At 41.3% G+C, this 72,089-nt stretch overlaps 1 long non-coding RNA gene across 1 annotated transcript; it reads right to left on the bottom strand.

The window, feature by feature from the left end:
• Window positions 1–18,979: 18,979 nt before the first annotated feature.
• LOC117669884 (uncharacterized) lies at window positions 18,980–53,650 on the bottom strand. The gene is made up of 2 exons (XR_004592532.2): window positions 53,558–53,650; window positions 18,980–19,155 (listed from the first exon to the last, which is right to left on the bottom strand). It is a non-coding gene; the product is annotated as an uncharacterized LOC117669884 (long non-coding RNA).
• Window positions 53,651–72,089: the final 18,439 nt, after the last annotated feature.

Raw genomic sequence — 72,089 nt, forward strand, 5'->3', positions numbered from 1 at the left:
ATAGCAATAGCAATAGGATTTAGACTTAAATACCACTTCACTGTGCTTTACAGCCCTCTCTAAGCAATTTACAGAGTCAGCATATTGCCCCCAACAATCCGGGTCCTCATTTTATCAACCTCGGAAGGATGGAAGGCTGAGTCAACCTTGAGGCGGTCAGGATCGAACTCCAGGCTGTGGGCAGAGTTTGCCTGCAATACTGCATTTTAACCACTGCACCACTTTTCCCCAGAGCTAAAGTGTGGGAGAGTAAGGAGGCCGCAGACCACTGGAGAAATTACAGAACAATGAGCATGAGCACCATCAAAATAGGAGCCTCATATTTCACCCGTGAATATATCTCCAAAGATACTTTCTCTTTTAAAAGAGAAGTTGAGAGAGAAAATTCTCCATCAAAGTGCTTAAAGAAAATGCATCGCCCCCTTTATACTTTACTCCCGTTTCTACTCTCCTGTTGAGATGCCCTCTTTGGGCTGCTGCTTCTGCCTCCCGGTGCAGATCAATCTCCAGCCCTTGTGAGCCAATGCCACACAAAAAAAAGGGCAGCTTGTGCAACCATCTGCCACTTCAAGGCTAGAAAACGCAACCTTCTATCATTGCTTTAGAGGAGAAATCTAATAATTCTGCGGTATCATCATTATAAGGGTCTCAGGAAGCACTGTAATCAGATGGATGAACTTGCACAGTTGATAGCGGTCCCTGCAATTCTGTGCAGCTGCTGCATCCATTCCTTGATGATTGGATCTCATAAGAGAAAAGGCTACCTTTTTTGCAAGACTAAAAATGGGTTGGCTCCACAGAACACAAGGCGAAGCCCTTTTTGTTAAATGATAGTGTTGCCTGTCTTAAGACACCAGAATGTTGTTTATGGGAAAGAATAGAATAGAATAGAATAGAATAGAATAGAATAGAATAGAATAGAATAGAATAGAATAGAATAGAATATAGGATAGGATAGGATAGGATAGGATAGGATAGGATATAGAATAGAATAGAATATAGAATAGAATATAGAATAGAATAGAATAGAATAGAACAGAACAGAACAGAACAGCAATAGCAATAGCAATAGCAATAGCAATAACAATAGTAATATAGAGTAGGCTAGGGTAGGCTAGGGTAGGGTAGGCTAGGATAGGATAGGGTAGGCTAGGGTAGGCTAGGGTAGGCTAGGGTAGGGTAGGATAGGATAGGATAGAATAAAATAGAATAGAATAGAATAGAACAGAACAGAACAGAACAGCAATAGCAATATAGAGTAAAATAGAGTAGAGTAGAGTAGAGTAGAGTAGAGTAGAGTAGAGTAGAATAGAATAGAATAGAATAGAATAGAATAGAATAGAAAAGAACAGAACAGAACAGAACAAAATAGAACAGCAATAGCAATATAGAGTAGAGTAGAGTAGAGTAGAGTAGAGTAGAGTAGAGTAGAGTAGAGTAGAGTAGAGTAGAGTAGAGTAGAGTAGAATAGAATAGAATAGAATAGAATAGAATAGAATAGAATAGGGCTAGAAGGGATCTTGGAGGTCTTCTAGTCCAGCCCCCTGCTCAAGCAGGAGAACGTATACCAGTTCAGACAAGTAACTGTTAATCTCTTCTTAAAAATCTCCAGTGATGGAGCACCCATGATTTCTGAAGGCAAGTTGTTTTACTGGTTAATTGTCCTCATTGTTAGGATGTTTCTCCTTAATTCCAGATTGCTTTTCTCTTTGATTGGTTTCCAACCATTGTTTCTTGTCCTGCCTTCTGGAGCTTTGGAGAATAATTTGACCCCCTCTTCTTTGTGGCAGCCCCTCAAATATTGGAATCATGCGATCATGTCATTCCTAATTCTTCTTTTCTTTTCTTGGAATAGAATAGAATAGAATAGAATGGAATGGAATGGAATGGAATGGAATGGAATGGAATGGAATATGGAATATGGAATATGGAATATGGAATATGGAATATGGAATATGGAATATATAATATTCCATGTTTTTATTCAAGTTATGAAGTTTGAGGTCTACAAGATACACAAAAATTCCATGAACAAGAACAATCGGCAGGTAGCATCATTAATAATCTGATGGTTGTACGACATTATAAGAAAAATCAATAATTCTGCCAATACTGATAATGACCAATTATTAAATCATGTTAGGAGAAGGGAAGTTTCATTTCCTTTATACAATATTAATACAATCCACACCTCTCAATCTAATGGATAGACTGGAATTAAACTTTTATACTTTTCTGAATATTGCAGTAGAAAAGTCTGTTATTTCAACCCCCATGATGTCAGATCAACCTCGGTAGCTGAGATTTTGTTTTCTATAAATTTGATTCTACACATTTTTTAGAAACTTAAACTTTATGAGCAAAACTAAATTATATCTCTCCAAATATAACTTCTGCAGTGAAAAGAGTATCTGTATGAGATATTTATTCCTTCTAGTGTGGAGAAGTTGATAGCTATCTCCTAGGTTTGTACTGAAGGAATGGCCTTGCTTTTTGAATCCAAGTCACGGAAGTTTATTTTGTTTGTTTGTTTGGTCTATAGCTGCTTAGGTTGCCTCTTGACAATTTTAGTGGATTAAGAGGAATTTTCTGTAGTATTCAGAAAAATAAAAAAAAAGCTTAATTCCAGTTTGCGCATCCACCTTTTCAGGTCTATGACAATTCGCCATGTACAACTCGCCACAGCCAACTTCCCATGGTCAACTTCCGATGGCTAGCTTGCCATGGGGCATCTCACCACATCATATCCAAATAAAACTATTCTTTGAGGAATCCATCTGTCTTGGAGTTATGTTTGCTATGGGTGTATTACTTGGAACCCTGACATTCTGGCCATTTCAGGAAAATCTATGACTCCGAAACATTTCCATGTTCCTAACTGTTCGTCAGGAACCCAACTGTTCGTAGTTGAAAGGAGGACTATACCCAGGGGTGAAACGCCTGATCTGGTAGCGATGGAGGCGGGTGGTTCGGAGAACCGGTAGCAAAAATGCCTGCGGCCCCCTCCCCCCGTGCCCAGCTGAGCCGCATGATCATCAGAGGCTTTTTTTTTTTTTTTACTTTTAAAAGCATTTTTTCTACAACCTCTTCGGCCGAAAAAATGCTTTTAAAAGTAAAAAAAAAAAAATGCCTCTGATGATCGCGCGGGTCAGCTGGGATCCTCAGAGGCTTTTCAAAGCATTTTTTTCTGCAACCTCTTTCTGCAACCCCTCCCCTCACACATATGTGCTAGTCGTTCCCGACTCTAGGGGGCGGTGCTCATCTCCGTTTCAAAGCCAAAGAGCCAGCGAAGACGTCTCCGTGGTCATGTGGCCGGCATGACTCAACGCCAAAGGTGCACGGAGCGCTGTTCCCTTCCCACCAAAGGTGGTCCCTATTTTTCTACTTGCATTTTTTATGTGCTTTCGAACTGCTAGGTTGACAGAAGCTGGGACAAGTCACGGGAGCTCACCCCGTTACGCGGCACTAGGGATTCGAACCGCTGACCTGCCGACCTTTCTGATTGACAAGCTCAGCGTCTTAGCCACTGAGCCACCGCGTTCCACTACCGTTCAGCTTATTTTGATTAATTATTAAATTATTTATTATTAAATTCCCTTTTACATGTCATTGTGGCAGATCAAATGCTTTGAACGAACAAACATTCAACCCTATTTTTTTGTACACCTTTTAATAGAACAACCTAAAAAAGGAGCCGTTTCATCAGACTTCATTTTATCCAGTTTTTCACTGGTAACTTTCTGGCACTCTGGAAAAATTGATAATTAATGATTACTTACAGCAATATAGTTACCTGATTTCCCATGTTGACATAATTTCTTCTTTTTCCCCGAGTTCCTCCGTCCTAGCTATGGGTTTCCATGGCAATAGTTTATTAAAATTGTTAAGAATAGGCTGTCCAAAACCACACAGAGCTGTCATAGCTTTCTAAAATATACCTGAAAGTTTTCAACTTATTCCAGTTAATGATTTTCAATATATTTCAAACTAGACTCTCAAGACTGGGGCTAAAGCGGTAGAGCAGAAACTGTCTGGTGCCCTACAGAAGTATTTGGACGGTATTCCTAGAATCCCAGAGAGCATTGCAATCACAATCTGAGCAAACTTGAAAATACAGATAGTCCTCCACTTACGATAGTTCATTTAGTGACCATTCAAAGTTACAACAGCACTGAAAAAAGTGACTTATGACCTTTTTTAACGGTTACAACCTTCGTAGCATCCCTATGATCATTCAGTCCATATATATGTGTGTGTGTTTGTGTGTGTGTATATATCTATACACACACACATATATATACAAATATATATATAGTGCTCAAAAAAATAAAGGGAACACAAGCCGAAGACATCCGAGATCTGAATGAATGAAATAGCCTTATTAAATACTTTGTTCTTTACATACAGTAGTTTATACACTGCTCAAACAACTAAAGGGAACACAAAACTACTGTATGTAACGAACAAAGTATTTAATAAGGCTATTTCATTCATTCAGATCTCGGATGTCTTCTGCTTGTGTTCCCTTTATTTTTTTGAGCAGTGTATATCTAAATACCGTATTTTTCAGTCTATAAGGTGCACTTCTCCCCCTCCCCCAAAAGTGGGTGGAAATATCTGTGCGTCTTATACAGTGAATGTTGCTGAAGCCTCACTGCCCCCCACCCGCTGGCCCCCACCTGCCGGCCATTTTCAGCCTCTGTGCACTGTGTTTTCAGTGTCCACATGCCCCATTTTCAGCCTCCGTGCACCCGGTTTTCAGCCTCTGCACGTCCCAATTTTGGCCTATTCCAGGCAGTGGGGATTGCCGCTGATCGCCACCACCATTTGCCGCTGCCAGTTGGCGGCGATTGGTGGCAGCAGCAATTGGTGGTGGCGATTAGCCGCAATCGGCGGTGATAGTCAGTGACGGCAGTGATAGGTGGCAGTGGTGGGAATCCCCGCTGCCTTGAATGGGCTGAAAATGTCTCTTATCTGACCATTAGACTGAGTTCTAGCTTTTCTTTAGGTGTGAAACCCAGTTGGGTAGTTTGAGATTAGTTCCTCTCTCTTGGCCCAACCTACCTCAGAGGGCTGCTGTTGTGGGGACAAATAAGGAAATCTATGTATTCCACAAAAGGTGGGATAGAAATAAATACAATAACTTTTGATAGGCTGCCCTATCAAACCTGCTAAGGGCAAGTGCCTTCAGATTAAAAACTCTTCTTCTTCTTCTTCTTCTTCTTCTTCTTCTTCTTCTTCTTCTTCTTCTTCTTCTTCTTCTTCTTCTTCTTCTTCTTCTTCTTCTTCTTCTTCTTCTTCTTCTTCTTCTTCTTCTTCTTCTCTTCTTCTCTTCTCCTCCTCCTCCTCCTCCTCCTCCTCCTCCTCCTCCTCCTCCTCCTCCTCCTCCTCCTCCTCCTCCTCCTCCTTCTGCCTGGGCCTCATTTGCCTTCCATCTTTCTCTGGAGGATTAAGTGAAGGATGCTGTATTTTTCTGCGTGTCGCATCACATGTCCGAAATAATCTAACTTTCTCTTTTTAATGATTTTGATGATTTTCTTTGGCTTTCCCAGGTGGCTTATCACCTCCTCATTTCTGATTTTGTCAACCTAGTTGATACGTAACAGCTGTCTATAAATCCACATTTCAAATGCTTCTCGTCTCTTCAAGTGGCTTTCTGTCAAGAGACCAACTCTCCACTCCGTAGAGCAGGATAGAAAAGATGTAACGTAAAAACAATGGGAAAATATTTATGATTAAAGTTGTCATGCAATTCAGTTAGGAATGTCAGAGAATGCGGTTTGATCCATGATTTTAAAACTAAGCAGAACCAAAACTTCCTGAACAGATTAGAAGAATCTAAGTCTTTACAGATTCCTTATAGTTTAGAAGAAAACCGTTTTTCACATTTTTTCCGTTTTTCACATTGTCATGTGCTGCAGAAATTTGCATAAAAAGAACCCTTACATTAAAAGAAATGATATAGCAGGTAAGCTACGAACGCAAATGCAGGCATTAAGGGAAAGAGTCATTGACAGTTTGAGGTTAGGAAAAGCTGTGCCCAGAAATAAACTTGCAATTAAATAGAAATGAAGACTTAATTTTTGACTCTCTGTCTGAAATTTGACAGAAAGTTTCTGCCATTTGGTAATTGCAAAATTAAAACAGAGCAGCTTATATGGAATGATCCGTACCTCTATAATTTAAGAACATAAAACATTGTTTAAAATGTACTTCTGTTAATAACTAGTAATTATTTTAAGTTTTTTAAAAAATGGCTGTTATCCTGCAGTTTTACAGAATAAATGCACAAGGGTGAATACCCACTCAGGAATAGCATCGTAACAGGCCATTTTCTGCTTAGAAGCTCCCTAAACCTTAAGTATGAGGACAGAAAGCACGACTCCGGATTGTGAGAAAGAAGGTAATTGCATTATATGTGTGGTGGATTTGTTCCTAAAAACACATGCACAAGGATCAGATTGGGGCTCACTGTAGAGGTGATGATTTACTACCAATACGTCCTATTGTTTTCTTTGTATCTACTTGCACACAGTGAGAACAATTAACTAGTGGGATATAGTGGAAAGCCTTGCCTTCAGAAGCTGTGGGTGCTCCATCACTGGAGGCTTTTAAGAAGAGATTGGACAACTACTTGTCTGAAATGCTATAGAGTCTCCTGCTTGAGCAGGAGGTTGGACTAGAAGACCTCCAAGGTCCCTTCAACTATTCTGTTCTATTCTATTCTATTCTATTCTATTCTATTCTATTCTATTCTATTCTATTCTATTCTATTCTATTCTATTCTATTCTATTCTTCTACTCTACTCTACTCTACTCTACTCTACTCTACTCTACTCTACTCTACTCTACTCTACTCTACTCTACTCTACTCTATTCTATTCTATTCTATTCTATTCTATTCTATTCTATTCTTCTACTCTACTCTACTCTACTCTACTCTACTCTACTCTACTCTACTCTACTTCTATTCTATTCTACTTTACTTTACTCTACTCTATTCATTTTGTTATTCTCTTCTCTTCTCTTCTCTTCTCTACTCTACTCTATTCTACTCTACTCTACTCTACTCTACTCCTTTCTCTTCATTTTGTTATGCTATGCTATGCTATTCTACTCTATACATAGTCCTTTTGTCCTTTTGACCACAATTGAACCCAGCTTTTCTGTTGTTGTTTTTTTTGGCGGCAGTTGTTAAGTGAATCACTGAATTTGTTAAGTTAGTAACATGGTTATTGAGTGGATTTGACTTCCCCATTGACTTTGCTTGTCAGAAGGCCACAGAATGTGATCACATGACCTCAAGACACTGCAACTGTCATAAATATGAGTCAGTTCCCAAGCATCTGATTTTGACCACGTGGCCATGGAGATGCTGCAACGGTTAGAAAAGTGAATAAGTAACTTTTTTCAATCCTGTTGTAAGATAGAATGGTCACTAAGTGAAGAGTTATAAGTCAAGAACTACCTCCTCTTCTCTTCTCTTCTCTTCTCTTCTCTTCTCTTCTCTTCTCTTCTCTTCTCTTCTCTTCTCTTCTCTTCTCTTCTCTTCTCTTCTGTTCTCCTCTCCTCTCCTCTCCCCTCCCCTCCCCTCCCCTCCCCTCCCCTCCCCTTCCCTTCCCTTCCCTTCCCTTCCCCTCCCCTCCCCTCCCCTCCCCTCCCCTCCCTTCCCCTCCCCCCTCCCCTCCCCTCCTCTCCTCTCCTCTCCTCTCCTCTCCTCTCCTCTCCTCTTCTCTTCTCTTCTCTTCTCTTCTCTTCTGTTTGTTTTACATTTTTGATTATGGTCAAACCATTAAATCGATGAAGTTTCTGTTGTATTTTTTTCATATGCACAAGGCAAAGAAATCTGCCTGTGGAATATATGACACTTCTATACCTCTCTGGGCTCATCCCAGTTACTTGAAAATGAGAATGTGGCTTAAATATTATTTTAGAAAAGTCTATCTTAGGCCACTACTTGTGTTGAAAACGTCAGCCAAAGCAACCCCTCTCCTGGAATTCTTCCTCTTCCATAATCAAATTGCTTTGCAAAGTCAGAGAAAGTAGGGGGAATTTGTTCTTGAATTACCAAACAAACTTCCTGCCCACTGTATATTTCATTTGGAAACCTGATGAGAACTGACAAATAGTGTTTTGCCATGTGAGTTTTGAAAAACCTCCATTCCCTCTTCGGCTGAAATTCTTAATAGCCACCCCATGTTAAAACTCGGCTTTTTTCAGAGAACCGTTCCCTCACTTTGCATTTTCCTGAGAGTTTGTAAAACGTTTGATGAATGGGTTTGACGTTTGCAGTTTCTTAAAAATGACCCACGGAACAGAAAAAAAATGCACTGTGTTATTCTCCAAAAGTTTCTTGTTATTCTTCTTTCCCTTTCGCTCTCCCTCCTTCCCATTTTTAATAAATGGACTTGTTTTGGGATCGGGGTGCAAAGACGAAGAAAAATGTACCAAGTTTTAAGCACAGGAACAGATCGCTTTGGTAAAAGCTCTAGGAAAAAAAGGAATATATACATATCATTTTTGCTCCTCTTTCAACCCCTGTAGATGGAGCCCTGCGCTAAGAGCTAACAAAACCTACCAGCCGCACATCGACTTGCCTTTGGGTTGATGATGATAGATTGTGTTGTTTTCTTCATTACTTTAAACCTAATCAGCACTCAGTGTAATTTGAGTAATGATAGCTCATTATTGGCGATTGTGAAATTTGAGGCTCTCCTCGTTTTACCTCCAAAAGGCAGCCGGTTCGGATAAAAGGGGACCTCCATTCCCCATTTCATAGAATTGTGCCTGTGAGTATGGCAGGCCGTGGAAAGGGGGGGAAAATGCTTGTTGATGTTCAGGAACCGTTAATAGCTTTGTGGAATTTTTATCTTTTATTTTTTCTTAGCAGAGTCTGCTCGGTCATATACTGTATATGATAAATGTAGATTCTTGCTGGAGGTTTAAAACTCTCTCTCTCTCTGTCTCTCTCTGTCCCTCCCTCCCTCCCACTCTCCCTCTCTCTTCCTCTCCCTTTCCCCCTCTCTCTGTCTCTCTCTGTCCCTTCCTCCCACTCTTCCTCTCTCTCCTGTCTCTCTCCCTCTCTCTCTGTCCTTCCCTCCCACTCTCCTCTCTCTCCCCATCTCTCTCAATCTCTCTTTCTCTCTGTCTCTCTCTATCCCTCCCTCCCACTCTCCCTCTCTCTTCCTCTCCCTTTCCTCCTCTCTGTCTCTCTCTGTCCCTCCCTCCCACTCTTCCTCTATCTCTGTGTGTCTCTCTCCCTCTCTCTCTGTCCTTCCCTCCCATTCTCCCTCTCTCCCTCCCTCCCTCCCATTCTCCCTCTCCCTCCCTCCACCGTTTCTTTGTCTCGCTCTCTCTCTGTTCCTCCCTCCCTCCCACAGTCCCTCTCTCTCCCTCTCTCTCCCTCCCTCCCACAGTCCCTCTCTCTCCCTCTCTCTCTCCCTCCCTCCCACTCTCCCTCTCTCTTTCTCTCTCTGTCCCTCCCTCACTCTCTCTCCCCCTCTTTCTTTCTCTCTCTCTTTCTCTCTGTCCCTCCCTCCCTCTCTCTCTCTCTCTCTCTTACACACACACACAAGCACACAGAGCTCAGAAGTTCTTTCCCCCCTATTCTTGCTCCATTTTCTTAAACCCAACACATTAATCCTAATCAATTAATTTCTTAATTATTAACCTTAATTTATTAAGCGGTGGGCGGGAAAGACAAAAGATAGCAGCCTTCCAATGTTTGAGGGATTCCTACAAAGATGAGGGAGTTAAATTATTTTCCAAAGCAATAAACGACCATATCTGGAATACTGCATCCAGGTTTGGTCACCACATTACAAAAAAGGTGTTGAGACTTTGGAAGAACTAAGATGGTTAAAGGACTGGAGGTTAAACCATATGAAGAACAGTTGCAGGATTTGGGCATGGCTAGTCCAGAGAAAAGAAGGACCAGGGGTGACATGATAGCAATATTCCAGTACTTAAGGGGCTACCACAAAGAGGAGGAGGTCAATTTAATAATTATAATAATTTTATTGTGATTGTACGTGTATATACAGTATACCCATACAATGAAGTTCACTTAATACCCAAAGACCAGGCCCAACACACATAACAATCCCCAAACACATCCCACCCACCACAATTCCCCACCCCTAAACCCCTAAACCACATCCACACAACAGACCAAGTAATGCTGTTCAACAGCTCACTGATGGTGGCCCTTTATTTTATTTAATTTATTTTCCAAAGCACCAGAAGGCAAGACAAGAAACAATGGATGGAAACTAAGCAAGGAGAGAAGCCATCTGGAATTAAGGAGAAACTTCCTAACAGTAAGAGCAATTAACCAGTGCTTGTCCTTAGAAGTTGTAGTTGTTCCATCATTGGAGGCTTTCAAAAAGAGACTGGACAGCCATTTGCCTGAAATGGTAGAGAGTCTCCTGCTTGAGCAAGGGGCTGGACTAGAAGACCTCCAAGGTCCCTTCCAACTCTCTTATTCTGCGTATAATCTAATCTTATTCCTTAATGCAGGTGGTCTGAGGAAGTCAGATGAATGGCTTCCATCGTTTTTAAAAAAATACGGCCAAGCGGCACAGGAGCAAAATGTATTTGTTTGTTTTTAAACTATTGATGGCTGTCATTTGATAGATCACAGAGCCTTGTGTTGCAAGCATTAAATGAAGCACAAAGTAGTCTTTCATTGCTTTTGCTTTGGAGATAAGTTGATTTCCAAAGTCTGAGGTTGGTGAATCAATTCTACATTCTTTGGCAACATCACCAAGTCTATTTTTTTTTAGTTAAGAAGTATTACTCAGAAAGTTTTTTGCTCCTGCTAAGTTGGCAACTGCTACAGTCAGCTTTTTCTTCATTACTTAAAATATCACTCAGCAGCCAAAGATATTTGAAGATGTTCTTTTTCTCTAAAAATTAGATATGTACATCTGTCTTTCACCTTTCCTTTCCTTTCCTTTCCTTTCCTTTCCTTTCCTTTCCTTTCCTTTCCTTTCCTTTCCTTTCCTTTCCTTTCCTTTCCTTTCCTTTCCCCTCCCTTCCCTTCTCTTCTCTTCTCTTCCCTTCCCTTCCCTTCCCTTCCTTTCCTTTATAAAAATATTTCAAAGAACATAAGAAAGTAAATTGAAAAGATATTAAAACATATAAAAAAACAAAACATGAACTACAGTTCTTGGCATTGAACATTAAATTGAACAGACTTTGTTAATGTAGCACAAATCAACAACAGAATTCTAAACAATAAAAATACAGCAAAATAATTCTAAAAATCATAGATCAAAAGAAACATATGATTCTACGGAAAAGGAAACCCTGATTTCCATTGTGGCACAAAACCATATATAAAATTATAATCCAAGAAATCTTTCCGGTTAGAATTAAATTCAGTACCAGATTTAAGTTTTCTATTTTTGATATCGAAACATATTACCACAATTTAATTAAGTATTCTTCAAAAAAAAAAAAATGGAATCAAATATCTTTTTCAACAGGAAGCATATAAAGCAGCTGTTAGCATATACAGTGCCAGTTCCTTGAATTTTGAACGACAATGTGATGAAATTTGATATTTGAGATATCAAATATTTGACAAATATCTCAGATTGGAATTATTTATTTATTACGTTTAAATGCCGCACATGCCACAGTTCAAGGCAACTCTGGGCAGCTTATGAAATTAAAATTTTAAAATCTGTTTCTATACTACCCTGAATGAGTTCCCAATATTTGGGGTCTTTACTACATTTTCACCACATATAAAAAAAAAGACCCAATATGTTTTTCTATCATTTCCAGCACTTTTAAGAGAGAGAGAAAATGTTCATTCTTGCAATCAAGGCTAAAGTCAGGTAGAAACAATAATAAAACATCTTATATCAATTCTTGCAGACTAATATTCCAAGGCAAGTTCATATTTTATAGAACTTGCCTTGGAGTATAGGTGTCAGCGTCCCAGCACTGACATATAATAAAGAGAGGAGAAGCTTGAACTTTTGCCTACTAAATCCCTTTGAAGATTCTGTCTCCTCGGAGATGGGAGAGGGGGGAGACATTCCTGTGATCTGACTAAGAAGAGATCAGGAAAGTGACTTGGAAGATAGCCAATGAGAAGCAGAGAATTGGGGATCAGAAAGGGAGGGATTGGGGGGCAAAGGTCAGTACTGACCGCGAAAGAGCCAGGATCAGATCGCTGTGCTCAAATAAAGAGAAAATTTCCTTAAAGATCGGCAGTTTGGAAATTCATTTATTTTGAGATAGCATCGAAATCTGACAATAGGCAAGAATGGGGAAGAAATCTTGCCTATCTATAATGATGTCCAACTTCTGCATCCATTTAATCATATCATTTTTAAACTTGCTTGGATCCAGAAACCTACTTCAAGCGTAGTTATAAATTGTGCCTAACAGATGTTCGGAATTATGTAGTAGGAGATTTTCAAATTCTCTCTCTTTTTTTTTCCCTTTCCTGGGTCATCGAACTGGAATCGCTGCCACTTTTGGGGGGGGGATCAAATGAATTCCATACTCACCCAAGTTAAAATTACATACTTTTTCAATGACAATGAATCCGTCCAGGCTGACAGATGTTGGCCTCAATTGCCCTGACCACAAATGGAGGATGAAGATTGTGGGGGGAAGAAATCAGAGCCAAACTTATTTTAGTGCCGCGATTCAATGGATTTATAGGCATTGGCAAAGTCTACGTGTTTGATGGCCAAAATATCAGGTGTAGCATTTTTCATTGTGGTGTTTGGCTTCGACATGACTAAAAATCTGGTGCTAAAAATGCGGCTTTATCTTTTTTTGATGCACACTCAATTGAAATAAGGATACTGAGCAGTGGTGAAATCTAATTTTTTTTTTACTACCGGTTCTGTGGGTGTGGCTTGGTGGGTGTGTTGTGGCTTGGTGGGCGTGGCTTGGTGGACATGGCAGGAGAAGGATACTGCAAAATCTCAATTCCCACCCCACTCCTGGGGGAAGGATATTGCAAAATTTCCATTCCCACCCCATTCTGGGGCCAGCCAGGGGTGGTATTTGCCAGTTCTCCGAACTACTCAAAATTTCCGCTATCGGTTCTCCAGAACCTGTCAGAACCTGCTGGATTTCACCCCTGATACTGAGGTTTGAATTTTTTTTTAAATTCCCCAAACGAACTCTTAACTTAGAGAGGTCTGTGGAGATTCTTGGTCATCCACGTCATAATTGTCTCAAAAGTGCTTTTTAATTCAGAAGGCAACCGGACTGGGATTTTTTTTTTTCCCTTGAGGAAGAAGAAAAACATTTCACTTCTCATCCAAGAAGGTTCATCAGTTCTGATAGGGGTGGGGATGGAAGGATAGGTTCTGATAAGATGTTGGGGGTGTGGGGGGGGAGAGAATGGAAGTATTGTATTTATTTGCATCATCTGCCCATGATCATTCTCTTTGAGAGCCATTGAGACCACTTGGGGATTTATCTATGCCCTCAGGATCACCTGAATCAGGGTGCAATTGGTTGTGGAAGCTTCTTGGAAGGTGGTGTCTTAGTCCTCCCCCTCTGTTCTAATGTAGGTTGATTCTTGTACCCCTCTTTCAAACCAACCTCTATCCAAGGTTGACTCAGCCTTCCATCCTTCCGAGGTGGGTAAAATGAGGACCCAAATTGTTGTTGGTGGTGGTGGGGGAATATACTGACTCTGTAAACCATTTAGAGAGCACTGTGAAGTGGTATATAAGTCTAAGGGCTATTGCTAAGTGGGAAGGAAGGAAGGAAGGAAGGAAGGAAGGAAGGAAGGAAGGAAGGAAGGAAGGAAGGAAGGAAGGAAGGAAGAACTTGGTGGTGCGGTGGTGAGACTGCAATATTGCAGGCCAATTCTGCCCACTGCCAGTTCGATCCTGACAGGCTCAAGGTTGACTCAGCCTTCCATCCTTCCGAGGTGGGTAAAATGAGGACCCAGATTGTTGGGAGCCATAGGCTGACTCTGAAAACCACTTAGAGGAAGCTGTAAAGCACTGTGAAGTGATATATGTCTAAGTGATATTGGGAAGGAAGGAAGGAAGGAAGGAAGGAAGGAAGGAAGGAAGGAAGGAAGGAAGGAAGGAAGGAAGGAAGGAAGGAAGGATGAACTATGGTGGTGCGGTGGTGAGACTGCAATATTGCAGGCTAATTCTGCCCACTGCCAGGAGTTCAATCCTGACCAACTCAAGGTTGACTCAGCCTTCCATCCTTCCGAGGTGGGTAAAATGACCCAGATTGTTGGGAGCCATAGGCTGACTCTGAAAACCGCTTAGAGGAAGCTGTAAAGCACTGTGAAGTGATATATAAGACTAAGTGATATTGGGAAGGAAGGAAGGAAGGAAGGAAAGAAGGAAGGAAGGAAGGAAGGAAGGAAGGAAGGAAGGATCTGTGGTAGCGCAGTGGTTAGAATGCAATATTGCAGGCTAATCCTGCCGACTGCCAACAGTTCGATCCTGACCGGCTCAAGATTGACTCAGCCTTCCATCCTTCCGAGGTGGGTAAAATGAGGACTCAGATTGCTGGGGGCAAGAGGCTGACTCTGTAAACCGCTTAGAGAGGGCTGTAAAGCACTGTAAAGCGGTATACAAGTCTAAGTGCTGTTGCTATCGCTATTGTATTACTTTCCCCACTTCCTTAATCCATATATAAAGAGCAGAAGTGGTCTATTCAGAATCCAGGGAGATTTCTGAATAAGAGATGAGCCCGACTGACGGCTTGAGTAAGACTCGAGACAACGACGTGAAACACAAGAGGATAAAATTCTCATACTTTATATAAGCTTCATGAAAATATAAGCCATGGTCAGATAGTCACCCACACATTGCTGGTTTCATAGGAACGTGGGGAAAAAGGGTCTTTCTAGGTGAGGGCCCTTGTTTGAAACTCACTGTGCCCATCTCCTACAGCAGAGGTCTTCAAACTTGGCAGCTTTAAGACTTGTGGACTTCAACTCCCAGAATTCTCCAGCCAGCATAGCTGGAGAATTCTGGGAGTTGAAGTCCACAAGTCTTAAAGCTGCCAAGTTTGAAGACCTTTGTCCTACAGGGATGTTGGAACCTGTATCTCTGATCCATTTTCCTTCTTCATCAGAGGTGAGTTTCAGCAGGTTCTGACCAGTTCTGGAGAACCAGTAGTGGAAATTTTGAGTAGTTCGGAGAACCGGTAGTAAAAATTCTGACTGGCCCTGCCCTCATCTATTCTCTGCCTCCCAAGTCCCAGCTGATCGGGAGGAAATGGGGATTTTGCAATATCCTTCCCCTGAATTGGAGAGCGAATGAAGATTTTACAGTATCCTTCCCCTGCCACTCCCACCAAGCCACTCCCACCAAGCCATGCCACGCCCACCAAGCCACACCCATAGAACCGGTAGTAAAAAATTTCTAAACCCACCACTGTAATCTTCATGCTTTACTTTTTAGCATTTTAATCAATTTGATCCCTATGTACGATGAGGACCATGTTTTCTTGGAGAAATTAAAGGAGAAAAGGAGAACAAATCTAAAAGAGGGTCACAAGGATCATTTTTTTTTAAAAAAAGTATTTTTGTTTATGGCTTTGCTTTGCGTAGGAAAATCCGAGAAAAACTTAACGAAAGCACATATTCTAATAAAAACGTCTCTAACTATAATCTATGATCTATAAAAACAACAGTGCACGGATGTTTATTTTCAAAGACAACTGCATTTTGCCTGTTTTTCATGCGGATGTGAAAGACGGCGGTACCGTTTTTAAGGTTAAAGCCAAAGGTCCAAAGTAAAGGACAAAAATGAGCTTTTGAAAAATAACTACAGGAAATCCTCGACTCACGACCACAATGGAGCCCAAGATTCCTTGTGTGTCCAATCATAATTGGCCAATAAAAAATTCTATTCTATTCTATTCTATTCTATTCTATTCTATTCTATTCTATTCTATTCTATTCTATTCTATTCTATTCCATTCCATTCTCTCTTCTCTTCTCTTCTCTTCTCTTCTCTTCTCTTCTCTTCTCTTCTCTTCTCTTCTCTTCTCTTCTCTTCTCTTCCCTTCCCTTCCCTTCCATTCTATTCTATTCTATTCTATTCTTTCTTCATTCCATTCTTCTATTCTATTCTATTCTATTCTATTCTATTCTATTCTATTCTATTCTATTCTATTCTATTCTATTCTATTCTATTCTATTCCATTCCATTCCATTCTCTATTCTATTCTATTCTATTCTATTCTATTCTATTCTATTCTATTCTATTCTATTCTATTCTATTCTATTCTTTCTTCATTCCATTATTCTATTCTATTCTATTCTATTCTATTCTATTCTATTCTATTCTATTCTATTCTATTCTATTCTATTCTATTCTATTCTATTCTATTCCATTCCATTCCATTCTTCATTCCATTATTCTATTCTATTCTATTCTATTCTATTCTATTCTATTCTATTCTATTCTATTCTATTCTATTCCATTCCATTCTTCATTCCATTATTCTATTCTATTCTATTCTATTCTATTCTATTCTATTCTATTCTATTCTATTCATGGGGAATCCTAACATTCCCCTTCCCTTACGCCTTGTTGCAATTTCCGTCAAATGCCTGCCGTCTGGCTACCAGCTTTTGTTCAGTGTCCCCAAATTCGGAGACACAAAACACAAAACAAAGGACCAAAAACAAGACAAAAACGAGGCGTCATTTGCATTCCTAGTTTGGAGTAATCAGGGAGAGGTAGATTTGGTTTCGTTTCGGATTAAACAAATGCCCCTGATGGATTTCTTCCCCCTTGTTTACTAGGAAGACACGGTCTGCGCCTCAGTTTCTGAGCGGTAAATTCGTTGGGCACAGAACAGCCAGAGCAATCCCTGGAGGTAGCAATATTGCAACTCTCTCTCTCCCTCCGCTTTTTTGCTGTAATTTCACAATGCATTTTGCATCTTAGAAGAAAGGGGGGGGAAGCAACTCTCTTTTCTGCACCTACCCCCTCCCCAATCTAAGACATCATAGCCCACTTCATTAGTATCTGTGGCATATTCTGCAACCGAGGTGCTTTTGGGTAAGGAGATTTTGTGTCTCCTACTAGGGATTATCCCATTCAGCCTAAGGGTCATTCTCAGTGAATGTAACACAACCGGCAGAAAATGCTTGAATCAATGGTCAAAAAAAAAAAAAAAAAAGAAAAAAAGAAAAAAAAGAAAAAAAGAAAGAAAGAAAAAACCCTATCTGGAGGGGACGAGAAAACTCATTTGCTTAAGCTAAAACCAGAGAACTCAATGCATATAAATTACAGGCCCCCTTTTCTTCTTTGATGGCGGTGAATACTCTTGTGTGCGAGTGAGTGTGTGCGTGCCTGAGTGTGTTTTAAATCACAAGCAGGATGCCTAAGATGACTGAGCAACCAGCAGCTAAGTACATTCTGATATTCTAAACATCACAATAATGTGATCATTTGGATTCATACTGAGAAGAGTAAAAACAATATGCTTTCTGATTAAATTATTCACGCTTGTAGCTTTTAAGTTTCAATTATAGATATCAACAACGTATGCAAGAAGGAGCAAGGAAAATGCAAACATTTCCTAGTGGAGAATATTCAAAGCAGCCAAGTTTGAGTGAAATCATTTGGAGAGAGAGAGAGAGAAAATAAAATAGATGGCTACAACTTCATGTTGCGTGTGTAGGTGTCTGAAGATTTCTCATTTAATTTGTAAATTTGAGATTGCTCGTGAGCTGATATATATTCAAATAAGTTTTCCACGGGATTTAAGTGTTTGGCAAGGTGCATTCTTCATCCAAAAAAAAAAAAAAAAAAGCAAAGTAGAGATTGCTTAATAAAATCCAGCATCTCAAATTTTACCTTTTAAAGGGTGCAGCTAAATGAGGTTTTAATGGGGTATCTGCTTGTAATTTTGTCAATTAATACCACCACCAGAATATGCTCCTAATTTAAAAACAGTTTTTAGTTTAAGTTAGCACAGGAATATGTGCTGACCTATTTTCCTTTCCATGCATTGATACTTACGTACTTCAATGTCACGTGGGTTTTGTACAGGAAAATTGGAAAAATAAATCTATAAAGGATATAATATCCTGAAAGAAACCAACGCAGCTTCTTTGTTAAGCAAATCTATTCTGATAATTGCCGACTCATTTTTATTTAGGCAATATCTTGATTACATTAATTGAAAGTTACAAGGGGAGGTTGCATTTTATGTTATCCATTTTACGATCGTTTCTCACGGGGATGGTGAGCATGTTTGTAGTTTTTCATTTGATGTTTCCGGTGAGTTTGAAATGATATGCTTTGGATTAGTTAAATCTGTTCCCCTTCAGCTAAAAATGCTCTGAAGCTTCCAGAGCTGAGAAGAATTTCCACTTTGGAAAATAAAAAGAAGCAGAAAACATCACCCCTTGATCCTTCCAGACTGTGAAGTTTCTATTTTTGTGCTTCTTAAATACTCTGAAGTGAGATTTTTGGCTGGTCTAACTACAAATAAATTCTCATTTATTTGGGTATGTATGACAATTTAGATTGGTCTTTTTTATATGTATAGAATCGTAAGAATTGTTCATCAATTTATCATATGCATTTTTTTTAAAAAAAGTGATGAGAATTTTTACATTACTTTTCCTATACAAATTTTTAACGGCAATTCTTAGCAAGCGACTGGACTGCAAAATTATGGGGAAGTGTGTGGTCTGTACATTACTGTAAGTAATTTTCTGATGCAAATATTTTCTGCGTGAGAAGTGCAAATCAAGACAGTTCAATTAAAAATGCTCCCCTCCCATCCCTGAACAACAGGGAAATAAGGAAATGGTAGTGTGTTTTAGTCTGGCAAGATTCTGTCCAGAGGTGTAGAATAATAAATACATCTGCTTGGAAAAGTCACAGCATGCTTTTTTGGGTTTTTTTTTTTTTAGGCCTTGACACAAGATATAAATACTGTAAAGCAAAAAATCACACCCTTTAACTGCCTGTGTCAAGGAGAAGGGAAATCAGCAGATGGGTCTAAAGATTTATTGCAAGTTTAAGATCTCTGCAAGAATTTGAACTAGCAAAATTGGTGGTAAATAAGAATTCAAGGTGGGCCAGACTTACATCTCTTGTGGGCATGAAGGGACTCGTGACTGATAACACATTTGACCCCTCTCTCGGGTTCGGCCTGGTCATCTCCTGCAGCCTGCAAAAGAAATAAGACATTTCACTTCCATGAAGATTCTGTTATCCCCTCATTCAAAGTTCTAGGTGAGTCACTCTACAGCAGGGGACTCTGCTGGGGGTTTACAGGGGTTTGGGAGAACCTCTAGCTAAGATTCTGTGCAGTTCGGAGAACCCTCAAATCCCACTCCTGGCTGGCCCCGCTCATCCCAGGAGTCCCCACATGGCCCATTTTGGATGCAGGTAAGTGCAGGGTATGTGTGGAGCCTCAGGGAGGATGAAAAACGGGCCTACCAGAAGTTTGGGAAGGCCATAAACAAGCCCATTTCCGGCTTCAGAGGGCCTCCAGAACCTGGGGAGTCCATTTTCGCCCTCCCAGAGGCTCGAGGAAAGCCTCCGGAGCCTGGGGAGGGCAAAAATGCCACCACCCCCTCCGCTGTGGTACAGGAGGCTGACTAGGCCACGCCCACCCAGCAACCAGGCAGAGAACCCCTTGCTAAAATTTTTGAAGCCCACCCTTGCTCTACAGATATGTGAAACATCTTCCTACCTGGGTTCCCCAGTTGAGTTTATCATACTTCCCACGAAAACCTGTCTGTATCCAATTAGGGCAGCCTTTCTTGACCTGTGTTAGACTGCAATTCCCACATTTCCCTCTCCGCTTAAGGAAGGCAGCTCAGGGAGAAGGGATCTTCTAGGCGCACTGGTCCTTCGTTCAACAGAGGTGAGACAACAGCGTGACAGGAAGGAGATGGGAAGACCCAAGGCACACCACAATTAAGGTATAACAAACAAGCTGCCACCGCTAGCAGTTAGTTAATGACACATTTGTCAGCTCTGTTTGTTTAAGGGGTTATGTCCCCTGCATTTTCCCTCCCTCTGACTCAGCAAGCGGTAACCATTGCTGGAGATATTTGTCAGTTGAGTTGGTGTTTCCGCAGGAAGATATCTCTGTCAAGGATAATTAAAGCTTTTCTCTGCATCTATCTTAAGAGTCAAGAAGGTCTGCTCACAAACGTCCTTCAAACCAAAGGGGGAGAGGAAATTTTCACTGCCTTGGTGTTGTCAGTCGGCATGTATGCTCTCCTACAAGCTTTCACGCCCTCCCTGCTTGTTCCCTCCCGTTCTTTTTTTTTTTTTCCTATGACACTTGAACTTTTAATTGGTTGTTTTGGCTGATGGGATCCGATGGGTGGTTGAAATATTAACAATGATTTGGCCCAAGCTGCTTGTTTGGAGGAGACTGCTGGTCAGTGATGGTGTTCGTAGATGCCTGGGAAAGTCACTCTTGGATATTGCAGCGACGTGACTGCAAGAAGGGCAATGCTCTCTACATGGGGCTCCCCTTGAGGAGCACCCGGAGGCTCCAACTGGCGCAGAGTGCGGCCGCGCGGGTGGTAATGGGAGCGACATGGCGCTCCCATGTAACACCTCTCCTGTGCGAGCTGCACTGGCTCCCAGTGGTCTTCCGGGTGCGCTTCAAGGTTTTGGTTACCACCTTTAAAGCGCTCCATGGCTTAGGACCTGGTTATTTACGGGACTGCCTACTACCACCAATAGCCTCCCACCGGCCAGTACGCTCCCATAGAGAGGGGCTCCTCCGGGTGCCGTCAGCCAAACAGTGTCGACTGGCGGCCCCCAGGGGGAGAGCCTTCTCTGTGGGGGCACCTACCATCTGGAATGAGCTCCCCCCGGAGATACGGAGGATCCCGGATCTGCGCTCCTTCCGCCGTGCTGTGAAGACCTTTTTATTCCATCAGGCGGGCTTGGCCTAATTTCTTCCCTTTTTAAATATGTAAATTTTAATCTGTTTTTAAATTATTGGGGTGTTTTAATCTGTCTGGGCCAAAATGATTTAATTTGATTTTATCTGGTTTTTAATTTTTTTTGTATTTATGTATTTTATTGTTGGCTGTTCACCGCCCTGAGTCCTTTGGGAGTAGGGCGGTATACAAATCAAATAAACCTAAACCTAATGGTGGTGGGTGATGCAGTGGGATTCACCTGGCCTGTTCATCCAACCAAGGGTATACCATATTGTTAATACCAAAATAATCCAGAGCTATTATTAGAAAGTACTGAAGCATTCAAACGAGAGGAGAAGTGGTTTTGGTACTAGCTTCTGTTGGATCAAAAAGGTGTCTGAAACTGGATTTCAGCCTGGAGATAGGGAGGAGAAAACGAGAAGAGGAAGAGAAGCAGTTTGGGCTTAGTAGTTAAGGTATCAACTCACAAAGCATCCCTGGCCTGCTCTCGAGTTGCCATAGGCAAGGGAGATGGGAAACCGACGAAGCAGCACAACAGCCAAAGACAGGAGCACATTCTACACATATCTTTCTCAAGGCTGTCTCCCAGAGTTACCCACAGCGGCCGGAGGGGAGTGATCTCTACAATCTGCGAAATTGCTCCATTGGCGAATGTGATTGATGACACACCCTGGGGTGAGGGGGGGAAATGGGGTCATGATTTTAAATTACGTGGGGTCAGAGTTGGCTTCACTTGGGGATCTGCTGACATATAGCGCCTAATAAATAACTGGATTTCTTTCGAAGCTTGGCTCGAGGCTCATGATTTAATTAGGGCATCCATCGGAACCCTGATGAAAGGCACCAGTCTACAAATCAGGAGATTGTGAAAGCCAGCTGAGTGATTTTTGGTCAAATTCAGGAGGAGGCTGTGAGTTCTAGTCCTGATTTAGGCATTAAAAACTGGCGGGAAGACTTTGGCCCAATCACCAGGAGATGGTGAATTCTAGTCCCACATGAGAGGCAGCTGGGTGACTTTGGTCCAGTTCTTCTCTCTTAGTCCAATCCACTGTACAGGGTTGTTTTTGTGAGGAAAATTAGAGGAGGAAAGACTATTAGGTATATTTGCTGCCTTGAGTTATTTATAAAACCAATAAAGGTGGGATATAGTGTGGTCTCTTCTAAGATGCTTTCATTCTTCTTCTTTTTCTCTTGTGGGCTGAAATACCTTCTGCATGACAGTTGTTTAGGCTGCAGCTCTTCCTCTGGTCTCCGAAGATCATTCCCACATACCCTTACAAGTACAACCATAGCTTTACAAACAATCGCTTACTCCAAAGCAAATTTTCCCAAGAAACAAAAGGACAATGATTCCACCCCAGAAAGCACACCCAAGGTCAACATAGTCTAGTTAGGTTTAAGGCAGTGGTGAAATGTAAAATTTGTTACTACCAGTTCTGTGGGCGCGGCTTGGTGGGTGACTGGGTGGGCGTGGCCAACTTTTTTTTTTTAACTTTTAAAAGCATTTTTTCTACAACTTCTTCGGCCGAAGAGGTTGCAGAAAAAAATGCTTTTAAAAACCTCTGACGATCCCAGCTGAGCCACGCGATCATCAGAGGCTTTTTTTTAAACTTAAAAGCATTTTTCCAGCCGAAGAGGTTGTAGAATTTTTTTTTTTAATTTTTAAAATTTTAAAATTTTAAAAATAAAAAAAAAACCTCTGATGATCGTGCGGCTCAGCTGGGCATGGGGGTGGGGGGGCGGGGTGCAGGGATTTTTGCCACCCACCGCCATCGCTACTGGATCGGGCGATCCGGTCCGAACCGGGAGCATTTCACCCCTGGTTTAAGGAACAAAATCAAAACATCCTTGGATAATGTTTTTTTTTTTAATTGCATTTTTTCTCTTTACGTATCTCTATTACATATTTAACAGATCTGTGACATTCTTCATACAACTAGAATCAATATTCAATACATTATATACATTCTATTTTTAAACCTTCTATGGACGGGGTCTTAATTAGGGCTAATTTTGTGTGTGGGGCTTCATTTGATCGCATCAGCTCAAAAACGGGATAGGGCTTCTTTTCAAGGTGGGTCGTCTTTTTTGGAGAAACACGGTAGCAACAGCATCGCTAAAGAAATCCTAATAGACTAAACTTCTGCTGTGAAAATAGTAAAAAAAGAGAAAGCATATATTTAATCCCAGCCACCAATAAAAAGACTTAGTTAAGCAAAGACATTCCAACTTCTATTGCTGCTACCTCAGCTGGGCAAAGCTTCAACTTGCCTATCAGACTATAAAGATCTTTTTCCAAATTGTGTATTAATCTGACGGTTTCCCAGGGATCTGTTTTATCCGTGGAATTAATGTTTAGGTTAATGTCCCTAAACATGAAATCAAATAAAGAAAATGTTCAGCTCCATCTAGTTTGTAAGGAATGAGGATGTGTCTCCACCTCCCCAACTCCAGGAATTCTGTTCTTAGGATCTCTTATCTTTCAGACTTGCGGAAGATGGGAGGGGAATCTAGGAAACTTTGCAAACTTCCCAAAATTGTTTAGATTAGCCCAACTGTTAACTGGCCTCCTGGCTGATCCCTGGTTGATGGACTTCAGAGATAAAGCTGAAGCCAAGAAACACTCAGCCAGCACTAAGGTGTACTATACAACCTGCCCCTTGAGAATTCAAGCCTCCCTGCTAACCATTTCCAAATGGTGCTCTGTAGTTAACCCTCCTAAAAACCATGAACCAGGTGGAAGCAGTTAATGTCACATATCTCCTTTGTCAGATTGGGAAAAGAGGCTCTTGAGTCATGGCTGCCAGGAAGCAGAGTAAGTGTCATTTACGCAAATTACAAAACACGATCTTCGCAGTTGGGCTTTGTAAAGGACTGGCACAGTTCCCACAATATGTTCCGCGCAATAAGCTTCACCTCCTCGCCAGCGGTTTTAATGTCAGTGAAACCCAGCCCGGTTCAAACTGGAAGGGACCTCATAGATAGCTGAAGTCTAAAACATAAAGCAGGATCTCCTTTCTCGCTCTTAACTTAACATTCATTGAAATCGATTCCAAGAAGTGCTTCTTGTGAGCATCAGCCCCGGGGGTCTTTGTGAAGGTCTCCCTGGTGGTGGACTAGTCCAACTGGATGTCGAGAAATTTGAATTGGACGCAGCAGGGGGTCACTGTGTGAGAAATGACAATCGATGCTTAGGTAGGCAGCATAGCTAGTTTTGTTTTGTTTTTTATCTTGAGTTGGCAATCAATTGGTCCTATGCCCAATTGGTAGTTTTTTGCTGGGGATATTGCTTACTGACTGTGCCAACTTTGACAAACAAGCCAACAGTAAGCAACAGCCCAGGGGTGAAATCCAGCAGGTTCTTACAGGTTCTGGAGAACCGGTAGTGGAAATTTTGAGCAGTTCAGGGAACCGGCAAATACTGCCTCTGGCTGGTCCCAGAGTGGGGTGGGAATGGAGATTTTGCTATATCCTCCCCCTGGAATGGGGTGGGAATGGAGATTTTGCAGTATCCTTCCCCCTGGAGTGGGGTGGGAATGGAGATTTTGCAGTATCCTTCCCCTGGAGTGGGGTGGGAATGGAGATTTTGCAGTATCCTTCCCCTGGAGTGGGGAGGGAATGGAGATTTTGCAGTATCCTTCCCCTGGAGTGGGGTGGGAATGGAGATTTTGCAGTATCTTTCCCCTGCCACTCCCACCAAGCCACACCCACCAAGCCACACCATGCCCACCAAGCCACACCCACAGAACCGGTAATAAAAAAAATTGGATTTCACCACTGCAACAGCCTAATTAAAGAAACACAAGAACACTCTCCCACTAACACTGACAGGGTAAGCCACTAGTGTATAAAATAAGAGCAAATCGTACTCCCTTCAAGCACTGATGATGTTGCCTAGTTTGGTAATGAAAATCTGCAAGAAAACCAAGAAGCTCAGATAGCACCAGGGACCCCATAGTCATCCTCTTCCTCCTTCCTTTTCCATCCCTTCTCCTCCTCCTCCTCTTCACAAACACAACTTCCTTCTAAAACTGATAGTGTTATCTAGTTCAGTGGTGGGTTTCAAATTTTTTTACTACCAGTTCTGTGGGTGTGGCTTGGTGGGTGTGGCAGGGGAAGGATACTGTAAAATCTCCATTCCCACCCCACTCCGGGGGAAGGATACTGCAAAATCCCCATTTCCTCCTGATAAACTGGGACTCGGGAGGCAGAGAATAGAGGGGGGCGGGACCAGTTAGAATTTTTACTACCGGTTCTCTGAACTACTCAAAATTTCCACTACCGGTTCTCTAGATTTGTGAGAACCTGCTGAAACCCACCTCTGATCTAGTTGGATAATGAAATGTCAGCAAGAAAACCACCTACTTCAGAGAGTACCAAATACTCCATAGCTCAATCCAGCCTACAAATATTCTCTTCCATTGGTGTTCTGTTTTCAATATCTGTAATATTTCCAGCCATGTCCTTAAGAGGCCAAGCAGTATAATTCTTCACTGTGTCTGTGTGTCTGTGTCTTCAGAGAAGCATCATACAACCAGCTGATGTTCTAGATCCATTGGGATACATTGACCCCCATAAAATCTTCACAGTGAAGCCACTTCATCAACCAACTTGTCAGGGTTCTGTCTGTTTCCCTGGTTTGCATCATGACCTCTGACCGCCATTAACTTCCTATTTCCTTCTGGCCTTTCCAACTAGGAGCAGGCAAATCCTGATCTTTCCAGAAGAGGCAGCTATTCTCCCATGGTTTTCCAAGATTAGCCCAAGTTTTTACACACATACATAGACTTGAAGCACTAATTTCCTTAACTTTGTTTGTCTAGAATTTGAAGATATTATTCCATAATTAGAGGCTGTAAATAAAGTTTACAAAATTTAATCCAATTCCATAAAAAGGGAGACTATTTGCTAATTTTCAATTATTGGTAAAAGGAAGGGATAGCGATAGCATTTAGAATTATATACCATATAAATATAGACTTATATACCATAGCATTTAGACTTGTATACCATAATGCCTTGGGAAGGCCACACTTGGAATACTGCATTCAGTTTTGGTCGCCACGATATAAAAAGGATGTGGAGACTCTAGAAAGAGCGCAGAGAAGAACAACAAAGATGATTAGGGACTGGAGGCTAAAACATATGAAGAACGGTTGCAGGAACTGGGTATGTTTAGTTTAATGAAAAGAAGGACTAGGGGAGACATCATAGCAGTCTTCCAATATCTCAGAGGCTGCCACAAAGAAGAGGGAGTCAAGCTGTTCTCCAAAGCCCCCGAGGGAAGGACAAGAAGCAATGGGTGGAAACTAATCAAGGAGAGAAGCAACCTAGAACTAAGGAGAAATTTCCTGACAGTGAGAACAATTAATCAGTGGAACAACTTGCCTCCAGAAGTTGTGAATGCCCCAACACTGGCAGTTTTTAAGAAGATGTTGGATAACTATTTGTCTGAAATGGTGTACGGTTTCCTGCCTAAGCAGGGGATTGGACTAGAAGACCTCCAAGGTCCCTTCCAACTCTGTTATTCTATTCTATATATACATGAGCTAAACTCATTTTCCCTTCAACTTCCTCAAAAACCAAGAAGGAAAGCCATTTTTTCCCCAGGTCTTTGAGTTGCTTCTAACTGGAAGTAGCTGTTTTTTTTCCTATTTCCACCTTCTAAGCTTCTCCTAGAAAAATAAAATGCTTTGTTTGAGTAGAAGTCAAATGCATAAAGAAATGTGTCTTTGTCTTCCACCATTGTGACCAAAAGTCCCTCTCAAACCAACTCAGCTTTCCACGGTAACTTGCATTTTGCTATTATTTTGTCGTCTAATGAAGCAGGTTATTATATTATATTATACCACCTCACAGTGCTTTACAACATTCTCAAAGTGGTTTACAGGGTGAGCATTTTGGCCCACCAACAATCTGGGTCCTCATTTTACCCACCTCAGAAGGATGGAAGGCTGAGTCAAACTTGAGCTGGTCAGGATCGAACTGCTGGCAGGAGGCAGAATTAGTCTGCAAATGCTGCATTCTAACCATTGCATCACCACAGTGAATTAATGGTATGTGAAAATGACCTTGGCAGTGGAAGGTGATATTTTCAAGGGAACCCATCAGATAAGAGACTGCATAGCCCACAGCTGTATAATGGCTGGAGAAAGAAGCTCAGAAGATACTCATCCTATTTTGGGGTCTGTAAAGGATGTGGTAGAAGATTTTTACTTTCAGACTCGCAAGTTTCTGTTAATGTACCTTTATAATTAAATAGAATTAACTCATCTTGCCACAGTTCCGGTCTGGTCTTTGTGGATGGCTGACAGGCAGATAACTTTGGATTTATGAAGTCAGACTCAACATTTGGTTACCAGGATGAGTTGGCCTGTTTTCCTAAAAGCTACAAGACAAAAGCTTGACATCATTTCTGTTAGTTTTTGTTGAATTTCATTATATGTCACACATGTAGTGTGGTGAACAGAGATATTTGGTTCCTTCTGAAAAAAAAATTCTAACGTGCACCAGATAACTGGAAACCTAAACCTAAATTAAGGAGCCTTGGTGGCGTAGCAGACTAAAGCACTGTTAAGTAACACCAGCTGCCTGCAATTACTGCAAGTTCAAATCTCACCAGGCTCAAGGTTGACCCAGCCTTCCATCCTTTCGTGGTAGGTAAAATGAGGACCCAGTTTGTGGGGGCAATAAGCTGACTTTGTATAAAAAAGAACATCGCTTGGGGGGGGGGGAGCAGGCGAAAGCCCTACTAAGCAGGTATATACAAAAAGTATGAAAGCTTTTGCTTAACACATTGTAAGCTGCCCTGAGTCTCCGGAAAAGGGCGGCATATAAATCGAACCAATAAATAAATAAATAAATTTTTAATCATCTGATTTTAGAATTATGCTGGGATTTATAGAGTCAAATGTATAGGGTGGAATAAATTATATTAAAATCTGGGGAAAAAATTATTGAACATTTCTTCCAAATGAACTAAGTAAAAATGAAAGTCAAGCAAGGGACAAAGAAACAAAAACACAACAATTTGAAATCTGAAAAAAACCAAAGAAAACTTACCCACACTTGCAAAGCTTTGCACGTCTCTAAGAACCCCGCTCTAAAAAGGTGACAAATTCATTAGCATTTAAATTGGGAATTGCAAATTAAATTCAGAATTATAGAAAGGAGAGAATTTTATCTGACAACTTTCCAGTTGTGGATTAAGTAACACTAGAATAATGTATGTTCCAAAGGAAAGTGAGGGCTTTGCAAATTTTGCTGGTCTCGAAGTGGCGTTGGGGGGATTATAAAAGAGAGCAGGACAAGCCAAGAAAAGTTATGATGAACCAAGATGGCTCTGTGGACTAAGCAGATGGTTCCCATTAAGGCTGATTGAAAATCTGTCTTGCCACTTTTTTGAAACATTCTCTCTCCTTCCTTGCATAAAAGCAATGGTTTTGCTACCATGTTCTATGCTTGAGAATTTCTTCTCCAATTTCTCTTTGTGGTAGTTTTGGCTTTTTTTTTTTTAATTAGAAGAGAAAAAGAAGAAAGAGAGGGGAGAAAAGAAGGAAAGGTTATAATAGTAATAGCAATAGCCCTTAGACTTATATACCGCTTCACAGTACTTTACAGCCCTCGCTAAGCGGTTTACAGAGTCAGCCTGTTGTCCCCAACAATCCTCATTTTACCAACCTTAGAAGGATGGAAGGCTGAGTCAACCTTGAGCCTGGTGAGATTCGAACTGCCAAATTACAGGCAGCTGGCAGTCAGCAGAAGTAGCCTGCAGTACTGCATTCCAACCACTGAGCCACCACGGCTACATACTGTGTTTCCCCAAAAATAAGACCCTGTCTTACATTTTTTTGAACCCTGAAATAAGCACTTGGCCTTATTTTCGGGGAGGTCTTATTATTTTGGGGTGTGTGGAGCAAGATGGGACCGCCCCGCCCCCGTGCCATATTTTGGGCCTAGGAGGCCTCCGTACACTTACCTGGGAGCCAAAATGGGGCATGTGGGGACTCCTGGAAGGGGCAGGGAGAGGAGGGGCCATCCAGCAATTTAACTACCGGTTCACATGAACTGGCCCGAACTGGCTGAATCCCACCACCAGAGAGCAGGTTATTCTGACAATTCACCTTAAATTTTCTTCTTTGCAAGGCATTTCTTTCTTTTTTTAAAAAAAAAAAAGTTTTTTATTTTAAACATAGTTAAAAAGACATACATAGACATACAACATATACAAGAATCTTAATTTCTTTTTCAGCTACATAACAGTGATCTATTTCTTATTATATATAAATATTTACAGATATTATAATGTTAACTTATTCAGCCTTTTTCTCCTATTATATTTCATTTCTACTAACATGTTAATTGATCTATCACATTTTTCTCTTTCCCTTCTTTCTTTCTTTCTCTCTCTCTCTCTTTCTCTCTCTCTCTCTCTTTCTTTCTTTCTTTCTTTCTTTCTTTCTTTCTTTCTTTCTTTCTTTCTTTCTTTCTTTCTTTCTTTCTTTCTTGAATTTGTATACCGCCCTACTCCCGAAGGACTCAGGGTGGTGAACAGCTGAATAAAATATATATAATATAAATGTTAAAAATTAAATTCCTTTAATTTATTTCCTTATTTTTCAGCCATTCATACCAATTATTCCACACTTTATAGTATTTGATTTCCTCTTTCCCCTGAATTTCTTTAGTTAGTTTATCCAGTTCTGCGCATTCCAGAATCTTTTTAATTATATCCTTATCTGGTGGTAATTCTTCTTTCTTCCAGTATTGCGCATATATAATACACGCTGCTGTCAATATATGTAGTATGAGATACTGTGTTTCTTTAGGATAATTTTCTATTGATATCCCTAATAGAAACTGTTCAGGTTTTCCCTCTATTGAATTCTGGATTATTTCTTCGATCCAATTTTTAATTTTCTTCCAAATTTTTTTCGCCACCGGGCATGTCCACCATTGGTGATAAAATATTCCATAACTAATTTTGCATTTCCAGCATTTCGGAGAATTTTCTTCTTTGCAAGGCATTTCAACGGCAAATTGTCTTTCCTCTAATGAAACGTAGGCCTGGCAGGAAAAACAAATCTGACACTAATTCCTACATTTGGACAATCTCACAGCAATGGAAGAAGCCCAGGGTATTTTAAATAAGAGGATTCATATCTTTGTCGCCAAGGAAGTGCTGATCACTAAAAAAAGAAAAGAAAAAAATCCTGTGTATTTTGCGGTCTGCACTTAACGAAAGCTATCATGTGATTTTTTAAAAAAAGCAAATCGCTTCGTTTTTATTGTTGAAGCCGCAGCTTCAAAAGAGTGACAGAATTAGTTTCAGCTGCCATTGCTTTATGTAAGAAAATATTCTCTTAATATTAGAATTTTATAACTATGCAGAATTATCTTAAGCTTTTTATGCATTTTTATATCTTTATGTCTTCCTCTCATATGTTACTGGTCCCTGACAGTAATAAGGTTATATGCGTATACCAATTCACTTAGTCGTTTCGTAATTTAGTATTTTAATATTATATTCGTTTCATAATTTAGTCAATCAATTTGAAGTATTTTTTAAAGTATTCCACTTGTATTTATAGGATTTACTTTGATCAATGTTATTTCTATCAATTGCTTAGAAATGTTTAGGTAACTGAATTTGAGATCTGTAAACCTTTAATAAAAATGTATTAAATGCTGGTCAATGGCTACAATAATGATAAATAACAAATAATAATAACGATTATTTTGGTTGGCTAGGGTTATTGTGTTAGCCGACATTCAATTCTTCCAAAGCAGCCTTTTAAAACATACATCTTCCTAATGTAAGTTTTTCTTTTATTATAACTCACTGTTTACATGCAATTTTCAGGAAAGGTAAAGATAAAGGTTTGGACATATGTGCTAGTTGTTCCCGACTCTAGGGGGCAGTGCTCATCTCCGTTTCAAAGCTGAAGAGCCAGCGTTGTCTGAAGACGTCTCCATGGTCATGTGGCCGGTAAGACTAACGTTTGATTCGGCTCTTGTTTCTTTCTTGTCAGTTTTCCTGCAAATTGCTTCTGGGCATTCTGCCAACCACAGTAAGATTACGGTTATCTGAAAGACTGTGCCTCAGAATTGAGTTATTATTCTTTGGATTCTTGTCGGCTGTTAATGAAGTTAAATTAACAGCCCTTGTGCAGAAAAGACTGATTTAAACTGTACTTGTGTTCGAAGAACTACTAAGAAAGCTCATTAGTAGTCTTTAATTAGTAAACTAAGGTTTGTACGGATTTTGTGTGTGCTGCGTTCTTTGGGGTCCGTAGCTGGAGCAGAACAATTATGGTCATTTGTGTCATGACTGAACGCTCTGAAATTATTTGTTCTATGATTCATTTTGTTGTTGTTGTTGTCTTGGCTATCCATGGTATAGTCTTCTCTTACACCAAAACTCAAAAGCATCATGTCAGCCTTTTTGATGCTTGCTTGCTATTGGCTGCCATAGTAACAGGGAGGGGGGAAGATTGGCATTTGGGTGGGGAAGTGAGCTGGAGTGAAGATGGCGTGTGTGTGAAGCAAAAGGGAGGGATGCTCTCGTGATCCACTGCGCAGCTGAATGGACTTGTTTATGTCCAGTCAAGGTCAACCGTCTCGACATACCAGATGGGCGAAAACCCCTGAAGATGCGCCCCACATGACACCATGTGGAATAGGGATTGGACATTCAGCCTGGGTCCCTGGAGGGGGAGGGATTTGGGGAAACTTTCAATATGTAACTTTCGCCCCTTTTGGCTCAGAACTTGCTTTTCTTTCGTTGCTATCATTTCAAACTCAGTATAAGTACCTCTTCTCTGCAAACATGGAGTTGGGGAGTCTTTCTTGGGTTCTGAATGGAGGCACGCCTGACGCATCAATACTCTTTGTACAATACCCTACTGCCATGATGGAGAACTTATGGCACGCGTGCCAGAGGTGGCACCGCAGCGCCCTCTCTGATGGCACGCGAGCCGTCGCCCCAGTTCAGCTCCACTGCACATGCGCACATGGCTCCCGCCGGCCAGCTGGTCTTTGGGTCTCTGCCGTGCATGCGCAGGGGCCGGGGCATCTGTGGGGGCATGCAGGAGGCCTGTGTGTGCATGGGGGGGGGACCGGGGCACATGCGGGGGCTGTGCACGCATGCGTGGGGCCATGGCGCAAGTGCGGGGGTGCCCACACATTGCATCTTGGGGGTTCGGGCATGCTTGTGCTTTGGGCACTCGTTCCGGAAAAGGTTAGCCATCACTGCCCTACTATTTCAAAATATAACATTGCCTTCCATAAAATATCACATGGAAAACTATTGCCTGCATTATTGTCATCATTTTAGGTATAAATACATGATGGCATCTGAATATGTCTTCCCCAGGCCCTTCACTGCTACTCTGCCAAGTGCTAGCCTAGAGCAGATTTTTGACTGCTGGTTCCTTTGCTGTTAACGGTGAATTTTTTAAAAAGGCAAAAGCGCTCACCATTTTAATATCCGTTCTGAGACTGTATGATGTATCTATTTAATCATAACTTCATTTTTGTTTTACACTGTGCTTCTTGACTTTCATTATTAGAGTTTGCAGTCCATTGGCAATGTTCAGCTATCAGAATAATATCACCAACATAACACAAAATATTGATGTTTCCTTCTTCAATTTTAAAACCATCTTCCAATTTGTTTCTCTGAAAATATATGGGTGATTAGAAAGCAGTACTGCAGGCTAACTCTTCCCAGTGCCAGGAGTTCAATCCTGACCAGCTCAAGGTTGACTCAGCCTTCCATCCTTCTGAGGTCAGTAAAATGAGGACCCAAATTGTTGAGGGGAATATCTGAAATTTGTAAACTGCTTTGTGTCAGCGCTCCAAACTATGATTTCCCCAGCGCTGACATGAATGAGTGGGAAAGAGCCTGTTAGAAGTAGTAGCTTGACTTTTCACCCAGTTCTTTCCCCCGGCAGATAACATCACCTAGGTGATGGGAGGAGGGGGAAATTACTGTGTCTTGAAGTAACTGAGATGAAAGATGGACTTGGAAGATGGCCAATGAGACACTGAGATTTGAGGAACGGAAAGGGAGGGGTTTGGGATCAGAGGATCAGTTTCGGCTGCAAATGAGTTGAGGACTAGATCGTTATTATTCAATAAATAAGAGATTTCATCAAAGACTTTGTGTTTGAGAATGAAATTTATTTGAGATAACATCGGAACCTGACACTTAGAGAGTGCTGCAAAGCACTATATATCTTCCATTGTTCATTTTAACAGATTAACAGATTAACAGAGTTGGAAGTGATCTTGTAGGTCATCTAGTCCAACCCCCTACCTAAGCAGGAGACCCTACACTATTTCTGACAGATGGCAGTCCAGTCTCTTCTTGAAAGCTTCCAGTGATGAAGCTCCCACAACATCTGAAGGCAACTTTTGTTCCATGGGTTGATTGCTCTCAGTCAGAAAATTCCTCCTTATTTCCAGGTTGAATCTCTCCTTGTTCAGTTTCCATCCATTATTCCTTGTCTGGCCTTCAGGAAAATAGTTTGACCCCCTCCTCTCTGGGGCAGCCCCTCAGATATTGGAAGTCTGCTATTGTGTCTCCCCTGGTTTTCTCTTCACTAGACTAGCCATGCCCAGTTCCTGCAACTGTTCATCGTATGTTTTAGAATTTCGCTCAAATGTTTTAGTTAAGCTTTCTCTCTAATGTGCTGGCCCTCTAATTCAGGGGATCGAAAGTCCCCCCCAAAAAACTTTTACCAATTGTCTTTTAAAATCACTCATTATCTTCAGGACCAGTGGTGGGTTGCCCCCGGTTCAAACTGGTTTGCAAGAACCGGTAGTAAAACTGGTGGGAGGCCCCGCCCACCGCCCTGGATGTCATCATCGGTGATCTGCGCATGTGCAGAGATCCCGTTAAGAACTGGTAGTAAAGGTAAGTTGAACCCATCCCTGTTCAGGATCTTGTCCTTTGACCCACCGTATCCCCTCGGAGGCTGCCATTCTCATGGGCTGCATTTTTCAGAGGCTCAGTCAAATCGGACTGCATCACATATGGCCCAAATTATGCTGGAATTTTCTTTTTTTTCTACAAATCTTTGCTCTAGTGCAGTGTTTCTCAACCTTGGTAGCTTGAAGATGGGTGGACTTCAACTCCCAGAATCCCCCAGCCAGCAGTGCTGGCTGGGGGATTCTGGGAGTTGAAGTCCACCCATCTTCAAGCTTCCAAGGTTGAGAAACACTGCTCTAGTGATATCTACATGCAGACTGTAACAGGGATTCCTCCTCCTCTTTCCAGTGCTTTCCATATTCAGTGGCGGCAATGAAAATGCATATTAAACGGGGATTGACCCGAAAGAGGCTGATTAGATAACCCATCTTTTTACTGAACATTAATTTATGACCATAAGGCAAATTCTTAAGGGGCCTTTCTTTCAAGCCCGTTTGTTGCAACAAACTAATCACTTATATTGGCTCTTGTACTTTGCTAGTGAAATTCCATAATTCACATCTCTTTTGGAGATAACTCTTTTTTTCCCCCCTCCTGTGAAATACCGGTTTTTGCTAGCATGCCATATATTATCATCGCTTAAAAGATACTATTATTTTATACCGGCAGCTTTTCCCCCTCATGAGTAAACGATGATCTGGGTCTGTTCGGTGTGCAATAGCAACCTAGAGAAATTTGCTAACAGTGAGAAAAATTAATCAATGAAACCAGTTGCCTTCAGAAATTGTGGGTCCTCCATTACTGGAGGTTTTAAAGAAGAGACTGAATGAAATAGTATGGGGTCTCCTGTTTGAGCAGGAGGTTGGACTAGAAGACCTCCAAGGTCCCTTCCAACTTTATTCTGATTATTTTTTTTAAAGTTTTTTTTAAAAAACCTTTAACCTAGGAGCCTTGGTAGTACAGTGGTTTAATGCACCCTGTTATTAACACAGCTGCCTGCAATTTCTGCAGGTTCGAATCTTACCAGGCTCAAGGTTGACTCAGCCTTCCATCCTTTCTAAGGTAGGTTAAATGAGGACCCAGTTTGTGGGGGCAATAAGCTGACTTTGTATAAATATACAAAAGTATGAAGGCTATTGCTTAATGCATTGTAAGCCGCCCTGAGTCTCCGGAGAAGGGCGGCATATAAATCAAATAAAAATTAAATTAAAAAATTAAATTAAATTTTTAAAAAATTTGTAGGCAAACACACATACAAACATACAATGTATTTTCTTTGAACAGAGTATTTGGCTGGTTCACAAATGTAGACAGTGTTTAGGCATTTCAATTAAGCTTACAATTTCTATATTTTCTTTTTGCCGTATTTATCCCTCATCTATTTTTTTAAGAACCAATATTACCCTTCATTCTCATCTCTAATCTTAATCAAATTCAATTTTCCCCTTCTATTCTATATTATACCCCTTTCATCTATTTTTATATCTATCCTCACATTGGTTAGTTATGTAGTATTACAATTGTTTGAATTCTTATAGAAATAATAAACCTGCTTATTTTCTAACATACATTTCCTTTGATAATACAAATCCAACCTTTTAGTATAAATCAATTAATTATATAACTACTTTTTTTTTAATATTAACAACTTTATTCTGATTGATTAGATAATTTCCTAATCAAGGAACTACCAAAGAGACAAGCACACTCCCACCAACAATGGCAAGCCAAACCATTTGTACCTAAAGAGAGAGAGAGAACTCCTTTCTAATATTGATGATGTTACCTAGTTGGGTAATAAAATGTCCGCAAGAAAACAATCAGCCTCAGAGAGCACCGAAGACTCCAGAATTAGAGTGCAGTACTGCAGCTACTTCAGCTGACTGCTAGTTCAGCAGATCAGCGGATCAAATCTCACCGGCTCAAGGTTGACTCAGCCTTCCATCCTTCCGAGGTGGGTAAAATGAGGACCCAGATTGTTGGGGGCAATATGCTATATAGTATACTGTCAATTGTTGTAAGCCGCCCAGAGTCCTCGGAGAGTGGGCGGCATAGAAATATGAATAATAAAATAAAATATCTATCTGTCTGTCTGTCTGTCTATCATCTATCTATCTATCTATCTATCTATCTATCTATCTATCTATCTATCTATCTATCTATCTATCTATCTATCATCTATCTATCTGAGCCGAGGTGGCGCAGTGGTTAGAGTGCTGTACTGCAGCTACTTCAGCTGACTGATAGTTCAGCAGATCAGCGGATCAAATCTCACCGGCTCAAGGTTGACTCAGCCTTCCATCCTTCCGAGGTGGGTAAAACGAGGACCCAGATTGTTGGGGGGCAATATGCTATTTAGTATACTGTCTTTGGTGTAAGCCGCCCAGAGTCCTCGGAGAGTGGGCGGCATAGAAATATGACAAATAAATAAATAAATTCTAAAACACCCCAAGAATGAAAATGATACAAAAAACAGCATTTTTTAATCTGATGCTGACGTTCCTCCAGCATTTATGAGATATGCAGCCAATACAGTTGCCACAGCTGTGCAGGCGGCTCAATTTTTTTTGAAAGACAAGCTTGTTCAGGATCCATATCATCAAACAGCTGGAAGAAAGTGTTGCCCCCAACTCCTTACTATATTTGTTTCTTTTCAATCTCCTGAAGCTAAAAAGGCCTCTACATCTGGGACCATTCCTATCTCTGTGATATTTTATATGTGAACAAGCAATTTACACAAATGTTTTCAGTTATTCCACACCCCCTTCACACACACACACACACACACACACATTTTATAAACCTCATATGCTGAATTTAAAATCCATTAGCATTGGTGCTGGGCTGGGAAGAGAGAAAAGAGCAGATGCATCACCAGCAATTCCTTAAGGGAGACCATATTTTTACATATTTTGTAAGAAAGGAACTGCTGTTCCCAGATGGTAGAGAGAGAATGCAAGGGGCTTTGCTTATGGAGAAGACAATTATCCCTTCTATCCCCAATGAGGTACAATTAATGGGATTCTATTTAGTGAGAATAGAAACAACCAGGCACGTTGGTGCTGCCATTTGAAAGTCAATGAGCCTGAAGGATGAATTACTCGATTCGGTAGAACATAGAACAATAGGGTGGGAAAGGACCTTGGAGGTCTTCTAGTCCAACCCTCTGCTCAAACAGGAGAACCCTATACCATTCTGGATAAATGGCTGCCCAGTCCCTTCTTGAAAACGTCCAGTGATGATGGAGCACCCACAACTTCTGAAGGCAGGCTCTTCCACTGATTAATTGTTCTAACTATCAGGAAATTTCTCCTTAGTTCTAGGCTGGATCTTTTTTGATAAGCTTCCATCCGTTACTTCTTGTCTTGCCATCATATGCTTTGGAGAATAGATTGACACCCCCCCCTCTTTTCTTTGTGATAGCTTCTCGGGTACTAAAAGACTGCCTTAGTAAGACCACACCTAGAGTACTGCATCCAGTTTTGGTCACCACATTATAAAAAAGATGTTGAGACTCTAGAAAGCACAGCTGGTTGAAGAGCTCAAGATGGATTCCTTCTGGACTGAGAGCAGGAAGCAAAATCCATTTGGGGGTGTTGCCAGTTGGATGGACAAGAGATGTACAGCTTTTGGCTGGAGAATAAAAAAGATGTTGAGACTCTGGAAAAAGTGCAGAGAAGAGCAACCAGGATGTTGAGGGGACTGGAAGCTAAAACATACAATGAACGGTTGCAGGAACTGGGCATGGCTATTCTAGTGAAGAGAAAGACCAGGGGAGACATGAGAGCAGTCTTCCAATATTTGAGGGGCTGCTACAGAGAGTCAAGCTATTTTCCAAAGCACCTGAAGGCCAGACAAGGAATAATGGATGGAAACTGAACAAGGAGAGATTCAACCTGGAAATAAGGAGAAATTTTCTGACAGTGAGAACAATCAACCCGTGGAACAGAAGTTGCCTTCAGAAGTTGTCGGAGCTTCGTCACTGGAAGCTTTCAAGAAGAGATTGGACTGCCATTTGTCAGAAATGGTGTAGGGTCTACTGCTTGGGTGGGGGGGGTTGGACTGGATGATCTACAAGGTCCCTTCCAACTCTGTTAATATCTGTAATATCTGCTATAATATCACCCCCTAGCCCTTCTCTTCATTAATCTAGACATAGCCAATAAATCCTCCAGTACTTTCTTTGCTGGTTCTTGTCTAGTTGGACAAAATAGCATTTGTTTTAGAAGTGCTGCAGCAAAAAGGGACATTTGCACAGACAGTGGATTGTCCTTTACAGCCTCTTGAACAACAAGGTGCCCAAGGTGTTAGGACAGAGGTTATAAACCTGTTTTATCAGAAATGTAACTCTGAACTCCATCTTTGAGAAACTAGCTGATAGTGGAATGTAACAGCTCAGTAAGAACACTAGGTAAGTTACTATATTTCAGAGAAGAAAAAAAACTCTGAATATGTCTTACACATCTTCATATAATGTACATATGTTATCTATCATCTATCTATCCATCTAGCTATCCATCCATCCATCCAATCACCCATTGTCTATCTGTCCGTCCGTCTGTCCATCCACTTTCTTTCTTTCTTTCTTTCTTTCTTTCTTTCTTTCTTTCTTTCTTTCTTTCTTTCTTTCTTTCTTTCTTTCTTTCTTTCTTTCTTTCTTTTTTTCTTTCTTTCTTTCTATCTATCTATCTATCTATCTATCATCTATCTATGGTATCTATCTATCATTCTATTATCTACTCATCCCTCCCTCCTATCTATCTATCTATCTATCTATCTATCTATCTATCTATCTATCTATCATTCTATTATCTAGCTATCCCATCCATCCATCCATCCATCCACCCACCCACCCTCTATCTATCTATCTATCTATCTATCTATCTATCTATCTATCTATCTATCTATCTATCTATCTATCTACCCATCCCATCCCATCCCATCCATCATCTATCTATCTATCTATCTATCTATCTATCTATCTATCTATCTATCTATCTATCTATCTATCTATCTATCTATCATTCTATTATCTACCTATCACATCCAGCCACCCACCCACCCACACATCCACACATCCACCCACCCACCCACCCACCCACATATATCAATCATATAAGAGAATCTCTGTAGCTCAGGATTGAAGTGTGGAGTCCTTGCTGGTCTCTGAGATTGGTTGTTGACTTACAGACATTTCAGTACCTACCGTAAGTATTGTAGGTAACATCTTCATTGCCTGATTGATGCCCTGATGGGACATTGATGATATTACCTAGTCAGGCAAATGAACAACTGAACTCAGAGAGCATTAAGGACTTGATATATGTCTGTCTGTCTGTCTGCCTGTCTGTCTATCATGTATCATCCACCCATCCACCCATCCACCCATCCATCCCAGGAGAATGTTCTTCTCCTTTCTCATACACTAACAGAGATACCCCCTTTTTAAAGAAATAAAATGTATTATTAATGCACATTGTGCCCAAAGTGGAAATGAAAACATTTTAGGATTGTGTGTGTGAATTAGCCTTGATCTAATTTAAGCTTGTGTTTCAACTGGATTTTTTTAAAAAAATTCCATTCCAGTTTATGCTTTGCTTCAAATACTCACTTCCAATGGTCAAAGCAGATTGATTTAAAAATGCAGAGGTTTTTTTTTTTTTGAAGTGCATTTCTGCATATGCAAAAAAATTCATCAGCTCATTGAATTGGTTTAAAGCACTCGGTTCTGGGTGACACATCAAATCTATTTGAGGATTGGATCTGAGACCCGGATTCGAAAAGGGATTCAGCTTCACACAGAATTTTGCCTGTGGCAGGATCCCTATTACTTTTCTATTTATTCCCCCCTTTTTAAATTCACGCCACATATGTTACTTCTGGAGTTTCCCAGTAGCATTGCAAACTGCAGGATGCTTTGCAGACCGGAGGATCAAATAACACAGCAGAGTCCTAAGGACAGTTGTGCAGAATTTTCAAAGTAATCCTTCAGGCAGACCGCTAAGCATGGGTGCAGGGATGAGCCAAACAGGAAAAAGTGAATGAAACCCTCTGGACGTCTTCATTGTAAACGATATGACAGTACCTACCCAGCAGATGTTGAGTGAAAACGTATCGCCATCTTCTAATGTTGCCAACTTCAGATGAGAAGGAAAATTTTAATCCCAAGAGGTCAGAGATTACCCCCCTCCACACACACTTTCCATCTCCTACTCCTACCCAAGCATCTACCATGAGATACAAAATACTGCATATAATACTGTAATATTTATAGGTTCGGGAGATGTTTCCAGACACATTCAGACAGAATTAATTTAATCTCGTTCTAATAAATTTCCCATCACTCTTTTGATCTTTCCTCATTTGAGTCATTTATTTGAAATTCACCTCCCCCCCCCAAATAATTTAAAATTAACTTCTTTTTTCAACCTTTTCAAAGGTTGAAAATGACAAATAACCAAATGATTTCAAAACATAATATTGGGGCTTTCAACGAAGAGGAAAAGTTGGTTAATAATAGCTCATTGGAATGTCTCCCATTTTTGAGCTCTTTTGGTGTTTTTATACTTTATCTTTGCAAAAAAAAACCTCTTACGTTGTCTCCCTGCAGTGAAAAGTGGTAGTGGGGAAATTATTACATTTTGTACATTGTTGAGACAGGAAGTAATGGTTTAAGATAAACTTTGCTGTCCAGATATTCCTGCAATCCACATAACAAAGAAGAATGCTGGGGTTTTTTTACCTATTTGAAACCACAGCTGGTTGAAGAGCCCAAGATGGATTCCTTCTGGACTGGGAGCAGGAAGCAAAATCCATTTTGGGTGGGTGTTGCCAGTTGGATGGACAAGAGATATACAGCTCTTGGCTGGAGAATAAAAAAGATGTTGAGACTCTGGAAAAAGTGCAGAGAAGAGCAACCAAGACGATTAGTGGACTGGAGACTAAAACATATGAAGAACGCTTACAGGAACTGGGCATGGTTAGTCTAGTGAAGAGAAGGACCAGGGGAGACACAATAGGAGTTTGAGGGGCTGCCACAGAGAGGAGGGGGTCAAGCACCTGAAGGCCAGACAAGGAATAATGGATGGAAACTGACCAAGGAGAGATTCAACCTGGAAATAAGGAGAAATTTTCTGACAGTGAGAACAATCAACCAATGGAACAGAATTTGCCTTCAGAAATTGTGGGAGCTTCATCACTGGAGGCTTTCAAGAAGAGACTGAACTGCCATCGGTCAGAAATGGTGTAGGGTCTCCTGCTTAGGTGGGGGGGAGGGGTTTGGACTAGATGACCTACAAGGTCATCCAACTCTGTTAATCTGAATCTATCTAAGATGATTAAAGCCTGGAGACTAAAACATATGAAGAATGGTTGCAGGAACTGGGCATGGCTAGTTAGTGAAGAGAAGAACCAGGGGAGACAGGATAGCAGCAGCCTTCCAATATTTGAGGGGCTGCCCCAGACAGGAGGAGGTCAAACTGTTTTCCAAGGCACCCGAAATGTTAGGGTTTTGTTTGTGCAACCTACTAAGACATAATCAAGCATACCAATGCTATGTTTAGCCTATGAAATGAACATAGTTGCTAATTTTTTACTAGCTTAGGCTATGTTAGCTTACGTTTAACAAGTCAGATGGGTTGTATAAAACTGTTCATATCTATGCCTGTGGTGGGTTGCCCCTTTTTCGGACCGGTTTGCAAGAACCGGTAGTAAAACTGGTGGGAGGCTCCGCCCACTGACTCGGACATCATCATAGGTGATCTGCGCATGCACAGAAGAGCCTACGTGTGGGCGCAATGCAAACTGGTGGTAAAGATAAGTAGAATTCACTCCTGATCTAGGCCAATCTTTTGGTAGAGCTTCCAAAATTAGAAGTGTTTCAGATTCTGGGAGAGAACTGATTACAATCTATACCTCTTTGTATCTGGTTGGAAGCTCTCCATCACCCTGCCTAATCCACTGACCTCAGCCATAATACTGTTCCCGCAGAAAATTTGTATTTTTGTGTCTTCAAGGCTGTCTAGGTTGGGCAAAGGCCAAATTTGGTTGGTTGGGAAGGGAGAAGTCATGGCTGTTTTCCAAAATGGAAGCTTTTGCCCAGAATGAGCAGCATGATGTAGTTTTAGTTTTAGAATTGGCATCAAGAATTCTTTCTGATTGGTGAGTTTGGTGCTTGGCTGGATGAGAAATAGTACCGTTTCACAGTGCTTTACAGCCCTCTCTAATCAGTTTACAGAATCAACGATCTCAGCCCCCAACAATCTGGGTCTTCATTTTACTGACCTTGGAAGGATGGAAGGCAGAGTCAACCTTGAACCGGTCAGGATCGAACTGCTGGCAGTCAGCAGAATTAGTCTGCAATACTGCATTCTAACCACCGGCGCCACCACAGCTCCTTCCTTCCTTCCTTCCTTCCTTCCTTCCTTCCTTCCTTCCTTCCTTCCTTCCTTCCTTCCTTCCTTCCTTCCTTCCTTCCTTCCTTCCCAATATCACTTAGACTTATATATGACTTCACAGTGCTTTCCAGTCCTCTCTAAGCCCTTTACAGAGTCAGCCTATAGCCCCCAACAATGTGGCTCCTCCTTTTACTGACCTCGGAAGGATGGAAGGATGGAAACCTTGAGCTGGTCAGGATCGAACTGCTGGCAGTCGGCAGAATTAGCCTGCAATATTGCATTCTAACCACTGCACCAGCACAGCTCCTTCCTTCCTTCCTTCCTTCCTTCCTTCCTTCCTTCCTTCCTTCCTTCCTTCCTTCCTTCCTTCCTTCCTCCCTCCCTCCCTCCCTCCCTCCCTCCCTCCCTCCCTCCTTCCCTCCCTCCCTTCCTCCCTTCCTTCCTAATATCAATTAGACTTATATATGACTTCACAGTGCTTTCCAACCCTCTCTAAGCCCTTTACAGAGTCAGCCAATGGCCCCCAACAATGTGGCTCCTCCTTTTACTGACCTCGGAAGGACGGAAGGCTGAGTCAACCTTCATCAGGATTGAACTCCAGCCTGTGGGCAGAGTTAGCTTGCAACAGTGCATTCTAACTCACTGGGCCACCCCAGCTCTTGCCTTGACTTCTGCATTGTTCTTGAATGGTTTCAGGGTTTTAAAGGGGTTAATAAAATGAGAATCTCGAGAGGGTTATAATTCTTTAAAAAATTCATTCTCATTTATCTCTAGCATGTCCTGCTGTTTCTGGCATCAATTTCATATTAGCAATGACTTTTCCATTCTGTCGCAGCTTTTAAACCATCCCCTTTCTCCCCCTGGATGGGAACCATCCTTCCTAAAGTGTTGTGCCTTTAGACAGAGTCGGTGAAGGAACTTAAGAGCGTTGATCAGGAGCAAGGAAGCTTGGTCCTCTCGCTATGATTTCCCAATGAGGAAGGGCCCGTTAATTATCCGACAAAAACAAAACATTGTAACACTTGCTTTCCCCCCCGAGAGTGGGTGTGTGTGGAATGATTTCAGCAGGCAAATCACCATGTTCGGAAGCAAGTCAGCAAATGTCTTTGCAAGAAATTTCTTGCAAAGATTTATCGGCGTGATGTGAAGCATATGGGATCTAAGATTGGGAGACATCCATGTTTTCAGGCTTTCTTTCTTGCCTTTGTCATTTCCAACACTCCAGCAAAAAGCATTCAGACTACAAGGGCCGTTGGTTGAGACTTTGGGAAGTATACAGAGAAGAGCAACAAAGATGATTAGGGGACTGGAGGCTCAGGATTGGGGGACAATTAGGACTGTATTATGGGATGCGGTGGTTCAGCGGCTAAAATGCTGAGTTTGTTGATTGAAAGGTCGGCAGTTCAGCGATTTGAATCCCTAGTGCCGCATTAACGGGGTGAGCTCCCGTTCCTTGTCCCAGCTTCTGCCAACCTAGCAGTTCGAAAGCACATAAAAAATACAAGTAGAAAAATAGGGACCACCTTTGGTGGGAAGGGAACAGCGTTCCGTGCGCCTTTGGCGTTGAGTCATGCCGGCCACATGACCACGGAGACGTCTTCGGACAGTGCTGGCTCTTCGGCTTTGAAATGGAGATGAGCACTGCCCTTAGAGTCGGGAACGACTAGCACGTATGTGTGAGGGGAACCTTTACCTTTACCTATGATTACATTAAGCAGGATGTCCTTTAAATTTTTGTTTGACTGAACGTTGATGCTGGGTATGTAAAACAGACTTGAACATTGGGCGCTATCTAACAAAATGAAATTCAATGGTGAAAAATGTAAGGTTCTACACTTAGGCAAGAAACACAAAATGCACAGGTACAGTATATATGCGGTACCTCACTCAATAGAAGTAACTGTGAGAGGGATCTTGGAGTCCTAGTACCCTATGACTATCATTGAGTGTTGTACCTTATGATTCTTGATGAACGCATCTTTTATTTTATGTACACTGAGAGCGTATGCACCAAGACAAATTCCTTGTGTGTCCAATCACATTTGGCCAATAAAGAATTCTGTTCTGTTCTGTTCTGTTCTGTTCTGTTCTGTTCTGTTCTGTTCTGTTCTGTTCTATTCTAGTGGACAATCACTTTTTTATTTGCATGGTTTTAAAGAGGTTTTTAGTCATTTCTTCATTTGTCTGTGTTGCAAATCAATGAAGTTATAAATGACTATAACAACTGAAATGAGCGACTGGGAAAGGACTTTAAAATGGTAGTTTTTTTCTGATCAGGCTTTGTGTCAAAGAATGAATTTCTTTTCTGGTTTCAGTGTAGGTTGGCTTCTGGCAGACAAAATAACGTTGGAGAATGGAGCCTTAGCCCTCACCCTGGCAAAATGGAGGGATCCCTCTTCTGTCACCAGGAAAGGCAGGTGAGATTTATAATGGATCTCAGTGAAGTCAGCATCCCAGTATATTTCTAACAGGACATCCAGGAAGAGATTTAAGTGGCACTTAAAGCCTCTGCACCTATATGGGGACTGTCAGGAGGTTTAAATAAAAATGACGTATGCTGTAGCTTTGAACTTTGGGAAGCCTTGCTTCGGGCTTTTATGGACCTCCTGCAGAAGTCATCTGAAGTTCATGAAGACTTAATTAGGCAAGGAGGTGGACACTTGGCCAACTGAACTCTTCCCCTCCCCACCTTCTCCCATTTCTGCCTCTCCCGCTAATCCTGTTCCATGAAGGCACAATCAAGCATTTTCTTAAGGAACTGACGTTTCGGCGTATTCTAACTTGGATCTGATGACAGGCTCTGAAATTCAGATGCCTGGTCCTGTCGTGCATTAACACCACCTGTTGTTAATGAAAACCACTGCCTCTGAGGGGCCTCCTAGCATTTATTTATTTATTTATTTATTTATTTATTTATTTATTTATTTATTTATTTATTTATTTATTTTTCAAACTTCTATACCGCCCTTCTCTTTTTGGACTCAGGGCGGTGAACAGCCAAAATAAAAACATTTATACATAACATTGCAATTAAAAATAGATTTAAAATAATTAATAAATTTGGCCCATAATTTAAAACTTGCCAATTTAAAATCAATATCAAAATTTTAAAACCAACCCTAAAATCAAGACAGACCGGCTAACTGAAAAAGTAAGTTTTTAGGGCTCGACGAAAAGTCCGGAGGTCGGAGATCACTCGTATCTCTGGGGGTAGATTATTCCAAAGGGCAGGTGCCACCACAGAGAAGGCTCTCCTGGGGGTCGCCAGCCGGCATTGTCTAGCCGACGGCACCCTGAGGAGGCCCTCTCTGTGGGAGCGAACCAGCCGGTGGGAGGCTATTGGTGGCAGAAGTCATGCCTTGGACTATCTTCAAGTCATGCCTTGGACTATCTTCCCAGACAAAGAGCTGAAGATGCTTCTTGGATGAGAAGCAAAACATCTTCAAAGAAAAATCAGAAAGTCTAGTTGCCTCTTAAAAAAAGCCCCTTTGTGAATCCCAGATAAAGAGCGGTTCCTGAGACCAAGTGTTTTTGCTGCTTCTCCTGACCAAGGAGAACATGAGTACGTGTCTTTTTGTCAAATTTGATGTTTGTCTGAAGGTGAATGTGCTGTGTAACCCAGAATTTTACACAATGCTTTACAGCCCTTTCTAAGTGGTTTACAGAGTCAGCCTCTTGCCCCCAACAATCTGGGTCCTCATTTTACTGACCTTGGAAGGATGGAAGGCTGAGTCAACCTGGAGCCGGTCAGGATCGAGCTGCCAAACTGCTGGTGATAGGCAGTCAGCAGAATTAGCCTAAAAAACTGCATTCTAAACACTGTGCCACCACAGCAACAAAGATTAACTGGAGGTTAAACCGAACAATGAACGATTGGGCATGGGTGGCCTATCGAAGTGAAGAGGGTGGAAATGTTGCATAGATGGTGCATAGATAGATGATAGATAGATAGATAGATAGATAGATAGATAGATAGATAGATAGATAGATAGATAGATAATAGATAGATAGATAGATAGATAGATAGATAGATAGATAGATGATAGATAGATAGATAGATAGATAGATAGATAGATAGATAGATAGATAGATAGAAACAGTGAGAGACGGAGAGATAAGACATAGAGAGCAATAGCACATAGATTTATATACTGCTTTACGGTGCTTTACAGCCCTCTCTAAGCGGCTTACAGAGTGGGCATATTGCCCCCAACAATCTGGGTCCTCATTTTACCGACCTTGGAAGGATGGAAGGTTGAGTCAACCTTGAGCATGGTGAGATTCAAACTGCCAAATTACAGGCAGCCGGCAGAAGTAGCCTGCAGTACTGCACTCTAACCACTGTGCCACCTCGGCTCTTAATATCAACCAAAGATATCAACCAAAACCTTCCTAGCCAAGGATAATAAATGGCGAGAGTTGAAGTCTAAACAATAAAAAGGGGTACCAGCTTGCCTACGACACTAAATTAAAGCCACAAATCTGCGGAGGCAGAACAATTTTCCTCTCCTTTGAAAATCATTACCTTAAAATGAATACCGGTATCATTTTTTCTCCTACTGCCAGATAACCTGATGTAAAAACTGGTTTAGAAAATAAAGTTCATCATGCATTCCAATCCGCCGACTGGAACAAAGGCCAACCTGAGAAGCACATTCATCTCGACTATGAGCTATTTATATATATATAAAAAATGCACAGTTGGGCATTGAACAAGGAGAGATGGATGACTCATAAGCCTTTTCTCAGGTAGCTTCCCGCCCACCAGCGAATGTTATCATTTGTGCCATTCTGATTGAAAATCCAAACCCATTAGGGTTCTTTTTCAGTTAACCGCAGGAAGATGTTGGAACTTACATCTGTTGGCAAATTGTTTGAAAAGTATCGGAGACGAGCCAATCACCGTTTCTCATATTGGCTTACATATTCCTTTTCTTCTCTAGACTTGGCATTCATACTTAGATGTAATACATAATCTCTCTACCGGCTCAGGATATATTAGAAAGAAGCCACAGGGAACTTGTCTTGACCTCGAAGTGTTTTTAAGGAGATTTGAGCAGAGAAATTACTGAAAAGAAAGGGAAGAACAATTCTCTGTTTTAGCTCAATGTTTCAAATCACCCCAGAGGAATGAAATGGAGGGATCTGCTTCTGAGAAGCTGGTTCTGGAAAGTTGGCAAAGGCAAAAGGGCATCCTTCCATTGGGAAGTCAACAGCAGATCAAAGTGATTTATCAAGTAAGCCAAAAAAAGGGGACAAAGAATAGAGGGAGTGTTAGCGTGTGATTTTCTGTCTTCCTTAGGATTTTAATTTTTACTAAGATTCTACAGAAGTGGGAAGGATGGCCTTCTTGGCTGTTTTTGCAGTAGTCTAACAAAGAAGTCCTTGGTCCTTGGGCCAGTATCATGGTTAGGATCTGAGTGTCAGCGTTCCAGAAAACCCCCCCAACTCCAAGTAAAACTCTGAAACAAACATTTTTTTCAAAGTTCTATTTACTAGAATAGGCAAACTGGCACATCTGGGAAAACCTGAATCCGAGAGGTCTGGGTTTTCCCTCAGTAAATCAAAACCCCCAGAAAACCATCCCCTCACTCCTCAGTCAATCACATGCTCCAATCACCATCCATCCCATCTCGAGACAGCACTCCGACCACTCCTTCTCCAGATGCAGGATCACCTTGACCTTGACCAACAGGAAGAATGCTATTATGTCTACAGGCAACCCCTCTATTAAATCCCCCCCTCCTACTTTCCCACACATGAGAAGGTGGCAGCATGGAAGCTTCCGGCCTAATATGACTTCCAAAGCTGACATTGGGCTCTGCAAGTGAATGAAGCTTCATCTGCACATGTGTGGGATCTAGATAGCACACCAAACCATGCCCCCCCCCCTCAGTCCATGGAAAAATGGTTTTCCCCAGAACAGTGCCTAAAAGGTTGGGGACCACTAATCTAACAGATGCTATTTTTGTATTACCATACTTTTCGGAGTATAAGACACACTCCCCCCCAAAAAAAAGAGGGTGGAAATGTTGGTGCATCTTATAGACCGAATACATCCATTTTTGGCCTCCCGAAACCCTGCCCTGCATGTTCCATTTTAGCAAAAAAACAGGTCCATTTTTCGCAAAAATGGAATGTGCAGAGGGTTTGGGAGGCCTGCAGAGTGCTATCCTGGGGCTGGGGAGGGCAAAAACATGATGCATGGGGGGGGGGGGGTTGGGAGGCCAAAAACGGGACACACAGAGGGTTTGGGAGGCCTGAAGAGTGCTCCTGGGGACTGGGGAGGGCAAAAACCAGACGTGCGGAGCCCAAAAACTATTTTTTTTCTTGTTTTCCTCTTCGAAATCTTGGTGCGTCTTATACTCCGCTGCGTTTTATAGTCCAAAAAATACAGAACTTCTTGATTCATCTTTGAATTCATGGACCTAACTAGCTGCCTCATCTTCTAGACAAACTCTGGAGTCATTCTTTGGCTTTCCATCTCATCTTTCCTTCCTTCCTTTCAAGAAATATACTGGTGAGATACCTGTGATACTGATGCGTCATTCACCAATTTCAACACTTATACACAAAGAACCGCCCATCTAATAATTGGCAAGTTGACATCAATTGTGAAAGCACCAAATAGTTTTAAAGTAGAGGAGAAGACATTGCAAAGGTCTCTACAGTTGATCTATGGTCCTTTAAAGTCCAAAACTACTTTGGTTATTGCCATAGTCCTTGCTATTTGGTGCTGTAAAAGTGCTGCAACTAATATTATTTTTGACATCCTGAAGATGAAAATTGACAAAAGTAAGACAATGGGGAACAGCCCTCTTTTTGTCAGTCGGTCATACTTCATCTTTATGTCTCGTCTAGGGAGGCAGAAGAATTAAGGTTTGATGAGTTAATGATGACAGTAGTGTGGGAGAAGGCAAACTTTTGAGAACTTTTGTTGTTGGGTGATTCCTTAACCTCTCTTCCAAAATGAGAAAAATTGACCCTAAGAAAACCTTAAGACAACCATTTTACTCACAAAGATCTACTCAATTAAGGTAAAGGCTTCTCCTGTCCAGACATGTTCGACTCTAAAGAATGGTGCTCATCTCTGTTTCCTAGTGTTGTCCAAAGATGCTTCTTTGGGGTAGAGGTAGGGGGAACATCTAGATTGGACAGCCAAGAAATAGACATAGACGGAAATTTAAGAGAGGAATTTGGGAAGCAAGTAAAAAAAAAAGGCATAGCAATTAAAGTATTGAAGCGGGCAAGAGACGATGGATAGACAATTTTCTTGTTTATTGTTGTTCTGATTCGCTTTTCCTTTTTCCTCTCTTTCTTTTAATGCATAGCAATTAAAGTATGAAGTGGGAAAGAGATGATGGATGGATGATTCCTGTTGTTGTTGTTGTTATAGTTGTTCTGAACAGTCTCTATCCCCCTCTCTGAACTGTTTCTACCCCCATGGTGGAAAGTGGTTGACTCATCAGCTAGGAATGATGTTTTGACTGAAGGCTCCATTCCCCTCCAGTTCCAAGCTGTGTCGAGCTGAATTCATACTAGGATGTCCAAGGATACAAACAATCCCACACCCCAGTCAAATTCAGGCTTGACAGTCCTCTCTTCTCATCAGGTGGCTGAAGTATTTGAGCTTCAGCTTCGGTATCTGTCTTTCCAAAGAACACTTTGGATTGATTTCCTTTAGGATTGACTGATTTGATCTTGCAGTCCAAGGGACTCTCAAACGTCTTCTTCAACACCACAATTTGAAAACAAGATATCAACACGGGGTAACCTTAAGATGCTGTAGCCCCATTGTGGCTTCTGGTAGCAGGTGGAAAGGGACGATCCTCTGTACTTACATATTTAATTGTTTTTAAACACCTGTCACAGGTATTATGCAAACTAGTCCCCATTGACCTTCAATGTCCTCTTCTGGATTTACAGCTGGACTTTGATTACATTCTTTGTTCCCCACAAACCTTACAGAGAAATGGAGGCCTGGATTTCTCCTGTACAATCAAAAGGCCCTTCTTTTCATCTTTATTTCTCTCTCCCTCCCCTTTGCATGCAATTTCAAGTCCATGTTGAAAAAGATTTTATTTTAACTCCCTTTCCATTTCACTCCAGTTGCGTCCCCCTTCAAAGGGAAGGCAGGATAAAAGTCAGAGTCAGAAATACAGAGCAAACACTCATATGGATTCTTTCTGACCAATGCTTTGAAGTCCTCCTGTCCTCTTCTGACACTCATCAGACCTTGGTCTTCATTACCCATTTCAGCTCCATTTTCAGCTTTTTACATGGTCACAATCTCCCCACCCCCAACTCATGTCGGATTCCCCAGTGCTTGCTTGAAGAACTAAAGCTGTTCAGCTGCATTTTTTTCCCATTCCACGAGAGACATTTCCCCTTAAAAACACAAGCGGGGAGAAGAAAGGAAGATGTTTTGCCATTTTTTGGAGGGGAGGGGGACAGATTTTTTTTTTGATCAGTCTTCCCTCTCGCCTGATAGAAATGGAAAGATAAATAAATATGAACTACAAAGCTAGAGAAGCATATTTTGGCTCACTTCTCAAATGTTAAAGACCAGGGAACCATAAGACAAGATTAGATGTGTTTCCTGCTTTCTTCCTCTCAATCTTTTAATTGTAAATCATTAGCAATAGCAATAGCACTTAGACTTATCGTACTTTTCGAAGAATAAGGAGCACTCCCCCCCAAAAGAGGGTGGAAATTTTGGTGCGTCTTATACACCCAATACAGCCATTTTTGGCCTCCCAAAACCCCGCCCTGCGTGTCCCGTTTTTGCCCAAAACAGGCCCGTTTTTCATAAAAATGGGGCCTGCAGAGGGTTTGGGAGACCTGCAGAGTGCTCCTGGGGCCTGGGGAGGGCAAAAACGGGATGCACAGAGGGTTTGGGAGGCCTGCAGTGTATTCCTGGAGGCCAGGGAGGACAAAAACTTTTTTTTTCTTGTTTACCTCTTTGAAATCTTGGTGCATCTTATAGTCCGAAAAATACGGTTTATACTGCTTCGTAGTGCTTTACAGTCCTCTCTAAGTGGTTTTACAGAATCAGTCTCTTGCCCCCAATAATCTGGGTCCTTATTTTACCCACCTCGGAAGGATGGAAGGCTGAGTCAACCTGGAGCCTGGTGAGATCTGAACTGCCAAATTGCAGGCAGCCAGCAGTCGGCAGAAGTATCCTGCAGTACTGCACTCTAATCACTGCGCCACCATGGCTCATACTATCGTTTGTCACATAGTCAACCAGATATTTGGACTGGATTTGTCCACCTATTGAGTCCTTCCTGAGATAGGGGATGGGCAGATGTGGATGTTTGATGCTGTTAAAAGTATCATTGCAGGTTGTAAGGTTGTTCTGAGCAAAGCTGCCTTTTGCAATTGATCGATCGTGAATTTGTCAATGGTGATGGTTCTCAAGTGGTGCTTCTGATGTTTTGGGATTGCACTCAGGGTGCCTGTGACTATGGTGATTATTTATTGCGTCAATATTTTATTGACTTTTAATGTTAGTAAACCACCCAGAGTCGCCTCTAGGTGAGAAGGGCAGCAAAACAGTCAAACAAAAAACAAACAAATAAATAAGGTCATATTTGTAGAAGAACTTGCAATGTGTTTTCAGGAGATGGATATTTTGTAATTCTCCATTCTTTGTTGCACCTACAATGACCAGATGGCTTATTTATTTACTTTTATTTATTCATTCACTAAATTTATATGCCACCGATCCCACCATCCCAACCAAACGTGATTACAACAGACTAAAAACTGCAAGATGGAAATATTGAAATGATAAATATTGTCATTAAAATTAACAAAGATAGCTAAGAAAGAAGCAACATAGTGGAGTAAAAATCTTGCAGTTAGCAATAGCGCCTAGATTTATGTACTAAATGGCTTTACAGACCTCTCTAAGCAGTTTACAGAGTCAGCATACTGCCCCCAATAATCTGGGTCCTCATTTTACTGACCTTGGAAGGATGGAAGGCTGAATCAACCTTTGTGTGTATGTGTGTGTGTGTATGTGTGTGTATAACAATTTTATTAATTTATGATATAACATACAGGAAAAAAAAATACAAGAGTAAAAAGAAGGAAGGCTGAGTCAACCTTGAGCTGGTCAGAATTGAACTCTTGGCAGTGAGCAGAGTCAACCTGCAGTACTGTATTCTAACCACTGTGCCACCATGACTCCAAGATGATATTGTGGATGTAAATAAATTAAGCCAGGGGTCAGCAACCTGTGGCCCTGGAGCCGCATGTGGCTCTTTCATCCCTCTGCTGCGGCTCCCTGTCACTCAAAATACGCATCACAACCGCCAATGTGCGACACCCACCAGCACACGATTTATTGAGCTTTTCAACCCCCGATAGGCCAACCATGGATAAATCCAAGAAAAGAAAAGTTTCAGAAGAAAACAGAACATTTAATTCAACTACATATGCTAGTTTTGTGGCCGCTCAAGAAATAGTCAGGCACGGGAAGGGTTTTGTGGCTCCCGGTGTTTTCTTTTCTGTGGGAAACTGGTCCAAATGACTCTTTGAGTGTTTAAGGTTGCAGACCCCTGAGTTAAGCCAAGCAAAATCTATGACTATGGTATATTTCTATGTGAAATATATAACCACCTTTTCTTTCTTTTTTTAAAAAAAATGTTTTATTGAATTTTTACAATTAAACAATCATTATTCAACTCTTGTGCATGACTGTGACCATTTACATATCATCCCGCTAGTATTCCCCTCTACTCTATATATTTTTACTAAATCTACATGCTATTACTTTCCTTTTTTTCTATTTTCGATCCAATTATACCATTTCTCCCATATTACGTAAAAATCCCAGTCCATCAATCCTTTCAATTCAAGTGTCATTTTGTCCATCCAATATCTTTTTAATTATTAAATCTTCAGAGGGTATATTTGAGCTTCTCCAACATTGCGCGAAGGCCAATCTTGCCGCAGTTGTCATGTGTAGAATAATATATGGTTTTTTTCCTCGTATTTCATAATCATAATCATAAGTTTATTTGTCAAGCATATGTAAGATAACAGGTAAAAGTATAAACATAATTTGAATATATGAAAAGAGTAAGTAAAAAGGGATATTAGGACAAGGATGGTAGGCACGCTGGTGCACTTATGCACCCCCCTTACAGACCTAACTATTGTGTAAATACAATGATGTTTGATGAAAACCAACACTTAAAAACAAATGAATGAATAAGGTAGGATAAATAAAGGCAACCTTCATTGCTTCTCTTCTGGCCCTCTGTTGTGTACTGAATACATATCGCTAAAGTTACAAGAAGAAACGAAAGAGTTACTTACTGGCTCTGTTCAGACACAGGCTTCAATGGTAGGTAGCATCAGAGGACTAAATGCGATTTTGTGAAAGAGCCCTTTGTAGATCACACGCTGGGGTGTGGACTTTCACTTGTCCCCAACTGAATTTCCCACCCCTCCTCATCTGATCTGGGCTTCCCGGCATTGACAATGTCACTTTAATCTGCAGATGGAAGAATATCGCATCACTGAATTGTGCGACTCAAGCTCTGTTTGTATGAATCAAACACCCTGCAGCGCAGCAGGGAGCACACCAATGTTTCCCTATCGCTGCTTAGCTCTTTCAAAAATGCACACTTACCTACTTGCGGGCTCTTTGATAGACAAGAGTACACACGGCAGACTGAAGTGGTGCATTTCTGGCTAGCACATGGCCCCATCTCACATTCTTCTGCATTTGAAGATCAGAAGCAAGCTGTGATGCCTTCGTGACTGAGCAGCCAAGCAGGAGAGAGTGAATCAAGACAATGGCGAAACCATCTAAAACACTAGCAAGATGCCACATTTCTTTGTTAGCAGGTGCCGAGTTGGCATATTCTCTCAGTTGCTTGTCTGTGGTTGACGTTACGGAAAAAGATGAACCCAACCTGAAATTTGGCCATTTCCTACAAGTGTTCAAAGCCTTTCAGAGGTCCTTCCAAGAAACTATAATAAGGGTGTTAAGGATATTGTTGTTGTGTTACCAACCAGCAAAGTGTAGAGCACAGAGAAACGTTGCTGAGAGCAATGAATAAGAGATGTGCAAACTGGTTTATCAAAAGTTTACTTTATAGTGAAAAAACAATCTCATAGTCTTTAAATCAATCCAAGCCTTTGCCAGTTAAATCAGTCCAGTGATACAGATATCTTCTTACCACACAAACAGTAGTTGGTTAGAATAACAAACTCACTCTGGTTCACAAACCACAATGGTAGCAGATCCATCCAACGATGATAGCACAATGGTAGCAACTCCACACACTATGGTAGCTTATCATCAACTGAATATTTTACAGTACCTTTCTGAAATACGTTCACAACTAATTACAGCATGACTCAGCATTACAATGAATCAGCAGGAAAACTTGAAAGTCACACAATACCTATTCATATTAAAGTCACAGAACACATATATTGCCTGGACAACTTGTTAGGCTCAAACCATATCCTAACAAAGGGTAACACATATTTTGGTTTTACATATCCTAACAGCAGCTGGGATTGTATATGCACATTGGAAAAACCCAGAAACCCCTGTAGATGACATTATTATCAAAAAAAATTCTGGAGTTTGCAGAGATGGACAGGTTAACCCTAAAAATTAAAGGAAAAGAAGATCCACAGACCAAATGAATGAAGACCAAATGGGATGAACAGTTGCAGGAACTGGGTATGTCTAATCCAAGAAAGAGAAGGATTATAGAGTTATATGATAGCAGTCTTCCAATATTTGAGGGGTTGTCACAGAGAAGAAAGGGGCCAGCCAACCTATTCTCCAAAGCACCTGAAGGCAGGAGAAGAAACAATGGATGGAAACTAATCAAGGAGAGAAGCAACCTGGAACTAAGGAGGAATTTTCTGACAGTGAGAACAATTAATCACTGGAACGGCTTGCCTCCAAAAGTTCTGGGTGCTCCATCATTGGAGGCTTTGGACAACTGTTTGTCTGGAATATTATAGGGCCATGATGGCGAACCTATGGCACGCGTGCCACAGATGGCACACGGACCCATATCTGTGGGCACGCAAGCATTGCCCTAGCTCAGCTCCAGCGTGCATGCGAGCAGCGGCCAGCTAATTTTTGGGCCTTCTGGTCCCACCAGAAGTCGGGAAACGGGCCGTTTTCAGCCTCCAGAGAGCCTCTAGGGGAGTGGGGAAGGCTGTTTTCTCCCTCCCCAGGCTCCAAGAAAGCCTCTAGAGCCTGGGGAGGACAAAAAATGGTTGTGGTTCCCTTTTAGTTCTTTATTCTAGCATGTATCACTTGCATATTTACTACTGGTGTGTATTGGTGCTGCCACTGCAGTCCTAGACTTACGATCTAAATGACAGAATATGAAAGAAAAGGGGGGGAGGGGGAGGGAGAAAGAAGCAAGGGAAGCTGGCAGGGTTTTCTGAGAGATTTCCCCAAATTTCTTTGTAAGAAGCCAAAAAAAAAAAAAAAACACACCCAACATTCAGAGTAATCTCATTAATTCCTAGGTATTAAATAAGATTAATTATTTAATCATGTTAGATGAACACACCAGGGGAAGAGCTTACAAAATACTCTCTCCCTCAAATGAAAGAGAGAGAGAGAGAGAGAACCCCAGGCTTTGCTGGCTGAACTATGTAAAACTCAACTCGTTTTATTTAATTGGGGAGGTCTGTTGAGTTCAAATGTGTCTCCTTCCGAGAACGGGAGGAGGAAGAGAAGAAATCTTCGGCCTTGGCAACATCCTCGCGAAGAACTTGCCGAGATAAAACGACTCCAAAGAAAGACTGCGAAGGATTGAGCAAAAGCGGAAATTCTTGTTTTGATTTCTCATTAGTCACGAGATCCAGGCTTCTGTGTCCCAAGTGGCATTCACATCCTCTCAGCTCATGAAATCCGGGGCCAGGACAATAACAGTATGATATGAAGGATGTTAAGAGCAAAAGGACGGGTGGTCAGAGGCACCGCTGAGTCCAGCTGTGTTTAGTTTGCCAATATCCATGTGTTCCTTGTTAGCCAGCTCTCCGGCCCTCCTTCTCCTCTTTCTTCTATTCTTTGCAACCCCAAAAGTATGCACCAATTACACACCACAGAGAAAGCTGTTTACCCCCTCCCTTTGCCTTAACATAGCTATGCGTTTCCTGCCTGCACGCCACAAAAGTGGACAACGGATCCAAGGTTCAACCCTCTCCCTTTATTTTGGAAAAGTAAACTGAGCCAGGAGCAAGGGAAGGGAGAGAAATAAATACCACTGAAGGACCAGGGGAGACATGATAGCAGTCTTCTAATATCTCAGGGGCTGCCACAAAGAAGAGGGAGTCAAGCTATTCTCCAAAGCACCTGAAGGCAGGACAAGAAGCAATGGGTGGAAACTAACCAAGGAGAGAAGCAATCTAGAACTAAGGAGAAATTTCCTGACAGTTAGAACAATTAACCAGTGGAACAACTTGCCTTCAGAAGTTGTGAAAGCTCCAACACTGGAAATTTTTAAGAAGATGTTGGATAACCATTTGTCTGAAGTGGTGTAGGGTTTCCTGCCTAAGCAGGGGGTTGGACTAGAAGACCTCCAAGGTCCCTTCCAACTCTGTTATTCTATTCTATTCTATTCTATTCTATTCTATTCTATTCTATTCTATTCTATTCTATTCTATTCTATTCTATTCTATTCTATTCTATTCTCTTTAAAAAGGATAATCCCAAAGACGGGTAATCTAGGAGCACCCTCAAGTCTGGATTGACTTTTGCAGGTGCTGCAGGGAACCAATCGTCTATGGAGATTCTCTATCACCGAGGTCATGGCTATTCATCTAAGAAGTCTCAAAGGTGCTTTTTCAAAAGGCAAGTAGGCAGGGTTTTTTTCTTGAGGAAGGTTAGATTAGATTAGATTAGATTAGATTAGATTAGATTAGATTAGATTAACAGAGTTGGAAGGGACCTTGTAGGTCATCTAGTCCAATCCCCCCCCCAAGCAAGAGACCCCACACCATTTCTGACAAATGGCAGTCCAATCTCTTCTTGAAAGCCTCCATGATGAAGCTCCCACAACTTCCGAAGGCAATGTCTGTTCCATGGGTTGATTGTTCTCACTGTCAGAAAGTTCCTCCTTATTTCCAGGTTGAATCTCTCCTGGATCAGTTTCCATCCATTCTTCCTTGTCTGGCCTTCGGGTGCTTTGGAAAACAGTTTGACCCCCTCCTCTCTGTGGCAGCCCCTCAAATATTGGAATACTGCTGTCATGTGACCCCTGGTCCTTCTCTTCACTAGACTAGCTAGACCCAGTTCCTGCAACTGTTCTTTGTATGTTTTAGCCTCCAGTCCCCTAATCATCCTGGTTGCTCTTCTCTGCACTCTTTCTAGAGTCTCAACATCTTTTTTATAATGTGGTGACCAAAATTGGATTCAGTACTCTAGGTGTGGTCTTACTAAGGCTTTATAGAATGGTATTAGTACCTCCCTTGATCTTGATTGTATCCCTCTGTTAATGCAAGTTAGGATTGCATTGGCTTTTTTGGCTGCTACTGCACACTGTTGGCTCCTATTTAGCTAGTTGTCCACTGTGAGATCCCTTTCACAGTTACTGCTATTAAGCCTGGCTTCACCCAGTCTACATGTGTACTCTTGGTTTTTCTTGCCTAAGGCTTTAGTTTTCTCTACATTGAATGAGAAGACCTTTCCCTTCTCATCCAAGAAGCTTCATTGGACTCTCCACAGACTCTCATCTAAGAAGCTTCTTCAGTTCACCTTGAGACCTACAAGCCAATCATTGCAATTTAGGCTGCAATTTTTAGATGAAAATTGAATAGTGCCCTTCTGTTTAGCTGGTTTCTATAAAAAAAAACATGGGTTCACAGGCTAAACCAAATAGAATAGAACAGAATTCTTTATTGGCCAAGTGTGATTGGACACACAAGGAACTTGTCTTTGGTGTAGATGCTCTCAGTGTACATAAAATAAAAGATACATTCGTCAAGAATCATAAGGTACAGCACTTAATGATAGTCATAGGGTACAAATAAGCAATAAATCATACTAGGAAACAATCAATATCAATATAAACCTTAAGGATACAAGCAACAAAGTTACGGTCATGGAGTCATAAGTGGGAGGAGATGGGTAATAGGAATGATGAGAATACTAATAGTAATAGTAATGCAGCCTTAGTGAATAGTTTGACAGTGTTGAGGGAATTATTTGTTTAGCAGAGTAATGGCGTTCGGGAAAAAAACTGTCCTTGTCTAGTTGTTATGGTGTGCAGTGCAGCGTCGTTTTGAGGGTAGGATATTCCTTCCTTCCTTCTTTCTTTCTTTCTTTCTTTCTTTCTTTCTTTCTTTCTTTCTTTCTTTCTTTCTTTCTTTCTTTCTTTCTTTCTTTCTTTCTTTCTTTCTTTCTTCATTCCAGGATGCGAGGGGGCTGTAAATATTTCTCCAGCCCTCTTTTTGACTCGTGCAGTATACAGGTCCTCAATGGAAGGCAGGTTGGTAGCCATTGTTTTTTCTGCAGCTCTGCCCAATATTTGCAGAATTTTCAGAGGTTGCCACATTATTCTGCGTCATAGCCATTTACCACTTCCTCGATCATTCTTTCTCTGATTTGACTCAGCAAGCATCGAGCCAATGCGTTCAGAATGCTATCTTGGAAGCACCAGATTAGAATCAGGATTGATGCATCCAATTCCTGTTCTGCTTCCCTCTGGAAAACATGGCTAGATAGATAACATAGTCTCTTTCCAATCCAAGCAACCTCACCTCCTTTGGAATTCTGACCAAGCCCTGAATCAGATCTAGAACTTCTACTTTTCATAAAGACATTTTGACACATTGCAACTGGAATAAAGGAGGGAGAAACGAAGGGAGACCGGGGGGGGGGGAGGGGGAAGGGGGATAAAAACGAAAAAGAAGGGGAAAGATAAAAACCGACTCCGATGCTGAAATTTTTATGATGTGTTTTAATAATATAGAAAAGCTTGCTTCAAAGGAAATATTTAAGTGACAGGCTGATACATGGCAACTTGTGGATGTGTTCAGAAATAGCACAGCAGCTGAACCTTGTAATGTCATATTTATAGCTTAAGTCATGCTAACGTTCTATAAAAATGACTTTTCATTGTTGCAAAAGCATCAATATGCAAAGGAAGAAATGGGAACGAGTGATGTGTGAGTGTGTACCTTTGCATCTGTTTGTGCTTCTGGACATACAAATGCGAGGCATGGGTGATTGCTTTTATGCCCCGATTTCCTTTGACTAAGCATTTTATTTATCTATCCATCCATCTATCTATCTATCTATCTATCTATCTATCTATCTATCTATCTATCTATCTATCTCTCTATCGATCTATCGATCTATCGATCTATCGATCTATCATCTATCTATCTATCTATCTATCTATCTATCTATCTATCTATCTATCTATCTATCTATCTATCTATCATCTTTCTTTCTTTCTTTCTATCTGTCTTTCTATCTCTATCTATCTATCTATCTATCTATCTATCTATCTATCTATCTATCTATCTATCTATCTACCTATCATCTATCTATCTTTCTTTCTTTCTTTCTTTCTTTCTTTCTTTCTTTCTTTCTTTCTTTCTTTCTATCTCTATCCATCCATCTATCTATCTATCTATCTATCAACAAGTACAAGGAAACAAGTAACAGTATAGTCATAGACATGGACACAGGAAAAAAATTGGCACAAATGAAAAGAAATAAATAGGCAAAACATAGCCATAAACACATAGAATGAGTACATATAAATGGGGGACAGTAGGACAGGGACAGTAGGCACGCTGGTGGGTTTATGCATGCCCCCTTTACAGACCTCTAAAAAAACGTGAAAGGTCCACGATAGACAGTTTAAGGTAAAAGGTATGGGGGTTAGAGAGACGACCAACAGGATCAGGTAGAGCGTTCCAGGCATTTCCAGAGACCCTACACCATCTCTGACCGATGGCAGTCCAGTCTCTTCTTGAAAGCCTCCAGGGATGAAGCTCCCACAACTTCCGAAGGCAACTTCTGTTCCATGCGTTGATGGTTCTCACTGTCAGAAAATTCCTTCTTATTTCCAGGTTGAATCTCTCCTTGGTCAGTTTCCATCCATTATTCCTTGTCTGGCCTTCAGGTTCTTTGGAGAATAGCTTGACCCCCTCCTCTCTGTGGCAGCCCCTCAAATATTGCAACACTGGTGTCATGTCAACAAAATAATTAGATTTACTAACTACAATCCATCAATAAATGTATTGTTGTCATCATAGGTTGAAACCACATTGTGAGTTTGATTCCTAGGTAGAGGCAGATATTTCTTTCTCTGGGCACGATGAGAATTTATCTACTATAACTCCACATTGGCGACAGGAAAGGCATCCGGCCAGTAAACACTCAGCTCCATTCATTTGCTCAGACTCTACCCCACAAGGGATTATGGGGTCATTAAATGAGGAAGATGATGATAGGCTGAAACCACATTACATAGATTTTTCTTACTGAAGAAATAAATTAATAATAATAATAATAATAATAATAATAATAATAATAATAATAATAATAAACTTGGTTGATACCTAGGACGTTGGCAGCAAACCGTATCAGCCATTAGCACCAGTCAATGGTATTTGTGACACATTTTTAAATGTTCAGTTGACTGAGTTTCATGTTTAATGAATAAAACAATAATAATAATAATAATAATAATAATAATAATAATAATAATAATAATAATAATAATAGAAAAAAACACCATTTTTCTCTTAATTTAATGTTAATATGACAGTAGAAAATGCAATATATTTTATCTTTCACTTGGTGGATACTACAGCCACAGAAGCATTGTTCTATTGGGTGTTTACCAAATCTCCTTTTAAGATATGGGGTGGGCATGATCTGAAAGTGGAGGTATTAAATTGATTCAGCTCAATTATAATACAATAAATCATTATATATACTAAATGGTATTAATTATTAATTGTACAGTTAATTAGTGGAACGGCTTGCCTTCAGAAGTTGTGGATATTCTGTCTATCAGCATTCCAAGTAATGCACCCATAGAAAGCAGAACTCCGAGGCAGGTAGTGTAGTTTTGTGTAGTTTTGTGTAGTGCAGTGTAGTGTAGTGTACATAGTGTAGTGTTGTGTAGTGTAGTGTAGCCTTTATTGTCATTGTACATAATATATACAACAAAATTGGTTTAGCCTCCCTGGTGCAATCCCTATCTAGATCATCTATCATCTATTTATTATTTATTTATTGGTTCGATTTATATGCCGCCCTTCTCCGGAGACTCAAGGCAGCTTACAATGCGTTAAGCAATAGCCTTCATACTTTTATATATACCTGCTTAGTAGGGCTTTTGCGCCCCCCCCCCACAAGCAGTGTTCTTTTTTTTTATACAAAGTCAGCTTATTGCCCCCACAATCCGGGTCCTCATTTTACCTACCTCGGAAGGATGGAAGGCTGAGTCAACCTTGAGCCTGGTGAGATTTGAACTCGCAGTAATTGCAGGCAGCTGGCAGCTAAGTGCTACTTTAACAGCACTTTAGTCCTCTGCACCACCAAGGCTCTTATGCCTTGCCTTCGGGTGTTTTGGAAAATAGCTTGACCCCCTCCTCTCTGTGGCAGCCCCTCAAATATTGGAAGACTGCTATCATGTCTCCCCTGGTCCTTCTCTTCACTGGACTAGCCATGCAGGAGTGAGACAAGAATGACTGACAGAGGTGGAATTTCAAACGCCATCATTCTCGAGGTGAATCTTTTCCATAATTTCTCTTTCTTAAAAATAATATGTACAGTTCGCCTTCTTTTTCTTCATCTGCCTGAGATGAGGATGTTACTGAAGGACAAGTGGGTGAAGGTCATAAGAATATGTTCCTCAGCTTATCTGCCATCCCTGTTTTTTCTCTTCAGCTCTGAATTAAAGCTAAATGTTATAACCTTACCTTTTTGAGTTTGCTGTTCCAATTAATTTTCATACCTGATGCTCAACTACTGATTTCTGTGGCCCAGCCCTGGTACCAGGACAACAAGAGAGCTATAGGGATGAAATGAGATCTGAATATAAGGTTCACAGTTCAACCTCTTCTAACACTACTCTATGCCTTCTCAAGGAGACAGAATAAAGAATATCAGAGTTGGAAGGGACCTTGGAGGTCTTCTAGTCCAGCCCCTGCTCAAGCAGAAAACCCTACATCATTTTTTTTAAAATTAGATTTATATGCCGCCTTTCTCCGGAGACTCAGGGCGGCTTACAATGCGTTAAGCAATAGCCTTCATACTTTCGTATATTTATACAAAGTCATCTTATTGCCCCCACAAACTGGGTCCTCAATTTACCTACCTTAGAAAGGATGGAAGGCTGAGTCAACCTTGAGCCAAGGAGTTGTCCAATTTTTTCTTAAAACCCTGTAGTGATGGAGATCACTGATAATCCGTTGATGGAGGTCTACAGATACAGTCCTTGATTTACAACAGTTCACTTAGTGACCCTTCGAAGTTACAGCAGCACTGAAAAAAAGTAATTTATGACCGTTTTTCACACTTACAAATTTTGCAGCATCCCCATGGTCACGTGATCAAAATAGGGGACTGGAGGCTAAAACATATGAAGAACGGTTGCAGGAACTGGGTATGTCTAGTTTAATGAAAAGAAAGGACTAGGGGAGACATGATAGCATCTTCCAATATCTCAGGGGTTGCCACAAAGAAGAGGGAGTCAAGCTCTTCTCCAGAGCCCCTGAGGGCAGGACAAGAAGCAACGAGTGGAAACTCATCAAGGAGAGAAGCAACTTAGAACTAAGAAGAAATTTCCTGACAGTGAGAACAATTAATCAGTGGAACAACTTGCCTCCAAAAGTTGTGAATGCTCCAACACTGGAAGTTTTAAAGAAGATGTTGGATAACCATTTGTCTGAAGTCGTGTAGGGTGTCCTGCCTGAGCAGGGGGTTGGTCTAGAAGACCTCCAAGGTCCCTTCCAACTGTTGTTCTGTTCTGTTCTGTTCTGTTCTGTTCTGTTCTGTTCTACTCTACTCTACTCTACTCTACTCTACTCTGCTCTGCTCTGCTCTGCTCTGCTCTGCTCTACTCTACCTCTACTCTACTCTACCTCTACTCTACCCTACCCTACCCTACCCTACCCTACCCTAGTCTAGTCTAGTCTAGTCTAGTCTAGTCTAGTCTAGTCTATTCTTTCTTCATTCCATTATTCTGTTCTGTTCTGTTCTATTCACACTTGACAACTGACTCACATTTATGACGGTTGCAGTGGCCTGGAGTCATGTAATCCCCTTTCGCAACCTTCTGACAAGCAAAATCAATGGGGAAGCCAGATTCACTTAACAACCACATTACTAACTTAACAACTGCGGTGATTCGCTTAAGAAATGCGGCAAGAAAAATCGTAAAATGTAGCAAAACTCACTTAACCAATTTCTCACTCAGCAACATCAACTTTGGGCTCAATTGTGGTCGTAACTCAAGGACGACCTGTACAAGAGGATGGAGGAAGTTTCACAGTGAAGGTCAAAAACAGCATGACGACGAATCTCAAAAAATCAATGCATCTTGCTATGGGAAATAATAAGGAACTTGCTATTTCACTATGGGAAATAATAAGGAACTAGACAATCCGATTTACAATTCTAAATTGGAAACTTTTTTTTTTTTAATTTGATTTATATGCCGCCCTTCTCCAGAGACTCAGGGCGGCTTACAATGCGTTAAGCAATAGCCTTCATCCTTTTGTATATTTATACAAAGTCAGCTTATTGCCCCCACAAACTGGGTCCTCAATTTACCTACCTTAGAAAGGATGGAAGGCTGAGTCAACCTTGAGCCTGGTGAGATTCGAACCCTGCAGTAATTGCAGGCAGCTGGTCTTAGTAAGCTTAATAAGCTTAATAACAGGGTGCCTTAAACCCCTGTACTACCAAGGCTCTTTTTAACTTGCATTTATGTACACAGAACTGGAACACGTTCTACTCGTCAGCCAGCTTTGCATGTTTGCATTAGTAACTTAACATCTATTTGAAATGAGCAGACTACACGAGCAAATATTTCCCCTTAACTGGGACTTCCTAGGGGACCTCCGAAAATTATGGCCTTTGCAAATTTAACTTCCAACAGGGACCAACATAAGATTAGGATCATTTTTGTTCTTTGCTCTTTCAACTCAGTGTGGATGAGTGTAAGCTAAAATTGTGCCAGGTAGCTTGAAAATACAAGACAAACTCCAAGAACGGATATGACAATTGAACAAATAATGGTTAAATTCCTAAAGATGTTCATTCTGTGATCATTGATGCAATTCTCATACTTTTTAGTTTGTTTTCACTGAAATTCTGGATTGGTCTACAAAGGGAATTAAGAAAAACTGATGAGTAGCTGCAGCCTTGTAATTGAAGTCCCACTTTTCTTTTTTTCTTTTTCTTTTTTGCATTTATTATCCATATCAAAAGAGCTGGGGTTTCAATCATTTGACTGTAGGTTTTGACTTTTCTATTTCCCCTGCCGGGAATGGGACAATCCATTGCTGGGATTATGTTAATTCAAAGAGTCCCAATATGTTGGTTTTGTCCTGCTAGCTGAAATTTTAGGGTCATCTTTGGAAAGGAACGCCGATGAACATTATTTCCTCCCTTTATTATTTAAAAAATAACTCAAAGTGGCGAACATACCTAAACACTCCTTCCTCTTCCTATTTTTCATTGAACAACAACCCTGTGAGGTGGGTTGGGCTGAGAGAGAACGATTGGTCCAAAGTCACCATAATTGACTTTCATGACTAAAGCGGGACTAGAATTCAAAGTCTCCCGGTGATTGGCCCAAAGTCATCCAGCTAGCTTTTGTTGTGACTCCGACTCCTGAGCCTGTCCTCACGGAGGAAGATGACTCTGAAAGTGATGGGGAGGAACTGACAAGGCCTCCCTCTCCAGGACCCTCCTTTCTGGCAACGCCTCAGGTTCCAGCTGAAGGCCAGGAGGAAGACATGTCGGAGCACCCACTAATAGGGAGTGATGAAGATCAATCTTGGATTGATCCCAGGCAGCATTGGAGGGAGAGGTGTGTGCAGCAAAGGAAGAGGTGGGGAAGGGCCAGAGATTGCTGAGTCACTGAGCCATGCCCCACCGGGGAGAAAAGTGGGTGGGGTTGCTCTGCAGGCTCTGTGACGGACAAAAACTGCATATCATGAGCTTCGGATGGGATATCTTTCGGAATTAAGGCTTGGACTTTGTGAATGACTTCTGACTACTCTTTGAACTCTTGGTTGCCCCAGCAACGGACTACAGATACGCTGACTCCTGTTTCTAGAAGTGATAAGAAACTCGGCAGGCATTCGGAAAGAAGCTGCCAGAACTTTTATCTGCCAAAGGATTCAGGTCGGCTTGTAAAAATAAATTACTGGTAGATGTCTTTTGCTCGTGTGTCTGCCTATGTGAGGTGGGGGGACAGAACAGCTTTGATGTTTAAGGCGGAACTAGAATTCAGAGTCTCCTGGTGATTGGCCCAAAGTTTCCTAAATGGCTTTTGTACCTAGGACCAGTGGTGGCATTAAACTAGTTTGGGCCGGTTCAGGCGAATCAGTTGTTAATTGCTGGCTGGCCCCTCCCCTCCCCGCCCCTTCCAGGAGTCCTCACACGCCCCGTTTTGGCTCCCAGGTAAGTGTAGGGAGTCCCAAAATGGGTTGCGGGGGGGAGGGGTGGTGGTGCCCCCCTGTGGCCCATTTTTGCTCCCAGGGGGGTCTAGGAGGCCGAGTGCTGCCTGTCACACCCCCTAGCCATGCCCACCATGGCCACGCCCACCCAGCCGGTCATTAGGGCAGAGGATCAGTTGTTAAATTATTTGAATCCCGCCACTGCCTAGGACAGGACTAGAACTCACTGTCTCCCAGTTGGTAGCCTGATGCCTTAACCACTAGCCACTAACCAAAATGGCTTTTATTATTAGAAATCCAAGCTTTAGTTCTTTTATTAATGGTTGCAATAAACAGAAACACAGAAATAAGCGACATTATGCCTAAATCTGCCTAGATACGTATCGAGTATTTCCTCTTCCTGCAAAAAAGGCTGGTATCCATTGGGAACTGTTCTCTGAATCTGCCTATTCTCACTTTTCTTCCTCTCAAGGGACTTGCTGTTCTCCAACAACGTGAAATACAAGGGGAAAAAAAGCAATTAACACTTGCTGATTAATGAAGTGGTTGGTTAGGAAAAGAATTTAGGGAAAGTCAAGACTGGAACAATTATTCCAACCATTGATAAAATACTTCCCATATCATATAATATTCAGTTAGTTCTTTCTCCTTGATTGCTAATGTTAATCTCTTCATTTCTGCACATTCTAATGTTTTCCTTATCACCTTTTCAACATTAGGAATCTCTCCACTTCTCCAATGTTGTGCACTTTTTATCAATGGTTGGAGATTAAATAAAAGGAGTTTGGAAATGAAGAAGGCTAAAGAATAAGTAGAAAATACATTGAGATAGCGATATAAATGAGATGAAAATTGTTAGTATATGTATGATGAGAATAATGATGTTGAATAGAATAGAATAGAATAGAATAGAATAGAATAGAATAGAATAGAATAGAATAGAATAGAATAGAACAGAACAGAACAGAACAGAACAGAATTGAATTCCTTATTGGCCAAGTGTGATTGGACGCACAAGGTATTTGTCTTGGTGCATATGCTCTCAGTGTACATAACAGATACATTCGTCAAGAATCATAAGGTACAACACTTAATGATAGTCATAGAGAAACAGTCAATATAAATCTTAAGGATACCAGCAACAAGGTTACTGTCATACAATCATAAGTGGGAGGAGATGGGTGATAGGAACGATGAGAAGATTAATAGTAATGTTAATATGGTATTATCCCTAGAAGATATTAAGAGGGAAATGGAGAGCTTCACAACGTTTAAATGTTTAATATATTATAACGTTAAGTTTAGAGAAATAATGTAAATGTGAAGGATGTGGCAAATAGTAACGATGTTGCTTAGAGATGTTTGTACCCAGATGACACACCGCATAAGGATAGATGGAATGTTTATCTTTGTAATTGAAAAATAGAAAACTCTTTATATATAAAAAAAGACTGGAACAATTACTCAACCTATAGTGCAGCCAACATCACCGGTGATGGGGGTCTTGTGGGTCTACCAATAGGATCTTCTCCCCCATCTTTGAGGTTGCAAATGAGACAGATGCATACTGCATATTGATTTAGCCAAAGCATTCCAGCTTTAACCAAAGACATCTGATGGTCTGTTAAGAAGCTAAGGCAGAGGTCTTCAAACTTGGCAGCTTTAAGACTTGTGGACTTCAACTCCCAGAATTCTCCAGCCAGCGTAGCTAGGCTGGCTGGAGAATTCTTGGAATTGAAGTCCACAAGTCTTAAAGCTGCCAAGTTTGGGGATCCTCTGAGCTGAGGGCTGGCTAAGTCTAGTCTGATGAAAAAGAAGGATTAGGGATGAATAATAGCAGTTTTCCAATATTTGAAGAGCTATCACAAAGAAAAGGGGAGTCAAGCTATTCTCCAAAGCACTTGAGGGCAGGACAAGAAGCAACGGATGGAAACTAACCAAGGAGAGAACCAACCTAGAACTAAGGAGAGATTTCCTGACAGTTAATCAATGGAATGGCTTGACTTCAGAAATTGTGGGTGCTTCACCGCTGGAAATTTTAAAAAATTGGACAGCTATTTATCTGAAAAGGTATCAGTTCTCTTGCTTGAGCAAGGAGTTGAACTAGAAGAATTCCAAAGTCTCTTCCACCTCTGTTATTTTGTCACATTGTTTACATCCATGTGGAGTGGATCACATCTAGGAGAAGATGCATTCAGGTGTTTTCTCCCAACCCTCAAAAAGTAGAATCTCTTTTGAAAGATTTGAGTGATGAAACATCTCTCCTCCTCCTCCTCCTCCCCCTCCTCCCCCTCCTCCCCCTTCTCCCCCTCCCCCTCCCCCCCCCTCCTCCTCCTCCTCCTCCTCCTCCTCCTCCTCCTCCTCCTCCTCCTCTTCTTCTTCTTCTTCTTCTTCTTCTTCTTCTTCTTCTTCTTCTTCTTCTTCTTCTTCTTCTTCTTCTTCTTCTTCTTCCTCTTCCTCTTCCTCTTCCTCTTCCTCTTCCTCTTCCTCTTCCTCTTCTTCTTCTTCTTCTTCTTCTTCTTCTTCTTCTTCTTCTTCTCCTTCTCCTCCTCCTCCTCCTCCTCCTCCTCCTCCTCCTCCTCCTCCTCCTCCTCCTCCCCTTCCTCCTCCTCTTCCTTCTTTGTGATGAGAAGCCCTTCAAGGAAGCTTGAGAGCTTTACTTATCTCTTTCATTTTAAACAATTGCTGCCTTTTTCTGTAATTTCTGTAATTTCATTCCCTCAAGGGAATTGGCAGCAGGATTTATTGATTCCGTGGGGAGCAGGGTGCCCTTGTATTAACTCCTACCAGGAGCATTGATACAGAAGTACTTAAGAATAGTAGCAGCTACTTCACTTTACCAGTCAAATCTGTAGTTTTTCCTCTTCCCTTCACCCTTCATTCAGGCCAAAATCAGTGCAATAACAGAGTTAAACAGGCCAATTTAAACAATAGGAAACACAATTCTGACAATATGGCTTCTTTTTTCTACTTAAATTGAGGTTAATAAATTGAAGTCCAGCATTCTCTCTTTCTGGGGGGACACACGCCATAATGAGGGAAAGACGAGTTAGTTTATTTCCAATTTATGCCACTTTCCTTTCCATCAAACATGGTGTTGTATTTTTTAATTTGAAACACACACACACATATTTTTTGCAGAGTTCAGAACATTTATCACCACAGATTTAAAACCTGGTGTAGCTCTTCCTTTAGCCTATCCTTATTTTGATGTATAAATGACTCTGAGAAATATGTATTAGGTATGTTAAAATACTAGTGTCAGGGTTCCAAGTAACACCCCCAATGAAAGAAAATTCTGAGGCTTGAGTTTCCTCAAAGTTCCATTTTATTAGAGATGTCATATTGTCACATCTGGGAAAACCCAAATAGGAAAGCTTCCGGGTTTTCCCAACCCAAAGGAAAGTCCAACACCCACATGTCCATCACATGGTCCAATCCAAGCACCGTCCCAACTGGAGATGCCGGCCAGTTCCAGTTGCAGGGCAAGATGTCCTTGACTTTCTGAGAAAGGAATGTTATTATGACTACATATTTTTTATTTATTTATTCGATTTGTATACCGCCCTACTCCCGAAGGACTCAGGGCGGTGAACAGCCAAACAATAAAATAACATAGACATAAAAAATTTAAAAACCAGATAAAATCAAATTAAATTATTTTGGCCCAGACAGATTAAAACACCCCAATAATTTAAAAACAGATTAAAATTTACATATTTAAAAGGGAAGAGATTAGGCCAAGCCCGCCTGCTGGAATAAAAAGGTCTTCACAGCTGCTTATCACCCCTGCTCCATACAATCCCCTCTCCCAGGTTCCCACAGTAGTAAACGTGGCAGGCCTGAAGATCCAACGAAAAAGATGGCTTCCAGGCCGGACAACTAGAGGAGAAGGGTAATCTCCACTCTGCAAAAAATGCAGCCTTTGGGTGAATTTGAAAACCAACCATTCAGACTTCTTGTCTTCTTAGGAAAGGAAAGGAAAATTGAGAGAAGAAATTGAGGTTTCATATATCAAAATAACAGTAGACCTCAATTTATAACCATTCGAAGTTACAACGGCCCTGAAAAAAGTAACATATGACCGATTTTCACACTTACAACTGTTGCAGCATCCCTGTGGTTATTTATTTATTTATTTATTTTTAATTTGATTTATATGCCGCCCTTCTCCGGAGACTCAGGGCAGCTTACAATGCGTTAAGCAATAGCCTTCATCCTTTTGTATATTTATACAAAGTCAGCTTATTGCCCCCACAAACTGGGTCCTCAATTTACCTACCTTAGAAAGGATGGAAGGCTGAGTCAACCTTGAGCCTGGTAAGATTCGAACCTGCAGTAATTGCAGGCAGCTGTGTTAATAACAGGGTGCTTTAAACCACTGTACTACCAAGGCTCTTGTTGGGTTATCCCAACAACATCCAGATGTTTGGCAACTGGTTCATATTTATGACGGTTGCAATGTCCCGGGTTATGGGCTCAACTTTTGCAAATTTCTGACAAACAATGGGGAAATCCGATTTACTTAAGAACTACGTTGCTAACTTAATAACCGCAGTGATTCACTTAACCAAGGTAGCAAGCAAGATTGTAAAGTGGGGCAAAACTCATTTAACAAATGTCTTGCTTAGCCACATAAATGTTGGACGCAGTTGTGCTCGTAAATCAAGGACTACCTGTAAAAGGGAAGATAAGAGAATTGCAAGGAGAGAGCTATTGAGTAGCTCCACCTGTCTTCCACGTCTGTTTGGTCAGTTTCCTTTAGCCACGGACCTGTGGTTATTTAGGAAAAAAAAAAAAGACAACATGTGAGCTTAATGCTAGGTAGAATCAGTGGGGTAAGTGGCATACAAATAGATAGAAATCAGTGCCACAGATCCCTCAGCCATGTCCCACATGATTTCTGTACAGTATACCAGGGAAGTTTACTTTGAGTGTCTCAGACCATACTAAGAATGGGGAAAAGGCATATATTTACTTTATATGTCTTGAAAAGGTAAAAGTTTTCTCTGTCCAGTCTTGTCTGCCTCTAATGGGTGGAGGCTCATCTCTGTTTCTTAGCCGTGGGTGCAGCATTGTCTAAAGACTCTGTCCATGGTCTTGTGGCCAGCATGGCTATAGGTTGAGATGCACTGAACGCTGTTACCTTCCCACTGAAGTGGTACCTGATTATCTACTCACATTTGCATGCTTTTGAACTGCTAGACTGGCAGGAACTGAGGCACAAGCAGGAGAGTCTATGGATGACATGATGGCAGTGTTCCAATATCTGAGGGGCTTCCACAAAGAAGAGAGTCTCAACCGAAAGCATCAGAAGGCAAGACAAGAAACAATGGATGGAAACTAATCAAGGAGAGAAGCAACCTGGAACTAAGGACAAACTTCTTAACAGTAAGAACAATCAACCAGTGGAACAGAAGTTGCCTTCAGAAGTTGTGGGTTCTCCATCACTGGAGGCTTTCAAGAAGAGACTGGACAGCCATTTGTCGAGAATGGTATAGGGCAGTGATGGCTAACCTTTTTGCCGTCACGTGCCAAAAGTGGGGGTTGCGCGGGAGGTTGCGTGCATTGTGTGCTCACACCCAAAATTCAATGTGTCCTGAGCCCCACACATGACCCCCCTGCGCTCCTCTGCTTTTGGCATGTGATGGCACGGTGGGCCCAGTAGGCCCATTTTTCACCCTCCCCAGGCTCCAGAGGCTTTTTTGGAGCCTGGGGAGGGTGAAAATGGCCTTCCCCACCCTCCCAGAGGCCATCCGGAGGCCAGAAACAGCCCGTTTCCTGACTTCCGGTGGGCCCAGAACACATGAAAATCAAATGGCCGGCGCGTGCATATGCACTGTAGCTGAGCTAGGGCAATGCTCGCGTGCCCACAGATGTGGCTCCGCGTGCCACCTTTGGCCCATGTGCCATAGGTTTACCATCATGGGTATAGGGTCTCCTGTTTGAGCAGGAGGTTGGACTAGAAGACCTCCAAGGTCCCTTCCAAGAACTGTTATGCTGTTATTCTGTTAAAAGTTGAGTTTGATGGAAGAGGTCATGCCCTGCTTGCAAGCTTCTCAATGAAACTGTCGGCTGACCGCTGAGGACCCATCAAATCTACAACTTCCCCTCTGCCCCTTTATGATTTTCATCTCAACTCCCAAACTATAAGTACTCAGACATCATGTGTCTATCCTTGAGAGAGTTAATCATCTATTTTCTA

Source organism: Pantherophis guttatus, chromosome 13, assembly GCF_059756535.1.
Source record: "Pantherophis guttatus breed Tessera chromosome 13, ASM5975653v1, whole genome shotgun sequence".
NCBI classification, from domain to species: Eukaryota; Metazoa; Chordata; class Lepidosauria; order Squamata; family Colubridae; genus Pantherophis; species Pantherophis guttatus.